Source organism: Phocoena phocoena, chromosome 9 (genome assembly GCF_963924675.1).
Source record: "Phocoena phocoena chromosome 9, mPhoPho1.1, whole genome shotgun sequence".
Taxonomy (NCBI): domain Eukaryota; kingdom Metazoa; phylum Chordata; class Mammalia; order Artiodactyla; family Phocoenidae; genus Phocoena; species Phocoena phocoena.
In genome coordinates, this window is record NC_089227.1 from 95,062,252 (window position 1) to 95,134,340 (window position 72,089).

At 42.9% G+C, this 72,089-nt stretch overlaps 3 protein-coding genes and 1 pseudogene across 3 annotated transcripts in view; all 4 read left to right on the plus strand.

The window, feature by feature from the left end:
• Window positions 1–9,991: 9,991 nt before the first annotated feature.
• Window positions 9,992–10,793, plus strand: LOC136127972 (olfactory receptor 2A2-like; annotated as a pseudogene).
• A 10,962-nt stretch (window positions 10,794–21,755) lies between these two features.
• On the plus strand, window positions 21,756–22,759 carry LOC136128246 (olfactory receptor 2A7-like). Its single transcript, XM_065884025.1, is given in 4 exon segments — window positions 21,756–21,915; window positions 21,918–22,243; window positions 22,245–22,282; window positions 22,366–22,759. Coding segments are annotated over 4 exon segments (918 nt in total).
• A 10,724-nt stretch (window positions 22,760–33,483) lies between these two features.
• Window positions 33,484–34,397, plus strand: OR2A1 (olfactory receptor family 2 subfamily A member 1). The gene is given in 4 exon segments (XM_065883604.1): window positions 33,484–33,646; window positions 33,649–33,857; window positions 33,860–33,924; window positions 33,926–34,397. Coding segments are annotated over 4 exon segments (909 nt in total).
• Window positions 34,398–55,292: 20,895 nt separating this feature from the next.
• The window catches only part of ARHGEF5 (Rho guanine nucleotide exchange factor 5), an 18,141-nt gene continuing 1,344 nt past the window's right edge, over window positions 55,293–72,089 (plus strand). Inside the window, exons 1-12 of the mRNA XM_065883606.1 lie at window positions 55,293–58,374; window positions 58,966–59,017; window positions 59,441–59,505; window positions 59,713–59,966; window positions 64,757–64,917; window positions 65,444–65,596; window positions 65,900–66,029; window positions 66,275–66,349; window positions 66,767–66,856; window positions 67,998–68,155; window positions 68,763–68,924; window positions 70,585–70,655. Of these exons, the coding sequence (XP_065739678.1) occupies window positions 55,293–58,374; window positions 58,966–59,017; window positions 59,441–59,505; window positions 59,713–59,966; window positions 64,757–64,917; window positions 65,444–65,596; window positions 65,900–66,029; window positions 66,275–66,349; window positions 66,767–66,856; window positions 67,998–68,155; window positions 68,763–68,924; window positions 70,585–70,655 (4,453 nt within the window). The remainder of the gene's footprint in view (window positions 58,375–58,965; window positions 59,018–59,440; window positions 59,506–59,712; window positions 59,967–64,756; window positions 64,918–65,443; window positions 65,597–65,899; window positions 66,030–66,274; window positions 66,350–66,766; window positions 66,857–67,997; window positions 68,156–68,762; window positions 68,925–70,584; window positions 70,656–72,089) is intronic.

The following is a 72,089-nucleotide window of genomic DNA, read 5'->3' on the forward strand; positions in this document are numbered from 1 at the left end:
TGTGGCTTCCTTCCACCCCTGGCTACCAAGCTGCAGAGAAGGCAGTAGCTGGTGTCCCTGCCAGCTGCCCCAATCTCTCTCGAGAGTTTCCCATTCTGATCAGATATGTTCAAGATGAAATAGGAGCAGAGACATTTGAAACAGAAATTGCTGTAGAGAAGTTCTCGAGTAGGAAAGAGGGATGGAATTTATAGTATAATTTGTAGGCTGGCCTTCTCTGGGGAAAAACTAGTAACTCCACAGGAAGGGCAGAGAAGTTGAGATAAATGCACAAATTCAGCAACTCAGTCAGTGTGTTAGTTAGGATTGCACAAACTGTCATCTGATTGCTTTTTATGGTCTCAGTTACTCTCATTCAGTAGCTAAGACTGTGGGTGGAAGGATTTATGGGAAGCTTAAAGAAAGAGAAAATAATTAAAAAAAAAAAAACCTGAGAGAAGAGACTAGGAAATACACTATGATTTCTGTGAGCATCAAGGGCCAATCAATGTAAATACTCATGAATTTAAGGGATCTGAGTCATCATGTTTGTTTGTTGTCCTGTGTTTCTGTGGGTTCAGGAAAAGGCATCCATCATCTAAATCCAATGCTTACAACACTGTGCTTACAACAGAGAGGGGATAATGGCCTCTCCAGATAAAGTATATACATTTAGGGGGCAAATATTTTTGAAATTGGGCAAATACTTATGGTGTAGCTTAAAGCAGGAAAGCATTCAGGCAATAGGATTCAATCTACATGAGTTTCCAAGTAATGATTAATATTTGCAATGGAAAATTTTGATAATTATTGCACATTCACACTTTTCAGCAGACAGAGATTGTTCACTCCCTGAGAAAGATACAGTCCTTTGAGGGGCTACCTTAATAAGCTCCATGGGGGTCACATTTATTACATCATGAATCTTTCCCAAAGTAAGATATGGAGACAGGAACAATTTCAAGATCAAGTACATAACACATTCGTATCCTTGGGGATTGTACTATGGGAGATAATCAGTAACGTATGACTTATCTGTTAAATTTTTATACCAAGATCCTCGAGCACAGACATCTTTGCCATCCTTCATGAGTTCTAACTTCTCTGCATGAGCAGGTACACACATCTATGCACACACACACACACACACCCCTGTACACTATCAAAGATAACAAAGAAGGAGAGCCAAGAGGGGAAGGGAAGGTTTTGCACTGCTTTGTAGGAAAGACCTAGAATGGTGGGAATATGATTTGTAATTCGTTCCCTGGACTCCACAGGAATGTCTCTGGGGAATGGGTTGGTTTTAGTTGATCAGACTATAAAGGCCATATATATATATATATAAATATATATAAAGTTCCTTATCCTCCCTGTGTCCTCTCCTCTCCATCAGGGTAGAAGAGGTATCTGGGACTCATCACACACTGCACTTGCTTCAGGAAGCAGGTGACTCAGCTCCAACCATTCCCCATCTTTGTGAGTTTTCCTGTACATTCAAGCTCATTTTGAGAAAAATACTAGAAGTAGTACCCACTCCCTCTTTGAAGAAATCACTATTTTTATACCAGTTAATGGTTTACAGAGGAGCAAGATAGAAGACTGGCAGAAGTCATCAGGTTTAGAAAGAAGAAAAAGGCACCTTCGTGAGACCCCTTTCTTGCACTGTGCCTGGGGTCTCAGAGTCACATCTGAATCCCATGCTGTCTAAACATAGTTTTCTTATTCCTCTGAATCAGAGCCCCTCCCCAGTCACACTTATGGGAAGCAACTGGTGAAAATTGATGTCCCTGAGTCATGATATAAAACTGAACAGGGTATAAAAACCCTCTAATTCTGTTGCCTCCTTTTAAAAATGATGAAGCTGGAGGTGGGGTGTGTAATTTGTTCTTCACTATCTTTAATTTCTTCCTCTGCTGAGGACCATCTTCTTACACTACATACTGGAAATATCCTCCTGCCAGAGAAGTGAGGAAAATTAGCATCCTTTTCTTTGCTGCCCATGAGGGCGGTGTTAATAAGTGGAAGGGAGAAACTTTGAGGTTAAATTTATATAAGCTTACAACAAGAAACAGAAAGAGAATTTATTCTCTTCCGAGGTTATGAGTCATACCCAGGGAAATATGTGTAGGAATTCTGGAGGCTTATGAGATTGGTGAGAGTTGGTAAGGATTGAGGAGAACAGGTGAAGCTTTCCTAAGAGGTCATTTTAAGAGCTTTTGAAAATGGGCGTACGTTCAGAAGTTAGAGCAGAGGATTTGTTATCTGCGCATGTAATTCATTCTTGGCCCTGGTAGTTGATAGAGTGGACAATATATTTATTTCTCTAATTTCATAATGCACACCTATAACGTGGTGACAACATATTAATCAATTCACAAGATTAAATAAAATACCACATATGGTGTATATACCTGAGGTTCTGAAACACAGTAAACACTAATCAACACGTGTCATTATGATAATCTCACTGCTTTGCATCCCAATCTCATTCTTCAGTAGATGAAAATATGCATCTACTTGAGGGGACATATTCCCCTTAGATGTGGCAACACAGGCTCTATAGGCCCCTGTTTATTGGATATTAGGGAGATACAGATCATAATAAACCACCAAGGGTGTAAGAAGTTTGAATTAGCAAAGCTATTGTATGGCCAAGTGTTATGTCCTCTAAATTGTGATATTTGCCTCAGGTTATGGCCTTTGAGATGTTTGAAAATATATTTACATTCTATGATAACGTATCTGCTCCTGACTTTCCCCAGAATATTTCCTGCACAAACAATCAAACACAAGAGATCTTTGTTTTCCTCCAGGGAGAATGTTCATCAAAACTTTTTTCCCTCAGGAAAGATGTTTATAGGTGTAATGACTAATGGGGCCTCCTTGCAAAATCTAAGTTCTCAAGAGAGTTATGAGAATTGTTTGTATTGAACCAATTATAAAATACAACCTTTGGCAGATGCAAACTATTACATTTAGAATGAATAAACAATAAGGTCCTACTGTATAGCACAGGGAACTATATCCAATCTCCTAGGATAAACCGTAATGGAAAATACTGTTTTTTTTTTTTTTTTTTTTTGTGCTGTGCACGGGCCTCTCACTGTTGTGGCCTCTCCCGCTGTGGAGCACAGGCTCCGGACGCACAAGCTCAGCGGCCATAGCTCACGGGCCCAGCCGCTCCGCGGCATGTGGGACCCTCCTGGACCGGGGCACGAACCCGCGTCCCCCGCATCGGCAGGCGGACTCCCAACCACTGCGCCACCAGGGAAGCCCCGAAAATACTGTTTTAAAAAAAGAAGGTATATATGTGTGTAACTGAGTCACTTTCCTGTACAGCAGAGACTGGCGCAACACTGTAAATCAACTATGCTTCAATTTTTTGAAAAAAGAAAAAGAAAAACACCCAAACTTTGCTCCCAAAAGTGGAGAGAATAACAGCTTTATTATTCTCCATCATCATCAGAAAGTGAAGTAAACATTTTCAACTCTGGAATTTCTCACTATGGAGACTACTATTAAGAGGAATAGTCTACTTTCTGTGGGATTGTCTGTAGGTTAAGGTTGAATCTTAAGGTAACAGCCAGAACTAACACCATCATATGTAGATGAGATTTATTTGCACTGGTAGGTGGTTTGGGATAAGGACTATTGCAGTAGGATGAAGAGGCAGCAGAATTCACCTGGGCTATGGTGAGAGAAAAAATTATATCATGGATGTCTGTTTCTCTGAGCCAGAGTTTGTATTTAGGGCAGCTGAACTCGTAAATAAAGACATTCTCATGGGGAGATCTTCCTAGCTGAGCTGTGAGCACAGGAATTCTGCATCTATTTCCCATCGTTCTCCACATCATCTCCAACAATGTGACTAAGAATGGAGTCCAGAACTGCCACTAATGGAAAGGAGACAAAGAAAACGAGAGCCTCCTTGTCGAGGCTGTGGCCTCTGCATGTGGCTCTCTGAACTCAGCCACAGAGATGAAAGGACTTCACACACCTAGATGAAAGTATTGATGTGAAGAGTTGTTAAATAACTTATCCCAAAATCACTTAATGGAAAGATAAGGATAACTATGTAATTATGGATACTTCCACAAGTAAAATTTTCATAATATTTGCTACTAATCTTGGTATCACTGAGTAACTAGCAATCAGCCTAAAAACAAAAGTCCTAGTGATAGTGTCTATGAGCAATATTTTATTGCCTTTCATGAAACAATGAAATAGTTAAGTGTGACTTGTAGTTACTTCCGAGGTATATTCTCCCATTTATTCATGAGTGTTGGTATAGATCATACTCTGATAGCATCCATCTTTTAGGAAAATGTTTTTCTGGTTCCATAATAGGATAGGATGAAAGCCAGTGCTTCTGGATTTTCTAAATCGACCATTGAGGTGGAGATATATAGTAAAACTCTTTAGTGCAAGAAACATTTTTCAGAGTTTCCTGTGTTGTATGCTCAGTGGAAACCACTGCCCAGGTGAGGAAGTGATCTTACTGATTTTTATTTCCATGAGTTGATGCACTTAAATTGCATCAATTAACAAATTGCACTGTCATTCAGCCATCAGTGCTTTTATGTTTTCTTCTCTCTCCCCTTGCTGTAACCGTATCAGTGTTCTGTGATATCTTAACTTTTATTTTTAGCTTTAATTTCAATTTGAATTTAAAAAGTAATATTAATATAATGGTAATCAAAATAAGGAATAGGGCTTCCCTGGTGGCGCAGTGGTTGAGAGTCCGCCTGCCGATGCAGGGGACACGGGTTCGTGCCCCGGTCTGGGAAGATCCCACATGCCGCGGAGCGGCTGGGCCCATGAGCCATGGCCGCTGAGCCTGCGCGTCTGGAGCCTGTGCTCCGCAACGGGAGAGGCCACAACAGTGAGAGGCCCACGTACCGCAAAAAAAAAATAAGAGGAATAAATGATTAATAATTCAAAATAGAAAATAACCACAACTGAAAGAAAAATGGGAAGATGGTGATGTATGACGCAAATGTTCCTCATCAGTAGAAATAGGTTATCTTTATTTAAATTATCAAATTTTCAGTTTAGAGATTAAATATATTTTAATTATTGCTGATTGCTTTCAATAGTGTCTCAAAACATTATATATTCCTGATGTTTCTTACTCAATTCTAAGCTCTAGAAAATTAGTTTTGTAGCTAAATTTAATATCACATACCTAATACACTGTTACATAGAATCCTCCATCACTTGATCGTATGTATGGAAAATAAAATGTCAAGGACTTCAGGTGAGCTTTTGCTCATAAAAAGACACCACCCCATCTTAACTGATGCTTCTCTCAGTTTCTTAGTTTAAAAACTTTAAAGCTCTGCCATACATTGAAACTGAGATTTCAAACTTACTTAAACAGTTCTTCCTCTTTTAATTAATAGAACTCCCTCTTTAGATTTCTCCAAATTGTAAATACAAAGCAGTTATTACCTATAAGATGCATTTAAGTGTTATATAATTTTTCTGTAGGTTTCCAGTACTCCTATTACAGACTGATTCCAATTTACCCTTAGAAAACAATATATTTTAAACTGATTAGTTGAATTATTATAGTTTTTCAAATAAAATTATTGTCAAATTATTAACACCTAATGGTAAAAAATTTCTTAAAAGCAAAAATCACAACTTTGCAAAATAGGATTTACATATCAGCCTTCAGTGTATGTGTTCTTCGTTGAATTGACCCTCATTCATTTAAGAAAAACTGAGTGTCTTTTACATCATTGTGAACTATGGTGACCACTCAAAAAGACAAAATGATGTATATGATAATACATATTCCCAGGATACATTTTATATGGTAAGTACAACATGTGAATTCAACTGAGTGGCTTTGTTTTTATCATACTTCTCACTATTTCATCTTTGACTATGTCCTAAAAAATAACCGGATATTTATAGTGATAATGTAATTATTTTTACAGATATCTTTGACCAATATTGCACATTTAATAGCAGTTCATAGCAACTCCTCATTCATAAAGAGTTAGTGCACAGAACAGCCTTGAATCCACCAATGCAGAAAGGACCATGTCATCTATACCCAGACTTTTATCTGAGCCTACCTAGAAAGGATGAGCCGGCTGCCCGCCTTGTTCCTTATGGTAATTCTTTTTGTGTAAGTAAAGAGAGCTGTTTAACCAAGCAAGAAGTCAAGGCTCAGAACATCACAGGACTGTCCTGCACTTCAGGGCATCCCTTTGATCTTCTGTAAATAAGACAGTTGTCATTCGTTGGATAGTGAACACCTACGCATGTGTCCAAGATGGATCTCACCATATTCTCCAATCGATATATGCCTTTATTCCATCCAAAAAAAAATATACAGTCATTGCCAATACAGTTTGTTTACTCAGATCATACTACTTGCATGGGTCTTAAAAAACAAAGAATCATATATCTGCAGAAGAATAATTTTAGTACAAGTGAATTTAACTCACAACGTACTGTTTACAGGCATACTTCATTTTATCGTGATTTGCTTATTGTACTTCGCACAGACTGTGTTTTTACAAATTGAGAGTTTGTGGCAACACTCCGTTGTCAGATGATGGTTAGAATTTTTTAGCAATAAAGTATTTTTAAATTAAGGTATATACATTTTTTAGACATAATGTTATTTTGCACTTCATAGACTATAGTATAGTGTAAACATAACTTTCATATGCGTTGAGAAACCAAAAAAAGAATGTCTGACTCTATTGTGATATTTGCTTTATTGCATTGGTCTGGAACTGAACCCACGATATATCTGAGGTATGAACTGAACCCATAGTATAGCCAAGGTATGCCTGTATTATCTATGTGGAAAATTTACTGTGACTATGCAAAGTAAAATGACGTCTACCGTGTATGTTTAAATGCTATGTTGCTATGTTAAATAACAGGACATGATAAATTTATTCTCTTCTGTGTAGCTGATAAGGTCCAGCTGAAAGGTCTTTATTGGAGTATAACTGCCTCACAATACTCTGTTAGTGTCTGCCGTACACCAAAGTGAATCAGCCACATGCACACACATGCCCCCATATCCCCTCCCTCTTGAGCCCCCCTCCCACCCTCCCTCTCCCACCCCTCTAGGTCGTCGCAAAGCACCAAGCCAATCTCCCTGTGCTATGTGGCTGCTTCCCACTGGCTAAGAATAGTCTTACTTTTGATGTCAGTTACATAAGGAAAACTTCTTAGATTAGACCCTAAAATTGAGAGGAAAATCACTACATTGGATAGAGTTTTAAAATAGTTTTATGTATGAGCAATGGTAAATGTTTCATAACAAACTTTCTAAAGGGGGAGGAGGGAGCCTTACTTACAATTTCAAGCAATCAGTGTGTCATCACTATGCACAGAGTGGGAAAGGCAAAAGGACAATCAGTGCTAGTCAGCCAGCAAAAAACAGTTCCATCAAATGTTGCAGCTACAGAGGTCATCCAATATCCCAGTAATTCCCCATATTTACTAGCCCTCTTTAAAATTAGAATGACTACATATGACTGTTTTTGGCCTAAAAAGTGAGCAAAAGTAACACCAGTCTTTTCCAAGCTAAAGGGGTTAGGAGCAGATATGCATCTTCTTCTGTTTCCCGACTGTGATCCATTATGTTCCACAGGGCACAGCTGCCAGATCACAGCGGGCTGCCTTGCCCACATCTGCAGTTGTCTGAGTGTAAAATACATATTGCTATACAAGACATTGACGACTCAAGGAATATCTGTTGTGTATCATGTAGGAGGATTAAAATGCATTGTATATGAAGGAGTTGCCGTTTGGAAAACTTCAAAAACCTAGAAAGTAAGATATGAAAACGGGATGTGTCTGATGTATGTCAACCCTTTGGGATTTAAGGACAGTTAAATCAAGGCTCAAGGCAGAGGGTAGGATGAGACAAGGTCTCAAGGTTGGTGGTTATGGGAGGATCAAGGTCTGCATATTGTTAGATTGTCCCCTGTGGGATCCTGCAGAAGCAGACACCACGATGGAGTTTGGCATGCAGGATATTTATTAGGGAGTAACATTGGAGAATGAAGGGGAGGCAGGAAACCTGCAATGTCAGTGCAACAGAGGCTCATTCAACCCCACAGCCAACTGTGAAACACAGTTTTCCCAAGTTGGCCCAGACGGTGGGGCCATTAAATCCCCACCACCATCAGCCATGGGTTGTGGGCAGCACATGCACAGTCTGTGATGGGATGAGGCCTCTATGCAGTCTAGGTAGCCCTGAGGGAGCTGATTGCTGGAGGCCACCTACTGGCACCCGGGCAGAGCAGTCCTCTCTTGAAGTCACGGCTCTCCTTCACCACCACCCAGGTTGAATTCAAGTTCAAGGAGTCTCTATTTTTCTTTTTTTTGTTGTTGTTTTCTTATTTACCACTTATCAAGTAATTGTAAGAAAACCCCCAAAGTAGCAGGTTATTCCCCGTTTGAGCCAAAGGTTTAAAGAGAATGCCTCTTAGGAGTCAGCATGATAGAAATGCCCTTCAGGTAGGGCACCTACCAGGGAAGGATGAATTAAGCTTTACAAACTGCTGTCAGTCACATTTCCCACTGAGGGTTTCTTGCCCAGGTGAAGCTTTAGATGATCTAACTGCTTGGCTTGCTTTTACTTCTTTCTTAACAAGCAAATAAAGCATCCTTTGCCTCACCAGTTCCATTCCTAGGAATATATACTAAGCTTTTAAGTTAAAGGATAGATAGGTAGATAGGTAGATAGATAGACATACATACATACACATTTTGTATATATACACACATATATCGCACACATACACACATGCATGTACATTTTTTGCCCCATAACACATCATGGCGAATAAAATGGACATAGTCCAAAACTTAATTGTCAAAAAATGAGATTGTATGTATGTATGAATGAAAAAAAGCTGCTTCACTGTTAAATGAATGTCATAGAATATTTTTCACATGAGAAAGTGTTCATAAATGTTATTGCCAAAGGAAAAACAAAGGATAGGTATAATATTTGTTTCTTATCACTTTTTAAAATTTCTAATATATAGCCGGTAGATAAATATGTATTACAAAGACTAGATATTCACATATCGAAATAATTAAAATGCTTACTTTACATCATAGATTTCTTAGTCATTTATATGACATTTTATTTTTCTGTTTCTAGAAAGTAGAAAATTGAATATCATATCATCAGATATGACATGGATCTTATTTACAGTATGACTCAGTCTTTTGAAACTGTGACCTGTGACCTAAAATCGTGAGGAGTCAGCAAATTTTTCATACAGAAAGAAAAATAAGTAAAGGTACTAAGTGAATAACTAAAATAAAATTCTAGAATTGGAAGTTTTTTTTTTTTTTTTTTTTTGCAGTACGCAGGCCTCTCACCATTGTGGCCTCTCCCGTTGTGGAGCACAGGCTCCGGACGCGCAGGCTCAGCGGCCATGGCTCACGGGGCCCAGCCGCTCCGCGGCATGTGGGATCTTCCCGGACCGGGGCACGAACCCGTGTCCCTTGCATCAGCAGGCGGACTCTCAACCACTGCACCACCAGGAAAGCCCTAGAATTGTAAGATTTTTTTAAGCTAAAAGTAAATCATCAGTTCATGTAAATATTGTTAAAGTACTGAAATAATTAGTTTCTTTATAAAGAAACAGAAAAGCTGAAGTAGAGGATCAAGAATAAAATTACTGACTCTATTACCCCACAACATTATTTTTACACTATGGTAAATACTTTGTCCTTCCTTTATAAATGTGGTTCTGAAATATTTGCTACATTAAGACTGAAAATAATTGAAACAGAACAGAAATTAGTATGTGTTTCCTCTGAATTCTTTTGAATTAAATAACTTCAAGTTTTATTAATTCTTTAGACTAATCTTTCTGTCATCCTTCTGTCCTTGGCAGACTATCTTTAGATGTGATGTGGGTCACATCTTGGTAGGATTTCCACTCAGTGCAGAGATGGCAGTGATCCTCTTCTGAATGTTCTATTTTCTGCCTTCAGCCTGCTGGGGAATGGCATGATCTCTGGACTTATCTGTCTGCATCCCAGACTGCACACCCTAGTGTAATTCTTCCTCTCTTACCTGTCGTCATTGACATGTCCTATGCTTCCAACAGTGTCCCTGAGATGTTGGTAAACTTAGCAGATCTGAATAGAACCCTCTCCTCTGTTCCATGCATAATGCAGACATTTTTGTATTTGACTTTTGCTCACGTCGAGTGCCTGACGTTCGTGGTGATGTTCTATGATAGGTTTGCGGCGCTTTGTCGTCCCCTCCAGTACACTGTCATCGTGAACTGGAGAGCGTGCACAGTCCTGGCCATCACTTTCTGGACATGTGGATTGATCCTGGCTCTGGTACATGCAGTTCTCCTTCTAAGGTTGTCCTTCTGTGAGTCCTAGGAAGTGGACCATGTCTTCTATGAAATCCTACCTGTCCTCACACTGGCCTGTGCTGACCCATGGATCAGTGAAGCTGTCATCTTTGCTGCCTGTGTATTTGTCTTAGGTCCCTTTGCTTGGTGCTGGTCTCCTATTCTAGCAGCCTCTGGACCATCCTGAGGATCCAGTCAGGAGAGGGCTGAAGAAAAGCCTTCTTTCTTCACCTGCTCCTCCCACCATGGTGTGGTTGGGCTTTTCTTTGGCACTGACATGGCACCGATATGGTCCCCGTACTCTAGTCAAAGAGGAAATAAGAGAAAAAGCTGTTATTGTTTCACAGTGTCTTCAGTCCAGTGCTGGACCCCCTCATCTACAGCCTCAGGAATGCTAAGGTGAAAGGTGCTCCATGGAGGGAACGGCAGAAGAGGTCCATGTGAGGGGTGGATAGAACTTTTGGCTAAGTAGAGCCCTCTTCCTTTGGAATGTGGTCGGAGGATGACTTCAAGGTCAGAAAAATTACCTAACAGCAAAATTTGATAAGAGAATCTGAATTGTCCAAGACACTACCTGAAAATAGGAAGAATTTTGATGTGCAGGTTTCATCTCTGGTGTTAAGCATTTTTGTCCAGAGATGAGACATCGGGATTATCAATATGCTTAAAGCCAGAAAAATCTAAAGAGCACAGTTTTTTCAAGAAATGGATTAATAGCTTATTTTTTAAATTCTTGTTGTTTAATTATTGAAGCAATGTCATTACACTAAGTAACCAATTCAATCATAAGCATTCACATCGCCTGGTAACAAGTGTTAGTTTTCAGGGAAATGAACACCCAGAAGGAAAATTCCTGGCTGCAGAATGTTGCTCAATACATACAGTCATTGCAGAACTAAATGTCTCTACGATACCAGTTATGAGTCAAATGAAGACAGGACTGGGATTCACTGTTGGATAGCGAATAATTTCCAAGTCGTCTGACAAGAGTTGAAAAATACTTAGTATTGACCGAAAAAAGATAACACTGTCTCATAACCCATTATAGAAATGTTTCCATCCCTCCTTTACTTCTGCTTTGATTTTTACCTCTCACCTACATTTTCTTTTAGTCTCCCATTTATGTTTTACAACATGCATAATTAAATGCAGATTTATTCTCTAATTATCTCACTTTCCTACTATTTTTATATCTCTTAACAAGGTTTCCCCTGAAGCTTCTGCCTTTTTATTTTTCAGACTAGCAGAGTATTTTCAGGCAATAATATTTCACTTTATTATGTCTCTCAACCATTAAAAAAATAAAAAGTTAAATAGTAAACAAATATATAGTGGAATATAGTAACATATTAGAGACTTGACTTCTTAATGGGCAAAGATAAACCACACTAATGATTACTCATGGAGTGGGACTTCCAGAAAATGTCATGCAAAATGACCATTACTTCTAAAACAAACTTTCCACTCCTGGATGAGATTTTCCCTCATGAAACCAAATTATTAAAACCCCTTTTTTTCAGTAATCTTGTAACTACTATATTTTAATTAAAATTTTGAGTGCAGGGAAAAGATTTTCTAGATTCACGTTAAAAATAAATTAGTATGTGTCTTGACTATACCAAAATAGCTGGTATTAGATTTATCCTCCCACCATATACAGCTATACAATCTCAAAAACATATAGAAAACAACTTTTGTCAATTGTTGAAGAAATGGAGGGGATGCATATGAGGTGAATACATTGACCCAAACTCTCCCAGGAAGGCATTTTCCTGGACTTTGTCAGGAATATGGAACCCAAGGAGGGATCAGTGGTCTTGGTGACCAGAGGAAGCAGTGATTAGAGTTCAAGGCTGCTAGATCAGTTAGGAATTGGGGGTCAACGTCCAATATGAGGAGAGAAATAGAGAGAGAATCCTAGAAATATTCATGTTAAAATGTCATTTGTTTCCTGAGTTAACTCCCTAGCAATGTGAAAATGGGCTAAGGAGAGACCTAGCAGAAAGCAGCAGCAGCAACTGGAAGACTGAAAGAAGAAAAAACCCTCACAAATTCCTGGGAAGATGTTAGAGTTCAGATCCAGCCAGAATGGGAAGAGATTGGTCAAAAGCAAACAGAACAAAACAAAACTTAGAAACTCAGATGGGGCTCTAGAAATTCCATGTCTTGGGAGAATTCCCATGTCCTGGGACTAGGGGCTATGTCACTTACCATAACACAGCTTAAAACTGAGCCTTAAGAGGAGCAAGGTGGTCTTCAAGTAGTCTAACTGCTCTCCAGAAAAAAAAAATCTCAAAACTCTTGAGAGTTTCTATAGCATATTATTCATAACTTCAGCATTTAAGAAAATCCCTAAACATGCAAAAAATGATTGATAAGATAATAAGTTACTAGAAAAAAACAGATCATTCAGATATTGGAGTTAATAGAAAAGGATATTAAAATATCTATAATTGATATAAAGGAGAGAATAGATGATAACATGTAGTATTTCGATTGAAAATAAGAATCTGATTTTAAAAGTCTAGTTACCATTCTAAATCTTTCCATAAAAGAAATCTGACAAATAACTCATTAGATGTATTTTACAGAAGACAGGCTACAACCGATGTCAAGATTAGTGAAGTTAAAAACAGTTCAACAGGGCTTCCCTGGTGGCGCAGTGGTTGAGAGTCCGCCTGCCGATACAGGGGACGTGGGTTCGTGCCCCGGTCCGGGAAGATTCCGCATGCGGTGGAGCGGCTAGGCCCGTGAGCCATGGCCACTGAGCCTGCGCGTCTGGAGCCTGTGCTCCACGGTGGGAGAGGCCACAACAGTGAGAGGCCTGCGTACCGCAAAAAACAAACAAACAAAAAAAACCAGTTCAATATATATTGCCAAAACTAAAGAGAGAAAAAAATAAAGACCTCAAGAGGGCAAAATGAAGTTGTAAGAAAGAGTCAAAAGGTCTAACATACATGTAATTGGAGTCTCATAAGGAAAAAAGAGGAAAAAATGGGACAGGTGAATTACTTGAAAAAAAATAATGACAAGAAATTCTAAAATCTGATAGGCAATATCAACACACTGATTTAAGAAGCTCGGGAGAACTCGAACAGGATAAATATAAGTAAAACCTCACTGAGAAATATATTAGTCAAACTGCTGAAAATGAAAGGTAAAGAAAAAACATTACAACCGGCCAGGAAAAAAAAAAAAAAGTCCATTACTTTCAAGGGAACAACAATAAGATTATAGCTGACTTCTTAACAAACATCATGGAAGACAAAATAAAATGGAATACCATCTTAACTTACTGAAATTAAAAACTGTCAACATAGAATTCTATACACAACAAAGCTGATCTTTAAAAATGAATTCTCTAAACAGAAAAAAAGGAAACTTGGAATATTAGGAAGAAAGAACATGGTAAGAAAAATTATGAGTAAATTCCATAGGCTTTCCTTATCCTCTTGAGTTTCTCAATTATGTTTGATGGTTCAAGCCAAAATTATAGCTTTTTTGGGTACTTTTCTAAATTTATGTAGAGGAAATATTGAAGAAAATTATAAATTGGAGAGAGTAAAGAGATGCAAAAGGAGATAATATTTCTATACTTCATTAAAGCTGGTAAAAAAATGACATCAATTGACTTATTATATATATATATATATATACACATATATATAATATAATATCTAGACCAAGCACTAAACTATAAAAAGCAACTATACAAAGAAATACACTAAAAATAAATCAAAATGGAATTCTAAAACAATATTCAAGTAACCCACAGAAAAAATAAAAAATAGAGTTGAGACTGAAAACAAAACAAAATAAGTAAGACTTAAGCCCTAAAGTATCAATAATTAGATTTAATATAAATGGTCTAGATGCATCAATTTAAAGACAGAATGACAGTGTATTAAAAAGCATGACCCTTACTTCTGTCTGTTTCTTGAATGCTGTCTATGAGAAACTCCAAGTTTAACAACATAGGTGGGTGGACTTAAAGAATGGAAAAAGATATATCATGTAAACATTAATGGAAGGAAAGCAGGAGTAGCTATATTAATGTGAGATAAAGCAAAGAAAAATTTCAGAAACAAAGAGGAACTTTACATAATAAAAAGTTTAATCCACCAAGTAGACGTAGCAATCCTAAATGTGTATCACCAAACAAAAGAGTTTCAAAATATATGATGCAAAAATGTAGACAAATCCACACATGGTTAGAGACTTCAGCACTGCCATTTCAAAAACTGATAGAACAGCTAGAGAGAAAATCAGCAAGAATATGGAAGAACTCAACAGCTCCATCAACGAAAAGAATCTAATAGTCATTTATAGAACATTCCATAAAATTTATAGAACAACAGCAGAATGCACATTCTTTTCAAGTGCTGACAGAACAGATAGATCTATTCTAGCCTGTAAAAACACCTCACCAAGTTTAAAAGAAATAATCATATGGAGTAAATTCTTCAACCACAATGGAATCAAACTAGAAATCAATATAAGAAAGACAGAAAAATCTCCAACACTTGGAAATTTTAAAATACACTTTTAAAAAACTTATAAGTCAAAGAAGAAGTCTCAAGAGAAATAAAGAAAATATACTGAACTGAATGAAAATAAAAACACAACATTTCAAAGTTCAGAGAGGGAAACATACCAATAAATGTGTACATTAGGAAAGAGGAAAAGTTTCAGATGAGTAATAGATGTCCTTACCTCAAGAACCTAGAAAAAGAAGAGCAAAATAAATTCAAAGCAAGCAGAGGGTGGGAATTAATGAAGATTAGAACAGAAAACACTGAAATTTAAAGCAAAAAAAAAAAAAAATTGGTAAATCAGTGAAGCAAAGAGCTGTTTCTTTTAATGAATCAACAAAATTTAGAAACCTCTAGCAGGATTTATAAGGAAAAGACACAACCTAAAAATATCAGAATGAAACAGGGCATCACTGCAGACATCAAAGGATAATAAAGGAAATTATAAACAACTCAACACATAAATTTGACCACTTAGACAAAATGGAACACTTCCTCAAAAAAAAAATCATGACTCACCCAATATGAATAGACAATTTTCATAGCACCATAACCATATAATATGAATTAAGAAAAGTTAATAATTTTAAAATACCAAAAATCAAATTTAGGAAAGTGAAGACTTATGTTTACACAAACACACCCCGCCCCCCCCAAAAGACCCTGTATGTGTATGTTTATAGCAGCTTTTTTTGGTAATAGCTCAAAACTGAAACAATCAACAGGTGAATAGTTAAACTGGGATACATAGAATACTGCTCAGTAATACAAAGGAGCAGACCACTGATACATGTATCAACCTGGTTGGATCTCCAGAGAATTATGCTAAGCCGGGGCGGGGGGGAAAGCCAAGCACAAAAGATTATATACTAATCACACTGTATGATTACATTTATGTAATAATTTTGAAATATCAAAATTATAGAAATATAGAACAGATTTGTGGTTAAGGACAGAGTGGGTGTGGGAGGGAAGTCGATGTGGCTAGAAAAAGGCAACAGGAGAGATTCTTGTGCTGATGAAAATATTATGCACCTTGACAATATAGTGATTGATATTGTATCATAGTTTTGAGAGATGTTACCAGTGGGGAACCCACATTCTGGAAAAAGATATCCTCAGTACCTATATTCAACGAAATGCTCACGTCCAGACTCTTTAAAGAATGCTTACAAATTAACAAGAGGGGGAAAAAAAAACCCTCAAAAATTGGGCAAAAGATTTGAACAGGCACTTCATACAAAAGGATATCTAAAAGGTCAATGAGCATATGATAATGTGTTCAATACAATTACTCATCAATAAAATCACAGAGAAATACCACAGTGGTTAAAATTACAAAATTAATATCAAGTGCTGGTAGGAATGTAAAATTATAAATCCACACTGGAAAACTGTTTGGCAATACCTACTAAAAATAAATCTGTGCCTATCCTATGGTTTGGTAATGCTATTCCTTGGTATATACCCAGTGAAAACATGTATAAGAATATTCATAGAAACTTAGGTTACAATAGCCAAAAACTAGAAATAACCCAAATGTCCGTGAACAGTAGAATAGATGAATGAATTTTGGAACGTTCATATTGAATATTAAGCAGCATAAAAAAGAATGAACTTCTGATACCCAAACAACGTGGGTGAATCTCAAAAACATTATATTGGGTCAAAGAAGCCAGAGACAAAAGCATCCATAGTGTGTAATTTATTTATATGAGATTCAAAAACAGGCAAAACTGATCTATGTGATGGAAGTCAGAATAGTGGTTACCTTGGAGTAGGAAAGTGATTTCTAGCGATGAGGTGGTCACAGGAATTTTCTCTTGTGATGGAGATTCTCTGTACTTTTGTCTGGGTGGTGCTTACACACGTGTATTGATATATGAAAATTCATTGAACTATACTTTTTTTTTTTTTTTTTTGCGGTACGCGGGCCTCTCACTGTTGTGGCCTCTCGCGTTGCGGAGCACAGGCTCCGGACGCGCAGGCTCAGCGGCCATGGCTCACGGGCCCAGCCGCTCCACGGCATGTGGGATCTTCCCGGATCGGGGGTGTCCCCTGCATCGGCAGGCGGACTCTCAACCACCGCGCCACCAGGGAAGCCCTGAACTATACATTTAATTAATATTTATAGCTCTAGCACTTGGAACTTTTGACTGGCAGACACATGGATCTGAAGGTATCTCTGGTAGATAAAGACGTCTCTGGTAAGCCCCAATGGGTGAATCATGGGACAGGCCACCGGGACTCTGCATCAAGGCTTTCCATCTCCAGCAGAAGACAATACACCTTTCTCAACACCATTCCTCGCATATTGCTGAGACTTGGGAGAGACTAGTCATAGAGTATCAAGTTACTATAAATCCAGAGTTGCCTGTCTTGAACTGAGATGCTATCAGACTCACCAAATCATAGGAGAGAGTGATCACAGCAATCATGCATCATATACTGAATGTGGTATAACTTAGGACAAGAGCAGGTGCAGAAGACAAAGTAACTTGGATGGGCAGTTGGCCCAGATCCCCATATCACCTATATCACTGATGCTTCTCTCTAATGTATGTATGTATTTTTGTGTATGTGTGTGTGCACACGTGTGTATTATCTCCAAGAGATTTCCTACAGCCAGTTGACAATTTAGGAAGAAAGGCCTGATACAAGGATGATTTGGCTAGATATATTGGTGCAATATATGTAACTCAGGTGGGGGACCTTAAAGGTAATTAATGAGGGTAAACTTGTCATTGCCCATAGCTAGCCATTCAACTATCCCTCTACCTTGTGGAGAGAAAAGTTTCCTGAGATAAGATATTCATGGACTCCTGAAAAATGGCAAATGTGTTGTTTGACTGATAATGGATCTGGAAGGAGGACAGTTGGAATATTGGGTGAATGGAGGTATGGGAAAAAGATGTGGGATGGTACACAAAGTGTATGAATCTGTACATCCCATATTCGTGCCAATCAGAGACATCACAGCAGAAGAGGCATTAAACAACCAGGTATAGCCAGTAAGTGTCAGGCAGCCTCTGCTTTCAGCCGCTCCAGTGATTACACAGTGAGCACACAAATGTATTAGGCATGGTAACAGGGGTGGGGGCTTTGCACTAGCACAGTCTGCACCTCAGCAAGGCTGCTTTACTGTGCTGAGTATCTGTTCTCAATATGGTACCTTCCTCTTAAGGAGACCAATAAGTCAGTTGGTGGCATGCTGATTCCTTCTACCCTACAAAGGGCAGTGATTCACTGTGAGTGCAGGTGGCACACATCACAAGTGTGACTTTCCCTTTCTTGTGTGCGGTATCTTGATTAGTACCTCTATTGGAGGGCCATTAGATTATCTGATTTCTGATACGGCTTCCCACATAGTATCACCTCAGTCCAATAGGCCCATTTCACAGCAAAGGAAGTGACAAAGGGCAAATGACTAAGGGATTCACTGGTTCCAACCCGTATTGCATTGCTCAGAACTTGTAGACCTGATAGAAATTGTAACCTGACACACAGATTTAAGGCAGTGGATTGTTGATAACACCCTGAAGAATTGGAATACTGTATTCCTCCAGCATAGACTGGGATAGTAGTATTTGTCTACTCAGGTAGAATACATATAACCAGCCCCACCATAAGGGTAGAGAGGACAGGAGGTGGCCCTCTGCTTTTACAGAGCTCTATCTTTCCCATAAGGGCAGGTCCAGAAATTATCAAGAAGGGAAGTTTTTCAAAAGTAAGCTTCACTCGGCCCTTGTGCCTTATTCATTCATCCTCTGGGCAGATCACCAAGCTGCAGGGCATGTCCAACGTGAAACCCTAACAGGGGCGCCCACACATTTCCGGATCTGTGCTCAAGGAGGTAGCTTCTGAGTCACTATCTAAAATGATTTCATGGTTATTGCCTTTGAATACAAGTTTATTCTCCTATAAGGTTCACGGCAGCTGGGAAACAAGACTATGTACACTAAAAGAAATATGGCTTTGGGAATTAATGTCAAGTTTCTATTTCACTGTCAGACAATAACCAGGGATGAATCTCTGCATCTCCTGAGTGCCTCGTGAATGTTTGGGAGCTGGAACAACATAAAAATTCATGAAACTATAATAAATTCCTATATTTGGGTACCTGTAATATTCATGGGGTCACCAGAGTATAACTTAATATGTGTGTATCCTTTTAATTATGAAGGTATTTCCTGTTCTTAACCTCTAAAGATCTCACTATTTCTCTGGCTTCCTCAGAGACAGAGACTGCCAATCCTCTTCAGTCTCAGAAGGGGAACAGTGGTTGTCTTCTTTACGTCTCTGTAGGGAGCACGCTGGTGTAAGTGAGACCTACTGTCTCATGCCCTACACAAAGCCCTCATGACAATTGAGAAGGTGCCCTGTGGAGATGATAAATGAATAAAGCCTTCTCTTCTCTTAGGCAACATGAAAAGCCAATATCCTTCCTTGGCAGTTCTCAGAGGAGGAACAAGCTTTCCAGCACCATCAGGAAATTTAGCCACACCAGGTATGTTTGCTTTTTCTGCATGAAGATTTTGTGAGGTCCTTACACAAAAATCATCCCTAGATACACAAGTTTCTTAATTACTTTTGTGAGTTCTGGTCAAATATATTTTAACATCATTTTCATTGCCTGTTAGCTTTCACTGTCACTCTTCAATATCATGCAAAAGTACATTTTTATTAATGCTCAAATTTTTCTCATTGATAGTATAAATAGTAGGCTGAGTAAAAGATACTATTGAGCAATATATCAATATGTTAATATAATCAATATATGAATGGTTATTTTTTTACTGGTAGCTATTTTTAAGGTAACGAGATAAGTGTGTACGACTTTCTGGTAAATGTTTAATATTAATCAAAAAAGCCCAGTACCTTTTAATTTTAAAAACCAGGCTTAAAGTACCACGTATAGAGGGAAGTCAAATATCTAAATATATAAGGACAAATATTCAGTTATTGGATAAGTGTACAAATAGTTATGTATTTATGTACAGTATTATGAGACCAGAGTCTAAGCAGTTAGTATGTGTTCAGAGTTCCTATCATTGATAGCTCCACCCTCAGAACAATGGTAGGTATGTAATAGGAAATCAATAAATACCAAATTATTTTATTTTCAAACTTCTGGACCTGACACTTATCATTGGAATAGCAATAGGGGAGTAAGAAGGCAAATGGGATGATTTTTAAATGGGTTGATTATTTTATAGCCATTTAAATGGAGAATTACTGCTCACTCTTGCTCTCTTCAAGACAAGATGATTTTACATTAAAAAATGGGAATAGAGCTTCCCTGGCGGCGCAGTGGTTGAGAGTCCGCCTGCCGATGCAGGGGACACGGGTTCGTGCCCCGGTCCGGGAAGATCCCACATGCCGCGGAGCGGCTGGGCACGTGAGCCATGGCCGCTGAGTGCCTGCGCGTCCGGAGCTTGTGCTCTGCAATGGGAGAGGCCACAACAGTGAGAGGCCCGCATAACGCAAAAAAAAAAAAGGGGAATAAAATTTAAGCAAGAAGGGCAATATCACGTTTCTACGTACATTCTAATTGTGGAATCATAGAATAAGAAAGATGATTTTGTTCAATGTCTCAAGGAATTTAAAGACCGCTTTGCAGCATCCCTCACAGAAGTCCTCTAGCTGTTGCCAATCACGTGCAGAGACAGTATCTAAAACTGGGTATTTCTGGAGTGTTTATCAATATTGAGTCAAAATCTAACAAAGTTACTGAATCTGTTTTTATGTTTAGATAAACAACACAGTACAAATCTATTCAGTCATTCATATAAATTTTCATCTAAGTATTTTGAAAAGCTAAATATGAAAAACTAGACTTTAGGCTGAAAATAAGTCATTATATTTGAACAAGAAGAGATTTTGTGCAATATTAGTTGTGGAGGTGACAACAGATGCAGGAGTAGAAAGTGTGTTTCGACAGGTAGGTGAGAGGCTAATGGTGTATCTGGGAAGTGGTACATCTACCTTTAGTATACCCTGCCCTTGATGAGCCCTTCCAAGTCGAGATTAGACGTACTGCAGCTTAAGGACTTCAGCATGTGTATCAGTTAGGGGTCATAGTTTTTGAAAAAAGAAAAACAGAAGTAACTCTAATATGAGCAAAGAAAAGCAGAATTTATTTGAAGGATATGAGGTATCTCACTGAAAGAAACAAAAACTATGTATTCTATTAACATGTGGCAACATAGTCATTGGGTTGGCCAAAAACTCTGTTCGGGTTTTTCGTACCGTCTTAACATCTTACGGAAAACCCGAACGAACTTTTTGGCCAAACCAATATTTTCAAAAATTAGCCTCTGCTAAAAACTTAACAACAAGAAAGGAAATATATGTATATATGTGTTTATGTGTATGTATGTATGTATATATTTTAAGGTTACCAAATAAATTCTTTTTTAAAAATTTTTATTTGTTTTGTTTATCTTTAGCTGTGTTGGGTCTTCGCTACTACCTGCAGGCTTTCTCTAGTTGCGGCGAGGCAAGCAGGGGCTAGTCTTCACTGTGGTGCGCAGGCTTCTTATTGCGGTGGCTTCTCTTGTTGCGGAGCACGGGCTCTAGGCGCGCAGGCTCAGTAGTTGTGGCTTACGGGCTTAGCTGCTCCGCGGCATGTGGGATCTTCATGCACGAGGGCTCGAACCCGTGTCCCCTGCATTGGCAGGCAGATTCTTAACCACTGCACCACCAGGGAAGCCCCAAATAAATTCTTTAAACGTTCATTTAAAAACACAAAAATTCACTGAAAGTGTTTCTGAACACTTTTTTATACCACAGAAAGGTATAGTTGACATAAATCTATGTTCAAAGACTTCTCTTTAACCATGGACATTAACTGAATTTCCTGTGTCATAGGGATATGGGAGACAATATGACATGTATCACAGAGTTCACCCTACTGGGATTTCCCCTTGATGCAACGATTCAGATGCTTCTCTTTGGGCTCTTCTCTGTGTTCTATGTCTTCACTCTGCTGGGGAACGGGGTCATCCTGGGGCTCATCTCACTGGACTCCAGACTGCTCTGTACTTCTTCCTCTCACACCTGGCCATCGTTGACACAGCCTATGCCTGCAACACCATGCCCTGGATGCTGGGAGACCTCCTGAGTCCTGACAAGCCTATCTCCTTTGCTGGCTGCATGACACAAAGCTTTCTCTTTTTGACATTTGCTGTCACAGAATGTCTTCTCCTGGTGGTGATGTCCTATGATCACCATGTAGCCATCTGCCAGCCCCTCTGATACTCTGCCATCATGATCTGGAGAGTCTGCATCATGCTGGTGGTGATTTCCTGGACCATTGGAGTCCTTCTGCCTTTGATTCATCTAGTGGTACTTTTACCCTTAACCCTTCTGTATATCCCAGAAAATCAATCACTTTTTCTAGTAATATACATTACTAGAATCTCAAAAGACAAAGGGTTAAGTGAGGTGTTTATGCATTTAGAAAATTTCCTCCTCATGAACAGCCTCATGGCTGTTCTCAAACTTGCTTGTACAGATACACACATCCATGAAACTGTGGTACTGGCTGGAATGATTTCTGTGCTAGTGGGACACTTCTCAATTGTAATCTCATATATGTGTGTCCTCTGTGCCATCTTCAGGATCCAGCCTGGGGAACGTCAAAGAAAAGCCTTGTCCACCTGCTCATCTCACCTCTGTGTGGTTGGACTCTTTCACGGCATAGCCATTATCATGTATGTTGGACCCAGATATGGGAACCCCAGGGAACAGAAGAAATATCTTTTTCTGTTTCACAGACTTTTCAATCCCATGCTCAACCCCCTTATCTATACTCTTAGGAATTCAGAAGTAAAGAATGCCTTGCGGAGAGTGCTGGGAATAGAGAGGGCTTTATGAAAGGATGGTGGTATCGGAGTTGACAGTGACCTAGGAGGATATTATCTTAAGAGGTCCCAAACCCAACTCAGCATAAGATTATCTAAGACTCTTATTAAAAATAGAACTGTCGGGGCTTCACTGGTGGCGCAGTGGTTGAGAGTCTGCCTGCAAATGCAGGGGACGCGGGTTCGGGACCTGGTCTGGGAGGATCCCACATGCCGCGGAGCAACTAGGCCCGTGAGCCACAACTACTGAGCCTGTGCTTCTGGAGCCTGTGCTCCGCAACAAGAGAGGCCGTGACAGTGAGAGGCCCGTGCACCGTGATGAAGAGTGGCCCCCGCTCGCCGCAACTAGAGAAAGCCTTCGCACAGAAACGAAGACCCAAGGCAGCCAAAAATAAATAAATAAATAGAACTGTCTCCTGACCCACCATTAGATCACTGATTGAGTAGACGTAGGAAATATTTTATAGAAATCTATGCCTTTAAATATTATCATTGTCCAAATATTATCTATAGCAAATTGTGATGCTATTGGATGTTATAGACCAGTATTTGGAAGCCACAGATCTAGAATAATACTATTTATAATTTCTGCATCAAGCTATGTTCCAGCCCCATATCTCCCAAAATGTTTTCCTCAAATCTCTAGCCCCTTCAGAGGGCTTTAAAAATAAATTCTGTGGTCAAATAAGTTTGAGAATTATTACATATTAAATGTCTCATTTTAGGGGACTCAATTCATATTATCATACAGTAAAAACTGTAAAAATTCCTATGGTAAATAAAGAATTTTATTGCAATTTTTAGCCAGTGTTTTCCAAACTTATTTGGTCACATGAAATTATTTTCATAACACTTAATTAGAAGTTTAGTAGAACAGGTGATCTTGATACTGATTGACTCACTGTGAATATTTCCTGTACCATCCTCTAGAGCAAAATGATTTTTCGTTCCTGCAAAGTGAGCCTCTAAAGAGGATGTAGGTCTAAACACAGTACCCTAGATCAGCCTGTGAGGGTCTGTGCTCTCTTTGGATACAGAAAGTGAGGGTCACTATCCCTACTCTTCAATGTTGGATCATTAGGAGAAAATAAATCCAACTCTCTGCTTTGTCTTGGATAAATATTCCAAGATACATCTCAGGGGATGACCTCATTCAATTTAAAAAATTTATTCTGTATACATTTTCCTACTTACCCACTGCATGAAATCAATCTATTTTTCTGTCTCAAGGCTTTAAAGAGAAAACCAGGTTTCTCAAGGGAATCTGGAAGATTTTGCAAAGTCGATCACCTACATAGTATATAAGCTTTAGAAAAGTTTAATCGTTGTGTTTAGAAAATAGAGACACGGGAGAAGTTCTGTAAGAGAATGTTCACAGGAACAAGTGCACGACGAATATGATGGATAAAAAGGAAATGAATAAAAGATAGAATGCCCAAGGGGTTAGTTGTTCCTTTGGAGATTAAGAACAAAACAAAATAGGGAAAGTACATGATTTATTATTCATCAGTTATTCGTGCAATGAAAAAATCTCAAATTATAGCCACACAAACAAGAATTTCCTGACACTCTATATAGAATGCCATATACATTACTAGAATCTCAAAAGACAAAGGGTTAAGTGAGGTGTTCATGCAGTTATGAAAATTTCCTCCTAATGAAAAATATTCAATGTATTTTGTGGCTAAATACATAGATAGAACTTTAAGAATTTTTTTTTCTACTGCTGGAAGAAAATAACACTGTTTTTAAGGGGTATAAAGTAAATCATATCTTTTGCAAATTATGGTTTTTTAAAATGTTATCTTGGGATATAGTCAGGTCTCAACTACTTGAAAAGCAATAAAGCTTGGCGATAAGTAAAGGCTTCTAAGCACAGTTATAAAAATGTTTTGGTTGTAAATTAAACCCTGGAGTAAATTGAAGAAGTAAGTTCTATCAGAAGCTTTAATGGAGTTAAGCCCTGATGAACAATTAAGACTTTGGGGGATTAAGAGAAACTACTTAATTGCACCTGAGTGTTTTATATTATTGAACAAATATCATCATTTCTTTAAAAAAATTTTTTTTTTTTTTTTTGGCGGTACGTGGGCCTCTCACTGTTGTGGCCTCTCCCATTGCAGAGCACAGGCTCCAGACGCGCAGGCTCAGTGGCCATGGCTCACGGGCCTAGCCGCTCCGCGGCATGTGGGATCCTCCTGGACCGGGGCACGAACCCGTGTCCCCTGCATCGGCAGGCGGACTCTCAACCACTGCACCACCAGGGAAGCCCTAAAAATTTTAAAAATTAATTAGTTAATTAATTTTTAGCTGCATTGGGTCTTCGTTGCTACGCAAGTGTTTTCTCTAGTTGTGGTGAGCGGGGGCTACTCTTCCTTTTCGGTGCATGGGCTTCTCATTGCAGTGGCTTCTCTTGCTGTGGAGCACAGGCTCTAGGCACGCAGGCTTCAGTAGTTGTGACACACGGGCTTCAGTAGTTGTGGCACGCAGGCTTAGTTGCTCCATGGCATGTGGGATCTTCCCAGACCAGGCTTGAACCCGTGTCCTCTGGGAAGCCCTCATCATTTCAATAAAGGTATGAGTGTTCTTGCTTAATGGTTAATGGGGTTAATATTTAGTCCTTAATAAAGTTTATACTTAATTAAGTCATAAAATAGTGTTCTAATCTCTCTTAGTTAATCATTTCTATGGAAATCCTGATGATCAGACTATGAAATCACAATTTGAGCATCAGTGTTTATCTGGTGTGGGGCTTCTTCATTGGGAGTTATGGTCACTGAAGAACTGACTGACCCTCGCAAAACTCACGAGATAATCATGGTTAACCTGGATGCCAATTTGAACCTTATAATGGAGGATATTTCTTCTCAAGAAAAGGAGTACCTATACTCATTATCCAAGATTCCCCAATTTTCCTTTCAAAAATCTGAGAAATGAATAAAAAATAAGGACATGGCTCAATGAGCCTAGAATCAGAGCAAATGCAATTGAATAATATTGAAGGGTATTTTCTAAAACTAGAATAAATTTCCCCCCCAATAGATCACAGTTCTCATAATCAGAAACCAGGTGTCTACTAAATGAAGTTTCTATGTCTTGGGCTGTGCTCAGTAAGCAAATTCTGCCTCTTTAATTTCCCAGTTTTCAGGATTCCAAATCAAACATTGAACTTCTGAGCTTTTATCACATAATTACTCCAGAAATACAGTTCATAATATTTTACAATTGTAATTTTCCATAAATTCCAAGCCTGTCATGACTTTCTGAAGACAGGTTCATCCTTGACTTGCATATTTATTTCATCAATTAAAAGCCACCAATTTGCAAACCAATTATTAAGATAATTTAATCTGGGAGGTGTTTATATTATCAATGTGTTGATTTTTATTTATTCTACTTTCAAATGGAAATTATGTTCAAATCCTAGTGGACCTTGCTATAACCATAATGGTTACAGATGGAGGTTAAAAGAGAATCAGCGATTACAGAAAATGCCCAGTGCTGACAAAAAATGTCCAACGCTGACAGATAATATAAATATTTGAGAACATACTTATCGCAATTAAAAGCTGACTGTATTATGTATGTTATTTTCCTTCGTATACATTTATGTTTTGTATATGTTTATGTTTCACTCTGACCACTTTTAGAAGTTGTCCACAAGTTAAGAGCTATGTCACCTTGATATGTGACAAAAAAAACCATGTAATTTTGAAATGATGCATTTCCCTACAGTTAAGTTTGTTTGGTATCATAAATGTTTATATTTAATTTATTATTGTCTTTGTTCAAATTTTTTTACTTTTTATGACCTATGGTCAAATGAACATAGAAAACTATGTTTTAGTTTTGAAACTAAACATATGAAAACAATGATCCTAAACTATTGTTTTCACAGTATTTCAGTTTTTCTTTTATGTGTTAGTTTCCTGATTTCCACATTTTCTGCAGTCACAGGGAACATGAAGGAAAGAGAGAGAGAGAGAAAAGAAAGAAAAAGAAAGAAAGAAGGAAGGAAGGGAGGGAGGAAGGAAGGAAGGAAGGAGAGAAAGAGCAAAAGGAAGGAAGAAAGGAAGGAAAGGAGGAAGAAAGGAAGGAAAGGAGAAAGAAAGGAAGAGAGAAAAGAAAAAGAGGAAGAAAGAAAAAGGGTCCCAATATTTATGGATTGCCTAATATGCACCTGGCATTTCATACGATTAGGAGCCAACTTTGTGTGTTTCTTCTCACAGTGGATGTGTACAGTAGGAGCACAGGTGGACGTGTTCTCAAAACTTGCTAACAGTGCCCAGTTTCCCCCAAGTTTATGTCACAACCCCAGTAAGTCATGAATCACACTATAATGAACTAACTAGTTCTTAAGTTGCATGATTGATTGATGTGAGATTTCCAAAATAGCATTTTAACCCTTTTATGTTCAGTAAAAGAACGCAGCAAAATACAAATAAATATGACAACATCTGAGGTAGCAAATCTTCTCCCGATCCCAGTAGAGGCAGGAAGCCTCTAGGGGAAGCTGTCTTGGAGAGCGTCCTTTCCTCCCCTCCCCTGCGGGACTGGCCTCAGAATGGAGATTAGAGATTCTTCTAATGGTCAACCTACTTTGGTGGTTTGCATCCTAGAAAACCCTCTTTTAGGCAGGATCTAATAAGCCCCCTGGGACACCTTTTGCCCCTTTGGACCCCCAGTCCACTCCCCGCGTCCATAACCAGCTCTCTGCAGCATCTTCACACCTGAAGTTGTTACTTGGAATCAGCTGCTTTTTCAAGGTGCTTTCTGCCCAACTCTGCTGCAACACAAGGGACCCAGTCACTGGGGAGAAGCTGAACTACAGATGTTAATGCCAGGAATTTATTCCTTGTCACACTGGGTCTGCTTCCTTACAGGTTCACCTGAACCATCTGGAGATTTGGGAACTAGGGCAGTGCTGGGGATTCATGAAATCCAAATAATGCCAAATATTCAGGGACTGTAATGAGTGATGTTGTCTCAGGGGTGTGCTCTGGGGCTGTCTGTATTTCCTAATCGTGTGTCCTGCTGGGGATGAGAACAGAAATAGAAAAAGAGAATTGCTTCGCCTCTCCTCCCAGTGGAGGTGGGCATGCACTGCATCTCACAGCACACCCCTTCCAGTAAACTCTCAAGAGCTGCCAGCTAGGTTGAGTCCATCGGAGAATAAAACCTCCTTTTCTGAAGATCTGGTCCCATTTTCAATCAGGAACAGAAGTGAGGGCTCTGCAGCTCCCACAGAAGCCCCCTAAAGCAGGACTCCATCCAACCTTCAGGTGCTTTCCTCTTCTGAGGTCTTGAGTCCAAATGTGGATGCTAACCAGATTGCCTTATTTATTTATTTATTTTTTTACTATCAATTCCTCTTATATATGTTGTAGCATCTGGTCTTTTGATTTTGTATTTTTAATTTAATTTTTATTTTATATTAGTGTATAGTTGATTTACAATGTGTTAATTTCAGGTGTACAGCAAAGTAGTTCAGTTATACATATATCCATTCTTTTTCAGATTCTTTTCCCATATAGGTTATTACAAATATTGAGTAGAGTTCCCTGTGCTGTACAGTAGGTCCTTGTTCATTATCTATTTTATATACAGTAGTGTGTATACGTTAACCCCAAACTCCTAACTCTCACTTCTATAGTGCTATTCTTCTTAAGCATAGGTAAGGAAACTCAGTCCTCTATAAATGTGAACTCATGGTTATTCTGCTATGGGGACAGTTTGAGGAAAAGTTAATGCTAACTTTTTTTTTTTTTTGGTGGTACGCGGGCCTCTTACCGCTGCGGCCTCTCCCGTCGCGGAGCACAGGCTCCGGACGCGCAGGCCCAGCGGCCATGGCTCACGGGCCCAGCCACTCCGCGGCACGTGGGATCCTCCCGGACCGGGGCACGAACCCGCGTCCCCCGCATCGGCAGGCGGACTCCCAACCACTGCGCCACCAGGGAAGCCCTAATGCTAACTTTTTGAACATATTCCTCACAAATAGTGTACCTATGTGTAGAATTTGGTTAACTTTGTTCTATACAGTGGTTAAGTAGCTGCATGAAAGCAATGACCTTGTGAACATTGACTCTAGATAGAAAAATAAGAAAAGCCTGTGTGATGGATTTAAGTTAAATATATGGAATCATTTTTGCAAACCAAGGAAGATTATACTGGGATGTATTATGGAGTGATCTTTCATTTCAGGGGAAAATGACATTAGTTCAGACCTTGTGTTTATGTCTCGTCAACAAAACCACAATATATAATCTATGAAGCCCATACACATCTTATCCATTATCCGTAACTTGGAGAACAGTGTCAGACCCACAGAAAATACTTTAAATGTTAGACTTTCCCAAACCTGGAATGTACATGAATGTATGTGTGTGTGTGTGTGTATGTGTGGTTGAGGGAAGTGAAGAAAAGGTAAGGAGTTGCTACTTAAAGGATAATCTCTGTAGTTTTTAATAGAATTGTCACAGTTTTGTGCTCTTTTTAATCCCTAATATCTCTTCAACTAATCATGCACTTTCCCAATAAAAACATTGAAAGGTCGGAAGCCAAAACCTGCTTTCCTGATCCTTCAACTGTATATTATCCACAAAATCGCATTGTTGACTTACATTGTAATACTTACAATTCCTGTGTGGCAGGAATGTGCTCAGTTTTTTGTCTCAGTTAAATCATTTAACTGTTTAACACGTATTATCTCAGTCTTCACAACAACCTCATGAAATAGGGTACTATCACTTTTCTCCTTTCAAAAACGGTAATACTAGGGCTAAGGGGTGAAGAACTATAGCCAGTCATCCAAGTAGTAAATGTGTGTCTGGTCCTTAAGCTTATGCTCTTTAATTACTACTCTGTAGTGCCATATACTATCATACATGAACAATCCAGCAGGAGGAAAATCAATAAGGATATAGCTAAACACCACCATCCATCAACTGGATATAACGGACACCTAGAGACCACTTCATCCAACAGCAAAATACACATTCTTCTCAAGCTCACATGTAACATTCACCAAGATACAGCACATTTGGGGCCATAAAACACACCTGAACAAATGTAAAAGAATAGAAATCATACAATGTCTGGTCTTAGATCATAATGGAATTAAAGGAGAAATCAATAACAGAGAGGGAGCTGGAAAATCCCCCAAATATTTGGAGATTAAACAACATCCTTCTAACTAACACATGGGTCAAGGAAAACAACTCAAGAGAAATGTTAAAATATTTTGATCTAGGAAAGAATCAGAGAAGGGTTCTATTGAGTACATTAATTGTAGCAAATATTTCATATAACTGGAAAGTAAAACATGCAGTACTTAAATTGAATTGAGGATTTAAAAATAGCTTTCATTTTTAGGAATGCTATGTGACTCATGCCCACAGCATTAGAAAAGAGTTTGTCAGTTCATCAGGTCTTAAATTTTACTTTTTGAAACGTAGGCCGCATCTAGTGCTGACATGTTTGTTCGTGTATAAAGAAATGATTTCAATCTTAGATATTTACTTTGAAACCACAGAGATCATGGATAACATATTAGTCATAAAACAATTTGCCAATTTTTAAAATGCTAACTTGTACATACATATAAGATGTATCATTTATAGCATCAAACAATGCTTGAATGTTGCATTCGGAACCACAATATATTTAATTTCTTTCTTAGTCTCTCCTTTCACTTCTGCTAGTCCTTTAGCAAATTCAATCCATTTGAGTTCAGGTAAGATGCTTTTAATAACATGTAGAATGAAATAAAATACGAGGGAAAAAAGAAAGAAAATAGAAGTGTCTTTCAAGTGTTCAGGACTTAAACATTTTGAGATTCTACAGTTGTTATCAAACTTCAGTCAGTGTTCTTTTTGGCTTTGGGATGAATGTCCTTAATTGGGTATGATTATGGTCAAGATTTAAGTAAGTCAGAAATTACAGACCCAGTCCAAGAATGGTCCAAGCTTTCAACATTTAGGCATTCACTTATTTATGTGTATTCATTCATTCATTTGTTCACTCAGTAAACATTTGCTAAGTGCCAAAATTACAAAACTAGATACACCTGTTCCTTGTTCACAAGGAGTGGGTTACAATCCAGTTGTCAATATGTCAACTGTTTTTGTAAAGACTCTTAATGTACTTGTTAGGATCTTCTTTCTCTTTTTTCTCCCTTTAGGTTTCCAAGAGATTCATACTTCATAAGTAGTGTTTCTTTTTCCTTTATCTAATCATTTTGGAAGTTACAGAAGGAAATAAAGGAGGACTGAATAAAGAGATTAAGCATTTTATAAGATGCAGATTCAAACTCATTTTCACAACTAACTATTTTAATATGTTTGCCAAATAAATTTAAAAGGTTGTCCTAGCACAGTAGTTTTTTATATACTCCTGAAAAAAAAATAAGCCTTAGTCGTATGTTAGGAGTTCCTAGTATGGTAGATTCTATTGTGTCTTGGTAATATGATAATTTATTGATAATACTTATTTAAAAAACAGTCATTTGTTGCTTCTAGAGAGGGATGTAGTGGGGATGTCCTTCAGGATTTCAATTAGCTTCTCAGAAAAGCTTTCCTTGGGTTGTATTTCTATGTGATTATCTCTGTCTAGGGCCTGGCCCTCACTTTGTAGATCCAGCTTCGGAAATTTTATTCATTTCTCATCTGTATCGTACTACTCAAACTCAAAAAACGAACCATGAATAGCCCTGAATGGAATTATTATAAAAAAATTGGCAAAAACTTTGCTTACCAGCATATTCCCTCTTTGTCAAAATATCTGCATAAGAAGGTAAATTAATACCTCCCAGTTGATTGGTGAGCATGGAATCGGGGCAGGGGGAGTTAACTGGAGATTTCCAGTGAGGGTTATTGAGCCCTGATCACTCAAGCCATCTGAGCTGTAGACATAGACCTGCCAGGAGGACAGCACTCTCATACCATCAGGCCGACTCCCCTGGATGGTGCTGAAGATGTGCTGGTAACCACTGGCCCCATGGGTAACCCTCTTCTTTATTCCTCCGTCTTACTGTAGACAAGTATCTCACGCCACTGTCACATTTGGATTCCTGAGTCACGATCAGATCCTCTTCCGCCTCTTCCGTGAGATAGCATCAGAGCTCCTTGAGTGGAGTTTTTGGATGCACTCAGAACTCTCCAGTTATATGTCTACACAGATTTTCTTGTTTTCCTCCTCCAGTTCTTCCCATCCATTATGAGTGGATTTTACAAGTTCTGCTTCCCAAAAATCAGTATTGTTTCTCTTATTTCCAAGGTCCTCAGGGAGCATCTCATTAATGTCTCCATTGGTATAACGACAACTGGACCAGGATCTTATCAACAAAAGCACCTTTCCATACATTAACCCTGGAGAAGTCTTTTCTTTAGCGGCAAGCGGGCGCAAATTCAGTAGCTCAGCCCCAGGTTATTTTTGCCCAGCAAAGGTGCAACTAAATGTTTGCACCAGCAAAGATGCTAGATTTCTACATGGTATTTTGAGGCAGCTGTTATCCAGGACTTAAGGACAAGCCAGCTATTGTTTGGTACATCACCAATTCACAGGCGCATCAAATACTGGGCCACCAATTTAATGCTACGTAAATCTGTAAAATGACAAACTCACTAAATTTTCTCTTTGCCAAAAAGAAATCAGCTATCTGTAAAGCAGATATCAATTCTTGTGTTGCTCAAGTAGGGCAGAGTTGATTTTTTAATGAACTGTCACTTCTTGTCTTTCTGAATTTCACAAATGAAACGTGATGCAAACGTTAAGCCGTCACACAGATGGCGAGGCCTGCAACACACTGTTGTTCCGGGTATGGCCTTTCCCAGTTAGATTATGACCTAGACTTTCTCTTTTGATAGGAGTAGAGTAGTAGGGTTACAAGTAGCACGTGGGGAACTATGTCTTGAAGTGTTTTCACCTGCATCCACACTCGCCTTCAAAACCATGTGTGAATGCCTGACTTCAGACTCACACCCCTGCACACGAGTCTAGATTCACAATACATGAACACTGGGCAGCCCCCCAAATCCAATTCCTACAAATTGTAAGGATTGTTCTTCAATGAAGTTATTTGGTAAATCAGTACGTGTGAACCCATCAGTACATTAATTGCCGAATGCCCAGTGGTTGGTTTGATTTCATCACTCGTGAGAGCTCACATGGAGCATATCCACTGATGCCTTCTTAGCAACTTAAACGATCACATTGTCATAAAAGTTTCATTTTCTCTTTTTCTTCCTCCTGTTATCAGGTAAGCTGCTTTAGAGAGCAAAGGTTGATTTCAGCTGCTGAAAGTGACGCAGCTGATATTCCTCTTGAGAAACTGGAATTACATCTCTTTTCTAGGACTACTCTGATTCCCGTATTTGGAGTTCTTCCATTACTGATTACTTCTGCATCCCAGAAATTCTCTTTGTGATGTTGACCATCCCTATTTCATGGTTATTCTCTTTGTGATGTTGATCATCCCTATTTCATGGTTATTTTATTTCCTCTTTTGATTTGACAGTCTTTCTCCCCATCACAAGTGTCAGTGGCTCTAGGTAACCTATCATTGGTGACACAGTCCCCTTCCTATAAAACTGGATGTTAGATTAAGTGATTAACTTAATGAAAAACTAGTCATCACCCTAAAATTTTGTCCTTTAAAAATGACTATTTTTATGAAATAATGTCTAGATATTTTCGATAACTCTGTCCTGAGCAATCCCATTTTATCCTTTTCATAGTGAGATGGGGGGAAATCAGACAGTGGTTACAGAATTCATTCTCCTGGGATTTTGTCTTGGCCCAAGGATTCAGATACTTCTCTTTGGGCTCTTCTGCCTGTCTTACACCTTCACCCTGCTGGGGAATGGGGTCATCCTGGGGCTAATCTCACTGGACTCCAGACTGCACTGTACTTCTTCCTCTCACACCTGGCCATCGTTGATACAGCCTATGCCTGCAACACGGCGCCCCAGGTGCTGGGAGACCTCCTGAGTCCTGACAAGCCCATCTCCTTTGCTGGCTGCATGACACAGACCTTTCTCTTTTTGACTTTTGCTTATGCCGAGTGTCTTCTCCTGGCGGTATTGTCCTACGAGCAGTATGTAGCCCTCTGCCACCCCCCCCCCAATATTCTGTCATTGTAAGCTGGAGCATCTGCATCTCCCTGGCGGTGATTTCCTGGGCAGGTGGCCCTGGTCCACGTGGGCCTCGTCCTGAGCCTGCTCTTCTGTGGGCTTCATGAAATCCACCACTTCTCCTGAGAAATCCTGTCTGTCCTCAAACTGGCATGTGCTGACACCCGGCTCAACCAAGTTGTCATCTTCGTTGCTTCTGTGTTTGTCTTAGTTGGGCCCCTCTGCTTGGTGCTGGTCTCCTCCACACGCATCCTGGTTGCCATCCTGAGGATGCAGTCGGGTGAGGGCCGCAGAGAGGCCTTCACCTGCTGCTCCCACCTCTGCCTGGTCCAGCTCTTCTGTGGCAGTGCCATCGTCATGCACACGGCCCCCAAATCCAGCCACCCGGCAGAAGATCCTTTTCCTGTTTTACAGTTTTTTCAACCTATGCTGAACCCACTGATCTATAGCCTGAGGAACACAGAGGTCAAGGGTGCTCTGCGGAGAGCACTGTTCAAGGAAAGTCATTTCCAGTTGGAGTGACATTTGAATCGCCACCCTCAGTAGTCTACTTGGAGCCTTGGGTACTGAATACCACCTAAGCTCATCACTTTCTTTATGTCTGAGACTAAATGATCCAAGACACTCTGTAAAGCATTCTCTTTTCCTCCCCATAAAGTATTTAAGTTTTGCTGTATTTGTTATATTTAATTCTATCAAACATATTTATTTTTTCATTTAACTGCTTGGTGCATTAAGACTATCTAGAGGTAAAAATTTATTCCATCCACTACTAAGGGGCCGAGAAGGTTAAAATAGGCACTCTACCTCTGACTTCGTCAGGTGTGTGCAGTAATAGCAGAATGGCAGGCATTACTGATGGAGCCACATCAATAACAATTCTTTACAATACTGTAGCTACAGGTAGAGACCCAGAATCCATTAATAACTTTGTCCATTTTTACCCCACATTCGGATGTGTCCTCTCAATTGTAAATCCTCTTACAAATAGTAAATGTACCTCAATGCCTACTTAGGCTTAGGGGAAATTGATTTTGTTGATTAAATCCTATCATCTGTCTTACAATTTCTGAGATCAGAGAGTCAGTCCACACACATTCAGATGGCATCCCAGGGAATTACCCAACAAAATCCACTGTCCAGTCTGCCCTGGGCTTTTGATGGCCACTTGTTTCCAAACTCTTTTCATCTTCTCAAGAAAAATATCTATGATTCTCTCTGAATAAACATACACTCTTCACTTAGGAGGAGCTAGCAAGTGCTACAGCCCGACTTTCAATCGCTGGGTATGAATGGAAAGCCCTAAGCAGAGGCAACTGGATGGAAAAAGGAGTGTTAATAATAGTTAATAGTACTATTAATTATTCTGTGCCACCCATTGCACATTGACAGCTAGTTTACAGAGATCACCACGTTTCGTCATCATAACAAAGCCATTTCTCATTATCATCCCATTTTATAGATGCAAACATTAAGCAGATGGCAAATGTGAGACTCATACCCCAACAATCTGGCTCCCAAGCCTTTCCTACTTAACAGGACAATGTAGTACATCACTATCAATGTTATTAAATTAAGAATAAGGCTAACCTATCGCAACATAAGATATGTTAGGAGAGTGTGGGTTCCTTCTCAGTCTAATATAGGCCACAGTGAGGCTGGGGGAGCCAGATATTACCTATTGAGGGCTTCTGGTCCTGGTCAGTGAGTCCGGTGGGCATGGTCGCTAAAGATGGTCAGAGTTTTGGAGCAGCACAGAGAGGGTGGGAACGGAGGCTGTTCTCATTGAAATTAGAGGTTTGGTTTAGACCTGAGCATGGTGTCAAGACCCAGAACTAGGACATCTCTGTTTTCACATATATCACTCACGTGTTCATACACATGTGCGTGTGTGCACACATGTTTACTGAGTACTCACTATGGTGGGGCGCTCTTCTAAGCATCTTGTAAGTATTCGCTTTTCAAATCTTTGTAACAGCCCTATGAGAAAACAGAAGCACAAAGAGATTAAGTACCTTAACCAAAGCCTCACAGGTAATAAGTACCTAGTCCGGGATCAAACAAAGGCAATCTAATTACCAAGACACAACCAATATATAAAAATCAAAAAGATTGTGATGTTTCAGGAGAAGGAACAGGAGAGAAGAAAAAACTTTCAATGTCCAGCCAAAGATAGGCCTTGAGCTCCATATAGAAATAGTACTTAAATTTGCTGAAGAAAGCAGTTTCACTTTATACTGGCGTGAAAATGAGAGGGAGGTAGCAAGAAAGGACTGTGACTCCCAAGGGTCAGGGATGGAGGAAGAGCCTCTCAACTAGCAGGAGAGTGAAAGTGAAAACAATGCAAGAAAGAGTCTTGCATTGGGATCTTGGAAGATCCCACATGCCGCAGAGGAACTAAGCCCATGCGCCACAACTACTGAGCCCATGCGCTACAACTACTGAAGCCCGCGTGCCTAGAGCCCGTGCTCCACAACAAGAGAAGCCTGCGCACCGCAATGAAGAGTAGCGCCTGCTCGCCACAACTAGAGAAAGCCCGTGTGCAGCAACGAAGACCAAACACAGCCAAAAATAAATAAATAAATTTATAAAAAACAAAAAACTAAAAACCTGGCAAGAGGGTGGAGACAGTTATGCGCAGAAGCTCCCAGAAATGATAGGAACGGGAATCCATGTGTGGCAGCAGGTTCCCTTGCTGCCTGATATTGGCACCTGTAGCATCTTTGGCATGTGGACAAGGGATTGCCAACCACAGACCTGAAGGATTGTTGTTTACCATTTACTGTGAATGTAGAGTATCACTGTTAAATATGGGTTGTTGCGAGGGGGCAAAAACAAATGAAAGGAGAATTGGAATGCTGTCCCACTGGGTGAAAATGTAGCTATGTTTTCCCAACCAGGGGGGAAGTGTCTTATACTTCCTGCTTTCTTGACAAACTTTGAAGAGCTTTGACTCATTTTGATCTTTTTTTAACCTGTGCTTCTCTTTGTTTGTTTCTAATTTTTGAAATCACGTTGGGCCAAAAGGAGAGATGCATCCTCGAGCACAGCGCGATTCAGTCAACAGAGCGCTGGCTTAGATTTGGGACATCTGGGTTCCCGTCCCAACTCCCCCACTAAATCACTATATGACCTTAGAAAAGTTGTTTTACTCCTCTGGTCTACAGTTTCCTCATCTATAGAATGAGAAGTCGAACTAGACAATCGTTAAGGTTCTTTCTTAATTTTCTGTCTGCTGGTTTCCTCACATTTCACTGGAATTTGGATTTTCACTTTTTCCAAAGGAATATAGAATAAGTTCCAGGCAGAGAAAATGAAATGGATTCTTAAAATAATTGAATATCTTGGTCTTTAAACATGGTAGGAACACAAGAGTAACGGCTGAATTAATAAATGAATTGAATATTTTAGTGCTCCAGGAAATAGGAATTCCATAAGGCTGGCTGGAACATAAGGTGAAATGCCCACTCTAAGAAAAGTTAAGTTTTATTAGCCTTTTTGGAGCTTGTTAAGAGTAACTTCACTGGGATAGGTTCTAGGACCTGGAATAAAACTTAAACGTCCAATTCTGTATCTCTGTTGCCCACATTATAAATAATAATTTACTATCTAATATTTATTGAGCACGTAAGTTTCAGGCATTGTGGTGAGATACATGCATTATTGTCTTGTCTAAGCTTCGTAACAATTCTATGAGTCTAGTACTTTGACTGAAGTCATTTTTAAAAAGAAGAAATGGAGGCATAGAGATGATAAGTATGACACAACCTAGGTTCTAATCCAGGTCAGCCTGACACCAAAGACCACACCCATAATCACTAAGCATACTTCCTCTCTGTAGCCAGGACTTTTGGAATCTTTTTCTGCCCATAGTTAAAGGAAGACTCAAAAAAATCAGCCTGAATATTCTGAAAATCCACCTTAAGAAAAAGATAAAAATAGAGCTAACAGAGTTTCAATTGATGTGTAATGGAAAAAATAGTAATACAAAAACCAGTTTTTTAACGGAGCAAAAATTCCTAGATACAGTGGAGACAAATGAACCCCACACAGCAGAACAAGTAAAAGTCACAAATGAACATGATGAGAGATGTATAGACTCTCTAGTAATTAGAGAAATTAACTTTAAAGCATGAGATACCATTTTTTGCCCCTCAAGTGGACAAAAATAAAAAGATTGATACTTTCTAGCATGGCTGAGCATGTGGGCAGATAGGAATTTCCTCACAGTCTTGGTGGAAATATAAATTGATTTCATGGTTATTTGGGAATATCTCTTCCGAAATTAAAATGTGCATACCTTTGATGCAGCAATTCCAATTCTGGGAACACATCCTATAGAAATATTCACATATATATGTAAAAAATATGTAGCATCTTTGGCATGTAAATTTATTTTAAATTGAAACATTTGCAATAGCAAAATGTCACAAATAACCTAATATCCTTCAATAGTGGGGTTGTTAAATAAAACATTATAAATCTGTATTCTGGAATGTTATGCAGCTATGATAATAAACAAGTTTTATCTATGTAATGTTTGGAAGATTCTAGTAAGTGAGGAAAAAAAGTCATATTGATATAGTACTTTCTCATTGCTATAGAGAAAAGCCTATGTGTGTGTGTACATGTGTTTGTATGTGTGTGCAGACATATATTAAGGTACAGGAAAATATTCAAAATGAGAAACATTAAAGGCTTAAAAAGATGACTCTCAAAATGGAAAGTGTACTACAAAAAAGAATACTGCATTTTTAGAAAATTTTAAAGTAAACAAGGGTCAGTATTGCCATTTAAAAAAGGAAAAGAAAAAGTTCATTTAGGTTTTACCTTATTCTGATCTCCTCTTGACCCTCTGGCTCTTAAATACATATCAGCACACATTTGCTCACACACTACAGTTGAACCCAGGACAAAATAAGCAAAGATTAATATCATTTAGGATTTTGTTAGACTGTTTTAAATTGTACCAAGTTATTTTTTTCAACATAATACAATTTTTTTTTTCTTGTTCAGGGAAGGAGCTCCCAACCAGTAAGCAATTAGCCATCAACTGGTGATTCAGAGACACAGGGTCCTCACACCTTGTGGATCTGTCACCATGTCCATGTTCCCAAGGTAGTCATGTGTGTTGGAAGGAGGAAAAGCATGGAGGCTTTAGTGGGCCTGGCCTAAAAGTGATTGGCACTTCTGCTCACATCTCATTGGCTAAAACTTGGTCACATGGTCATACAAAACCACAAGGAAATCTGGGATATGTGGCCTATATATGTTATTTCCCAGGAATAATAGGAAACAGTTTTGTTAAACATCTAGCAGTCTCTGCCACAAGTAATCAGAGGCTCTGAGTTCCCTAGCTCTCTGGCTCTTCAGGACAACAGTGAAACTCGAGAGAACTGGTGGTACTAAGGGGTGGAATAGAGAGACTTGAGTCCCCTCCCAGACCCTCAGCAGCAGCACTCCCACTGATACATACGATGGATCTGTGTTCAATTTTATGTGAAATACAATCCAGATAAAGCTTCAAGACAAATCCTCTAGGCCCCACTCCAGCAGAGCTATTCTGAATGGCTAACACTCCTCAGATCACTTCCTGAGGGACCCAGCCAGTGTCAGCCCTGATCATCAAATCTCTAGATAGGAGGGGATCCCAGGGACCTGAGTTCAGGTATGTCATGATCAGTCTTTTTGCTTTGTTTTGCTTCCCCATCTATAAAATGATGATAAGATGCCACCCACCCTATCTGTCCCTGGTGGCGCAGTGGTTGAGAGTCCGCCTGCCGATGCAGGGGACATGGGTTCGTGCCCCGGTCTGAGAAGATCCCACATGCCGCGGAGCGCCTGGGCCCGTGAGCCATGGCCACTGAGCCTGCGTGTCTGGAGCCTGTGCTCCGCGGTGGGAGAGGCCACAGCAGTGAGAGGCCCACGTACAGCGAAAAGAAAAAAAAAAAAAAAACCCAATATGGATGTCCTTCTATATCTTACATAGAAAGTTTCTGAGTTACATTGAGACAAGCAAGTATAATGGAAGGAAGTGTGGATAATCTATATCTGTATGTGCTCATATGTACATAAAATAATTCTGGAGGGATACATAAGAAACCAAAGAGAGAAGCTGGAAACTGGGATGATGATGACAAGCAACAGCATAACTAGGTGAAGCTTATAAAACTTTGGGCAGCTTCTTTAAGAAAAAGAATGTGAATTCATGACTAGAAAATTAGTTCTGGCCTTGGAAGGGGCCCTTGGTAGGGGCTCTTAAGCTTGAGCTTCACCAACATTGTGGTAAATCTACCTCTTGGGACAAGCAGGGGAAAGAGAATGTGAATGAAAACTTTTGAATGTTAGACGTTTGAGCCATTTTTAACTACTAAAAATCTAATTTAACAAAATCTAATAAAACAATCTATAGTCCCAGGGATTTTTTTTTAGTGGACCCAATAAAATTTCTAGAACATGATTCTGTAAGTTCCTGGAAGGTATGAATTTTTCCCTGAGTTCCCCATTACAGTGTTTTAGCTCCTTAAATATAAAGGACCTCGTTTTCTCAACTCCTCTGAAAAGAGCCATGACAGCCAGTGTTTCTTCCTTTATTTTCCTTTATTTTCATTGGGGGTTTAGAGTTGCTTTGCTACTTCAAAGAAGACGGGACCCCTTGGGACATGGTTAAAACCCAAATCTGAGGACACAGAGCCTTAAAGAAATAATCCTAAAGTGAGAGAAAATTGGATCCTAAGTGTATGGCATTATTCTGAAAATAAGAAAGCTGCCACTGATTGAGAGCTGCTGACTCAGCCATCAAGATTTAGAATCTATGAGAAACCTTTTGTTACTTGTAAATTGTGTGTTCCAAGCATGATTTAGAGCGGAGAGCACATTTCAAGATTGATTTTTGCAAAGACGACTACTCTTTCCAGAACAAAAAGGCTTGTGACCTAAAGCGTTTATTTCCACAAGATGGCGCTATAGCTTCTGCCAAGCAGAAAACTCACATTTCCTTCAGAAACCAGAAATCCTAAATACGTTTTGACTGGGGACCAAATTTGTGGAAGATTCTTTCAAAGAAGCACTTTGTGCAAAAACGTGCTGGGGGAGGTTGATGTGGGCCACGAGGGTGAAGGTTATTTCAGGTGATAATGGTTCCACCACCTTCACACATACCCGAGTTGATGTCTCAAGGCTTCACGCTCACCCTGCTGCCCACTCCTTCTCCAAAATGTTGCTTTTACCACTGTCAGGCACGTGTCAGGAATGGAACCTGGGTATTCAGGAGCGGCGCAGAGTATCAGCCTTCATGGGAATGTATCTCCCACACCCGCCCACACTTTCTACCCAGGGGCAGCTCACCTCTTCAGGGGAGCCTTTCCTTACCACTTTAATCACACTTTCCTTTAACTTTCCCTGGCATCGATGTTTACCTCTCTTTAGGCTTATCAGAGCCTGCTTTAGAATGTTATCATTTGCATCTACAGTTTCCAAATTCTTCAGGGACAGAGTCCATGTCATCATTGCCATTTTATGTCCCACAACAATGAGCGCCCTCCCTTGAATTTATGCAGTCATGATATCACGAACACAGACAATCTAAAGTAAGTGCTCAGTAACCTTGGTAGCCTGAGCTATCAAGAGGATGCTAAGCCCACTTGGCCACTACCTAGGAGCTAGGGGTCTGATCTCTTAGATCACAACCTCTCTGGAACTCTTTGAACATCAAAAAAGGATAGGATTGAACTGTCCTCCTAACTCTTTAAAATATTTTGCTTCTATGTCTTTAATGGCTCCAGTAGCCCTGTCTTGAGGGAGCCACGGAAGCAGGAATATTTGTATCATAAGGAACTAGAGCGATGTTTCTGCTGAAGTGAATGGCATCTCTCTCTCTCTCTCTCTGTTCACCTTTATTCTTGTCTCCGTTTTTCTGTCTCCTATTCTGTGCCTTGGCAATCAGAACTGTGACACGGCAATACATGACTGGTCACCCCCTCTCCCTTTGCTGCCACGACCTCTCGGGGCACGGGACACCAGGGTACTACGGGCCTGCTCTTAGGAGCAGGATAGAAAACCTGCTGTGCAGCTGTGGGAGTTGTGGCTGCATTTGGGAGAAGAATGGGACAATATGGATTAGGGTGGAAGAGGTACACTTGTACCTAAGGACAATCCCTGGGGACTTTGAGAGGGGGAACAAGATACTTCCAGAATTAGACATCAAGGGCTTGAGATTAGGAATAAGGCCAATGACTTTCTACTAGCACAAGGGAAAGACAGTGTTTAACTAATAAGATCATCTCTGTGTTCAAAATAACCAGCAGCGTGGTTATCAGTTTTTGCCTTTCATCACGGCCATCAGAAGGAGAGGCAATACACAAAGACCCAACTTTCTTTCAATAATATGAGATTTTAGTCTAAAAAAGACAAACTGTACGCACACAAAAGACATAATGCACTTTTCCAGCTTCTCCTAAATAAGAGAAAAAAATACATATATATATATAAATGATAGAAGAAATATTTGATTTTAAGCCCCCATCAGAGGAATTCGTGGGACCCTAACCCCCCCTTCCTGCTAATGTAAGAGCTGGTATAAACATTAATGTATATATCAGTATGTATCTCTGTGTGTGTACTTCTCATACCAAAAAGAATATAATATAGCTTATAAATATATATTTGCACATGCATATTCACACATAAGATAAAATTAAAGGAGGATAGAAGAAGAAAATAGGGCAAAAGGAAAATAAAAATAGAAGGGATAAGGGTTCACACAAAAAAGTGACTAGACCTTCCAAATTTATTCTGATCGGAAAAAGGGAAAATCATAAGTTTGATAGCACAGCAGCATTTATGTAAATTAAATTAAAAATATGCCCATGCAAACAATACAGAGGTTTGTTTTTTAATAGTACAAAAGGAGTAAATGAGCAAAACAAAGGAGGCAACTTGAACAAACCAAAGGAACCAGAGACCACACTGTGCCATGAAGATTGTAATCAATCCAACTTTCTGCACCTGCCCTCCTCAAGTAAAAATTAAGCAGGTAAATTATAATAAAACCTAGGAAGTGCCATCATGGAGATTAGCTCCAAATGGTGAGGAAGTCTGGACTAGAGAAGCGGGACGGCTTCACCAAGGAAGTAACCTCACTGTTGGATGTTGAAGGCTGTGTAAAAGTTTGCAGAAAGTAGGAACAGGGAAAGTGTAAGCTAAGGGCAATGGAAAAGCAGAGGTTTCTAAATACAGTCAAAAGATACGAAGGGAAAGATTACAGATAATTTATTATATTCTTAAGTGATCATTTTGAGATGCACATTTAGCCCTGTCACCTCCCTGCTTTAGATCCTTCAATGGCTTCCCTTGCCCTCAGGATAAAGACTGAAATCTTTAATGTGGTCCCCGAGGCCCCCATAATTTCTGGTCTCCACTCACAGCATCTGTTTCGTTTTGTGCCTTTGTCCCTCCCTCCACCCTGACCCCTAGATCTGAAACACTCTAGCTTTCGTTCAGTTCCTGAAATGAGCCCATGACCTTCCCGCCTCAGGGTTTTCAAATCCTTTACCTCCTCCTGAAACCCTATTTCCCATCCTCTTTTCCTAGTTCATTTGTATTCATCCTTCAGAGTTCAGCTGAAATATTACTTCCAAACTATTGATTTCTCCAACTCTCCAGATAAAGTTATTCTCTTAGGTTAAACATATATACCTTTTGTACCCATTAAGATTATAATAACGTAATTATTAAGTAATCACTTGTCTAGTGTTTATGTGTTGTCGTAATATAAGCTGACATTATAAGGACCACGTGGACCACGATATCCCCAGCCTCTCATTCAATGCCTTTCACATAATGGGAACACAAGAAATATATGTTGGATGACTGAATGAAACAATTGAGTGAGCGTGCCTTACTTGGGTTGGGCAGGGGTGATTCTGCTTCTAGACAGCTACAGGAGATGATAAAATCTAAATAAGAGTTGAGGTCCAGTTAAGGAAGCACTGATCCCGCTCTTTCTATCAGGGGTCCACACAACAGGACGCTCAGGGGATCTCTTGGGAGAATGGGATGAAAATATTAGAACTTTTCATTATATTTGTTTTCATCTCATTATTGTAAATGTCTGTTTCACATTAATATAAAGAAGTACATGTATATTGTTTACAGATGAATAAAACACATATTGGGGATACTTGTTGAAATATTTTGATTGATAGAAAGTCAGATAAAAACCGTTTTAAAGCCATTGCTGTAGATCAGAGAGTCTCCATTGTCATCATGCATCCAAACCAGCAAGGAGCCATTTTCCAATAGTTCCGCTTGAACCTGTGCCATTGAAACTCCATAGATTTGGGGCAACAGTCAATTCATAAAACTTATCAGGTGATTGTGATAAAAGCCTCTGGTGAAGAACCATTGCTTTTATATCAAGAGTCCCAAATCTGGCTTCTCATCATAATCACGTGGGACACTTAAAAACAAACCAACGAATAATAACAAAGAAAAAAAATCTTCCCTAAATATTTTGCTGATTTGCTAGGTTTGGGAACCACTGCGATAGAGCCAGAACTCCACTAAATGGGCTTCATTGGTTTTAGTCTCTTTGCCAACAGAGATCATCACCATCTTTATCTCCATCCTTATCTTCCAAGATTTGGGGATGGGAGAACTTCTGAAACAACCCCAAATGAAACACTCAAAAAAAGTAAGACAATACGAATGATAGCACTTCCAGGGACTGCTTACTGCACTACGGGATAGGATCCTGCTGTCACCTGATAACTGTTGGCACTCTCCAAGGCTGTAACCATTCTGTGGAAAGATGTGGTCACTCTCAGACACTATTTCCCAGACGGTTTGATTGAATAAGATGCAGAGGCATATATATTTTCCTATGATATATGTGCCCAAGTTAAAAATATACCTATAGGAGAAATTTCAAGAACTGTGAGCCTCCAGAGACCTGGGGAGAGTGAGAAGTCAGGCCATGCAACGTCTTGAAGGCCACACATGCTACTGAGTTTGGACTTCATGCTTCCAGAGATGCGTCTCCTCTAAAGGATTTTGTTCAGTTTTATTGAGGATAATTGACAAATAAAAATTGTATATATTTAAGGTGTACAACTTGATGTTTCAATATACATATACACTATGAAATGATCACCACAATCAAGCTAATTAACATCCATCCCCTTACATAGTTACCACTTCTTTTTTCTGTTTTTGTCTCTGCCATTTCTTTACCATACTTCCTGTTAAGCCCACTGTCTGTTCTTCCCTGAAGCTTATGCTTCTGTTTTTGCATATTCCATTCCCACTGTTGCATATTCCATTCCCACTGTTGGTATGCCTTAACTCTAGCCTCCTCCACCATGTAACAGTGTACTTTTTAAAGGCAAGTCAACTCAAACATCACCTTATCCTTGAAGGCTTCTCTCGCTCCCCAAGCAGTGCTCTCTCTTTCATGTGTCACACTTTGTGTAGATATCAACATAACAGCCATCACACTCTATTATTTGCTACTTGTTTCTCTCCTCCGTTGGATTGAGAGCTCTCTGGGGGCAGGGAGTTGGTTTTTGTATATTGACTTCTAAAAATGGCTATGAAGTAAACGAATGAAAAGAAGAATGAGGCAATTACTCTTTATACGTTGAATAGCATTACATTTAGGCTGGCACCAATGTTCAAAGGTTGAGGAAAGAACTAAAGGGAAACCGAGGAAAGACATAAAGGGAAACCAAGGATGAGAAAGAAAAACATGTTCAGCAGAATAGAACAGGATAGTTAAGAACCACACTGGCCAAGTCAGGGTGGATTTAAAGGAGAAAGACAGACCATGGTTGGCCAAGTTAAGAGAAGAACTGAGTTCAAAATCACTTCGGAAAGGTTCAAAGGTGGGTCACGGGATCAGGTAAAAAGCAGAATCAGAAAGGCCAGAGTACTATTCAAAGAACTAGTGCTGGATCCGCTGAGGGTCAGTTAACCAAGTGGGAGGCCACACAGCCAATAACATGGGATGGTGGCATCTGGTCAGGGCAGTGACGGCCCCAGGGAGAACTCTGATGAGTCCCTGCTTCAAGGAAGGTCACTGTAATCCCTTTGCTCCCAATACCTAGAGCTACAGAGGACAGTTCTCTGTCCTCTCTCCATCATGGCTGGATCTCAAAGGCAGTGTCTGCAATTAACATGCCCCCCAAACGAGAACCTTTTACTTTCCCCCCACTGAATACAGCTCTCATTTTAAAATAACTTGACTTTGAATTGGTGTACCTTTCCCGTCTCTTACCACCTTGATATTGTAAATTTCTTCGTTCAACATACAGAACCATCAGGCACTGTTTCGAAAGGAAACCATACCGATCGCCTTCTACACTTGTACTAAGGTGACTCTATACATTACCTTGCTGACTCACCACAACGACCCAGTGAGGCAGGGGTTATTGAATATTATCCCCACTTAAGACAGTAGGATAATGAAGCCTGGAAAGATGAAGATGAAGCACAGGAAGTTCATATGCCAAATTTTTGCATTAAGTAAGTGGTGAGGGTGGGATTCAAATTGACCCAAAGCACCCATCTGAATCTAAATCCCATCCTCTTTCTACTGTATCATTCTCTCTCCTCTCTGGTCTTTATAGAGGAAATGGCCCAAATAAGATATCAAGATCTTGGTATAGGATGACAGGCCTGATTCAGAAGCCCACTCATCAAGGGCAAGCATCAAGAAATGGAAAAGAAGAAAGAAGAGAACGCCAGTGTGCAAAGCGAAGGCAAGAGAAGGCTGGGGCGCTAGACGGTTCGCACATGCAAACACCCTGCGGACAGGGGTGCTCCGTGGGAAGGATCAACTCCCTAAGTGGTAAGTTTTAACTCTCCTACATGTCACTACTAGTTGAAAAGTCAGGTCGAGCCTTGTATGCCTAACTCTCAACGACCCTAAGATCGTTGAATCAGGGGCGGTGACTTAAGAAAACAAAAACGGTGATAGGTCAGAGCTGGCAGAAGAGAGGAGCTCAAGTCTATGAGACTTCACGTCCAGAGAAAACAAAGGGCTGGAGGGAGAACCAAGGGAAGCCACAGTGGAGCAGAAAGGATAGCCAGGGTGGTTTAGAAGGCAGTTCCGGCACCTGTGACCACAGTACCCACTCCCAGGAGGCAGTATGAAACAGCAGAGATCGGTCACTTCTGCCCAACGGTCAGGAGTTTGCTTACTTTGCTCAGCCATTAGAAGTCAAGGGCTCTCTCACACCCTGGACTGAATTCTCTCTGGCAACTGAGAAATAGACAGTTCTAGCTTAAAGTTTTGACTTTCTGCACTCCCCACCCTTATCCTCTTGCTGAGCTAATGGCATGTGTGAGGGCTGTCCTTATGTACCTGAACTCCTACTTCTGGTTTTCCCCATGGCTTCCCACGCCTTACGTAGCAGCCCAGAGTAGGCTAAAGGCTGCGGGACTATTGAGGGCTTAACTCCTTGGAGTGCTATAGCCAAAGCAGCGCATTCTTTGAATACAGAGCTGCTTCGGGACCCTATTGGAAAGGAAACCATTCTGCCTTAATGACATCCTACGCTAAAGCCCCCTTCCAAGTACTCTTAGGCCTACGCAGCTGGGATCAGCGCAGCAGCCAATGGGCACAGTAATGTGGAAATGGTCTCCCCGAATCGCTGTTTGGGCTTATAGATCATGGCAGTCCTAAGAGCAAAACAGCCAGAAAGCCCGTTAAGAGTCTACTTGACTGGAGTAACGAGTGAGGCTGCGGGCTGATCTAAGTGAAATGAACATACCAGAAATCTCTGTCCCCTACGTGAGGGATTCTTATTCTGTGTGTGTGTGTGTGTGTGTGTCTGCAGTGTAGAATATCTTGGCATTCTTTGAAGTCTACAGAGAGGCATAAAGATTGACCCACTCAGAAAAAAAAAAAAAAGATTGACCCACTCAGCCTTGGACTCAGAGACCAAGAGAACACAAGGTTTCCCTGAAAATATCAGAAAAAAGATATATATATAGGCGTGAGAAAACACACAGGCCTGAGACATAGGCTTAGATACTTACGTACAAACACACACAAGTCCTGGGGAGAATGCAAGAGGAACACACACCTTGGGAGACGTGAACTCAGATAATGCATGGAGGAAAGACCTGGACATGCTGTTTTAGAGATGCACGTTCCTAGGCCCTAAGAGACGCCCTCTTAGGGAGTCAGAGGGAGGAAGGAGAAGAGGGAGGGGCCGGCGCAGGGAGAAAGGCGGAGAGGGAGCAGGATACACCCTTCCTCATAAAGGGAGAGACAGGTAGCAGTCAAGGCAGAGAAATTAACATGGAGGCCTGATGATGCCCACGCAAATACAGACGGACACAGAAACTCAGAAGTTCAGAGACACAGACTGGCCAAGAGATGAACATCAACAGGGGAAAGATCGGCATGGGTCCGGCTCAGGTAAAGACCTGAAGAAACACTGGGGAGAAGAAACACCCAGGCAGGTGTGAGAGACCTAGCCGGGCCCAGGAGAGGCCCCGCTCTCCGCTCTCCCAGTCCCACGCCCTCGGGTGGCCCCCGCCGGCCGCTGTCCCGCCAGCCCCGGGCTCCCCTCCCGGCCCGGCCGGCACTTCCCAGCTCTGACGCGGGCGCTCCCTTCACACCAATGAGGCTGCGGCGCGGAGGGGCCCCGGCCCTCCTCCAGGAAGGTGTGTCCCTGGTTTCCTCACCTGAAACTTCCGAAGAGAACCAGATCCCTCCCTCCCGGCCGGGCGGGGCGGCTGCGCGGCCGGGGCCTGCGCTGGGGACTGCCGGCCGGCGCCGGGGACCCGAGGGGACTCTTGGGCCAGGACAGCATGTGACACTTCCCAGGTGGGTGCCCTCCTCCCCCGCAGCTCCCGTCTCCGGGCGGGCGGCTGTCGAGCCCCGGCGGAGGTCAGGGAGTGGCGGGAAGCGCCGGAATCTAGGCCTTCACCTTGGGGCCAGCCCCGGCTGGGTCCGGGGACGACGCAGGCTCCGGAAAGGGGGGGCTGGGCAGATAGGCAGAGCTCGGGGTGTAGGACCGAGTACCTTGGTCTGGAAGAGGCGGGAAGCTGGACGAAAGGTTCTTGCCTGGAAAAATTTGCTTCCGGCCTGGTCTCCGCCTTGCAAATGGGCACCCTGCCCCTAGGTGTTCCGCGGGCCGGTAATGAGAGCTCTTTCTTCTAAGTCTAGGCCCTGGGGAAAGCTAACCCCTATAATAAGGAATAACTGAGATTCCCTTTGTGGACCTACTCCGTCCCTGGAGATGTTTTGTTGTCTCCTGTTTTCTTAACCAGGCCTGGGCCTTCCTTCCCTTATTTTCCTATGAGTTCGCATACAGTGTATGTCTAAGTACATAGCTCTTCCCTGTTAGCCGAGGTGCTTTAACCTGTAAACAACCGCTCCTGCCCTGTCCTCCACCCGGTTTCCCCACGTACGGGGAGTGCTTCCAAAGCTTCGTGTTGATCACAACATTGCATTCAGAACTTGGGGAAGTGGGAAGAGAGCTATTCAGAGTTGGGGTGCTAGAGCACCCTTCTGAGGTCTAGTATTGACCATTATTCATGACCTCCCTCCAGCAAGACTGTCCTAGGCGAGCCCATCCCGGTGGGTGCCCCTGGATTCTCAGATCTCAGCCCCTGCTCTCCTTCCTGGATCTGGGATTCCCAAGACTGATTTGCCCTCCTGTCTCCCAAGGAGTGAGGAGTGAACTCTGGCTGGGACTCTTGACAGACAAGGGAGGGAGAGTGACTTTCTTTTGTAGCTTCTTCCCCATTTGCTCCCGCACTGCAGTCCTGGGTCTTGCATCCTTGGCTACCCCAGAAATCTCAGCTCCTGGCTAAACAGCTCCTAATGTGGCCCTTTGTTCAGACTTCCTGGTTTATCTACACCTGGGCCCCGGCAAAATGGGGGTCATTTGTTAACCAATCTGTGGGCCTGAAACTGGAGCCATGTCCGTTGAGGGGATTCTTGGGGGGCTGGGGAGGGGAAAGGATGTGGGGTGTCAATTCTGAGTGAGACTGTCCAGCAGTGGGAATGTCTGTCATTGTCTTGGTGGGAAAGAGAGAGAAGTCAGGAGGTGGGGGAAGGAATCCCTCTTATCAAAAGGATACAGTGATTCTAAATATAGTCAAGCGTCTTTATAGATTAGGGGTCCCTAGAGCGTATGGCTGTCCACAACGTGGTCTCTCTGGGGTTGCCTGCGGCTGCACTAAGCGCGGTGTGTGTGGGATAGACAGGAACATGTCATCCATGGTGTCTGGTGTGGTCAGTCACTATGTGGTGTGACAAGAACAGGATCAGTGTTACTCAAGTGTCACTCAAGTGATGTAAACCCAAACAGATGATTTACAGAATCTGGTGTAGACAGGGGTGAGTCACTCACCATGTCTGTGGAGTAAACAGGAGCTGGTCATGTGTAGTGTCTACAAGGTGGACCAGAACAAGGTGACCGTCAGGGTCTATGTTAAGGACACAGACAGGTCACTCACACTCACACTCATATCTGTGTGGGTGGCACCAGGGCTACAGTTGGGCTTGTGGGGTATATTTCAGCATTGCCACTAATGATGGTCTGTGTGAACCCATCAGGGCTACAAGGCAGTGGATGATGTGATATTTTCAGACATTAGGGGTAGATAGAGGTGTTTATTACAGCTTTCACTTGGATGATGGGGCTTTCCGAAAATGGGTAGAACACAGGTCTTAGCAGTTAGCGGTCCAGAAAGCTACTCTTATTTTGATGTCTTTGTAGCACTGAGGGCAATAATGTGAAACAGTGAATGGTGGCATCCATCTATGTGGTGATCTTATGTTTGAAATCAAAATGAGAACATTTCTTTCGATTTGGTGGGTATTTTCCTAAAATAGCATATAGGTGATAGAGTGTAAATGCAGAAGTATTGTAACCTCAGGAGTATCTCAGTGATTTGTGGTGTAAGTCAGAATGTTTGAAACTGACACTGCTAGACAATCCAGGAAGCATGGTCCTCAAAAGTACACATGGCACTTGACACTGGATTGAAGAAGAAGCAGTGCAATGGGGGTGGGAGATAAGGAGGAGGGATATCTTGGAAATACGAACTGATGTCTGGTGACTGGAAATGGACAAGAGCTAAGGTACTGGGGGCTCTAAGGGGACTATTGAATTCTGTCACACGCTGTGTCAATGGGGTGACTTGGAGCTTTGTCTTGAAAGAAGTCGCATGTGAACAGGGACAGCAGATGCAAAAATGACCCTGGTCTGGAGGGAGGCCAGATCACCATGGTGCCATGCTCTGTCTTTGCCTGTGCTCAGGTAAAAATGATTATTCACCCCCAGTGCAGAAGGCGATGAGGAAGTGACTCTTACATAGTGGGAAGTGCAAAACAAATCTCTCTCCTGCTGCCCTTACGTGAGCAAAACCATGTTTTACGGATTTCCTTTAGCTTTGTCACGTTCTAGACTCGTAATGCTTGATTGTCATAGGATTATAGGACGGGACCAAGTGCAGGGACGTGGGGGCTGAGCCGGTGACCACCAGTATTTCCAAAAGGGTAAAGATAATGCTAGAAGTAGTGTCAGTGGGGTTGCAGGAGACAGACACGCATTGTGTCACTAGAGTGGAACTGAAGATGTTCGTGTAGCACATGCTGTCTGTAGATGTAACCTGAATATAGCAGAAATACGCTTGTGTGTTTAGAGGCTGCTCGTTTTGAGGACATGAGAGTGTCTGTGAGTATAGGGCCGGGACAGTACACGTGCCAGGGAGGGGAGGCTACAGGTTTAATCACAAGGTCTCCTTAGGCAGGTGGGAGCCAAGTTTCAGAAAGTGTTTACGGTAAGCAAGTATATTATTTAACATGTGGCTGGGAAAACAGGGTCACGCCACAGCAGCATCGTCTGTAGTGATGATAGTGTTTTGTACTTAGGGCTGGATGTAGGGGCCACATCACACACTGTGTCAATTAACTGGAAAAAGACGTAAAAGCCCTTCTACACATTCCGCTTGTGTTAGGGCCCTTTACCCCATAGAGATGGGTATCTGTGTCTATGAGGTGACCAGGAGCTTGTCACGTACTACAGCTGCAGGGTGGCTAGGGAAGTACCCATGTGGTGATGTCATGCTCTCCTGCGTAGAACCTGCAAGAGTGGTTTATCTTTATTTTATTTATTTATTTGTATTTATTTTGGCTGCGTTGGGTCTTCCGTGCTGTGCACAGGCTTTCTCCAGTTGCGGTGAGCAGGGGCCACCCTTTGCTGCGGTGCACAGGCTTCTCATTGCAGGGGCTACTCTTGTTGTGGAGCACGGGCTCTAGGTGTGTAGGCTTCAGTAGTTGCGGCATGTGGGCTTCAGTAGTTGTGGCACGTGAGCTCAGTAGTTGTGGCTCCTGGGCTGTAGAGGCCAGGCTCAGCAGTTGCTCCGCAGCACGTGGGATCCTCCTGGACCAAGGCTCAAACCCATGTCCCCTGTACTGGCAGGCGGACTCCCAACTACTGCACCACCAGGGAAGTCCCTGCAAGGGTGGTTTAGTGTGTGTGTGTATGTATGTATGTTTATGCAAGTGTGTATGCAGGCATTTGGGGCAGTGGGTTTCTGCTTTAAGCCTAGACCAGACAGGAAAGGTGTGAGTCCAGGTGCAGCTGTGAGTTCTATAAGCCCCCAGGGTCTTCTCTGTACTAGTGACCGGCCAGCTTTCTAACAGCTGGACTTCTGGTTGCTTATGGTAGACCGAAGTGAGAAGGCCCTGGTTTGAGTTCACCTGTACATTTGCTTAGGAAACTTGAGCAAGTGTGTAGGTTATCTGAGTTCAGTTTCCTCATCTGTAAATTAGGCGAAGTTTTCTATGTGTCTCTAAAAGTCCTTCCAGCTCAGAAATCCTGTATTTCTCTCCTACACTTTCTCTCTTTCTCTCTCTCCAACAATACTTACAATCCCTGACATTTCTATTACCATCAGTGTTAACAATGCACTTTTAAATTTTTTACGTTGTCGTGTTTAATCTTTATTAGAAGCCCTTGGAAAGTGAGTGTATTATCCCCTTTCTAAAGGTAAGAAAATGAATATTCAAGTAAATTACATGATTTCTACAACGGTGTGAAAATTATCAGGATGCAAGAAAAAGTAGAACTAAAAGTTGGACAACACTCTTTTAACTCTGTTCTTCCTTTCTTCATTTATCCATGCAGTGAATCTTTGTTGAGGGACAGGTAAGCCCCAGGCAGAGGGAATTGAGCAGTTAAATATGGCAGTGTCTGTGTTCTCGTGAAGTTCGTGGTTTAACCTAGAAAACAGACACTAAATTTGTAACTACAAGTGCAATGAGTTTGAGAAGAAGTAAAGGGTTCTCTGAGCAGGAGAGTAGGATTCCAAGTAGAGAAGCAGCACATGTGAAGGCCTACAGGTGAGAGAGGGAGGTGCGCCGAGGGGACTGAAAACCGACAGGTGTTGACAGGCGATGAGTCTGCTGGAGAGGAAGGCGGAGGCCAGGTTGTGGAGGGCATGTAACCCACAATGGATGTTTGGGTTTCATCCCAATGGCAGCAGGAGGCTACTGAAGAATTGGCTTTTAAGGATCACTCAGGTGCTGGCACGAGAATGCCTTGGAAATAGGGGAAGAGAAGCCGTGTGGAGGCCAGCGGCCAGCTGTGCCCCACGTGCAGTGGCCCGGGTACGAAAGGGCAGCAGGGTGGACCAGGCTGTAGCAGCGGAGACGGAGAGAAGTGGACAGACTTGAGGGATACTCAGGAGGCGGGGTCCATAGGACTTGGTGACTGATTAGATATGGGGAATGCGGGCCAGGAGGGAAATAAGAATTTTATTCTGTGATGGAAAAATATTTATTGAGTGCTTAGTATGGGCCAGGTATTGTGTATTAGGTGTAGACAGTTGAGCAAGACAGATATCGTTCTTGATCTCGTGAAGCTTACCGCCTCTTGTTTGAGATAGATGGTAAATCAAAATACGCACGTAACTATATAATTATAATTGTATAAATGCTACAAAGGAGAAGTAAAGAGAACTCTGGTTGATAAGTGCTACAAAGAGGAGCACAGTAACCCAGGTAGAGGATTGGGGAACACTTAAGGGGTTACATCAGGAAAATGTCTCACAAATAACAAGAAAGAGTACTTCTAATGTCAATTTTGCATCCAGTGTAGTGTCATGCTGGCAAGAACCACCAAAATAAGCATCCCTAGAGTCTTGTTTGGAGTTAACAAGTTAAGGTTGTAGGAGAGATGGGCAGAGTGGTGCTACTGAAGCCCAGCTAGAGGTAGGTGAGATGCGAGGATGTGAAGACCGCAGATGTGAAGAATTCCACTTACACACTGGAAAGACGAGAAAGACATGAACATGCTTAAATTCTGGTGGGATGCTTCCATCAAAGAAGGTGAAGGTATGAAAGAATGAGATGATCCATGGCATCAGGTCCTGAAAAGGCAGGCTAAAGAAGATGGCACTTAGAGAGGAGGGATGCTTTTGCATTGTCAGAGGGGGAAGGTGGACACGGTGAAGTGTGGGTCTCTCTGAATTGCAAGAAACTGAAGCAGTTCCTCTCCGCTGGTTTGTAAATTCTTTGCAAGGTGAGAAAGAGAGGTGGAAGGTCAGTAACGTGGGCAGTGATGAGAAGAGTTCACATGGTTGGTGGAGAGAAGGGGAGAGTAAGATAGTGAGGGGTACACAGTTTGATGGCCCTCATTGAAGTAGGTACCCATTGTATCTGCTCTGGTTCTCATCTAGTAAGTCTAGTTATCATTCCACTTTCCAACAGCTGCCTCTGTAATTGAAAAACAATTTTTTTGTTAATTAGTTACAGGCTCTGCCAGACACTGTGGAAAATAAGATGAGTGAAATCCAGACCCTCTGTAAAGGAGATTACACGACGCTGTAGTACCTCAGATGCTGGCCGTAATGGCCAGACCTGTTTTAATCCCCTCTGCAGCTTAGGTGGAGGATCCCCCTCCGGACGCTGCTTCTCTGGACTCTTAGATCTAGGGTGTGACACTCACAGTGTCTGGGAGTTATATGGAACTGAGTCACTCTTGGTGCCCAGAGAGTAGACGGGGAGACACTGCGACATAATACAATCTAGAGGGTAATGACCACTGGGAATGCTTGGTACCCTTTGACAACGGTCTTGTGCCCTAATGTAATTGTTTATCATCTGTCTCTCCCACGAGGCTGCAGGCTCCACGAGGACACAGTCTTTGTTTGCCTTGTTCACTACTGAGAGGGTCACTTGGTAAATATTTATTAGAGGAATAAATCAGTGACAAGTTTTATACAGGCTATTGCTTATTTTGTGAAGTACTTTTTGTCTCAAAGAATGACAGTAAGTGGCACCACAGAAATCATCACACACTTGTTCTTTATGGTCTGTCCCTCTGATAAATAAAAGCAGAAGAGGGGATGGAAAGTTTGTCTCTTATTCCTCTTTAGGATTCAGCCCTGATGGAAGCTGAGGGGCCCCAACACGGAGCGGCGACCCCCATTCCTGCCAGAGTGGAATTCAGTATTGTCCTGGCAGCTCCCATGAGAAGCAGGCAGACCCCTGCCTTGGAACCTGAAGCTGAAGAGGGCGAGGATCCACCCTATCAGGGGGCAGAGAGACACGGACTCTTGGAGACCCAGCAGAGACGTGTCAGGGTTGTGAATGATTGTGCAACTGAGGACATGACCTCTTTTCCCATCGAAGCCTCTGCAGATGTGGAGACCGACCAGGAAAGCCTGATGGCTGAGGCCTGTGACACTCCAGAGCATCAGGAGGCAGGGCCCCAGTGCCCAGCGGATAGACAGGCGAGGCCGCCAGCTCCGCCAGAGCTCTGGGCCTGCCCCGGCCAGGGTGGATATCTAGACACGGCCTCAATATCCGGTGAACTGGGTAGCAGCGTGGAGGTGGAATTTAAACCAGAGCTCACTTCTTTGATATTGGAAACCGGACAAGCCGAAGGAGAGGAGGAAACTTCCCCAGACGCCTCTGCCCAGACCAGATGTGGGCCTTGCTGTGAAGAGTACCCTGCGGAGACCAACCAGCCACAGGACTCAGAAAGTGGACCTACCAGGCGGGAAAGTCCAGAGAGAGAAGGGGCCGCGTGTCTCCAGAAGGCCGAGGAGCTGGAGGGACGAGGACTTCAGGGGGAGGGAACTCTGCGGGAGGATGTTTGCTCTGATGGGCTTTCCGGGGAGCAGATGGGAGAGCAGGTTAGCGGAACAGAAGAAGAACAGAGACAAAACCAGCGGCGGATTCAAGACGATGTGATGCTTGCAGAACGAGGAGAAAGCAAGGGCCATAGTGGGGAACTGGGAGGTCTGAGTTCTGGTGAGTGGCACTGGAGGTCTCACGGCCACAGGGATCTAGAACAAGGGGAACAGGAGAGCGGGGAGCTGACGGGGCCAGAGGAGAGGAAGGTGGATGCTCAGTACGAGGAGAATGAAAGCTTAGCGGGGAAATCAGTGAAAGTCGCTGGGAAGCAAGAAGATCAGGGTCTACAGGGGAAAGCGATGCCAGTAGAGGGGCAGGAGGAGAAGGCAGGGTCGAGCGAGGACATGGGCAGTGGGCGTGGGGACACCCTGGGGGCAGGGGGAGAAGAGAGGCACACAGAGGAAGGAGGAGAGCGTGATGTTCTTGCCACACTGGCTCTGGTAGCCCCTGAGGTCTCTTCTCCCCATGACTTGCTTCCAGATGCCTGTTGTCCCACAGCCAGGATCCCCGGGACTCAGACAGAGCCTAGGGCTGAGGAACCGTCCCCTGTAGCTCTGACTCCTGCCCTGGAGCTAGTAGGATGGTCCCAGCAGCTCATTTCTTTACCTCATTCCTTTCCTGCCGCGGAGTCGCCTGACCGAGAAACAGCTCAGTACAACCAGCGAGTGGGCTCTGAGCTGGAGAAGGGGACAGCATCCAGCCGGGGAGAAGAGGGGGTCTCTGTGACCCCTCCAAGGACAGCGGCGTCAGCCCCTCCCAGCCCTCCTGAAGTCTCCCCCGGCATGACTGCCTCATCCTCTGCGGGCCCCCAAGTCGCCTTCTCCAGGAGGGAGCCCTGGGTTGCTGCATGTTCTCCAGAAACGTCCGGAGCCTCTCGACCCACCGACAGCCCATCTCCCTGTGGGGCTTCTGAGAGCTCTGCAGCTGCCCTCCACGGCTTCCCCTCAGCAGGCCAGGCCAGCCCTCAGGGTCCCCCAGGCAACCACACTGGGGTGGCCCAGCACCGGCGGGGCCACTCCTTCCCGGGCTCTCACGGGACAGAACCGACTCCGGACCTGGCGGGAGTATCACTCTCCTTCTCCCACTCAGAGTTGCCCCAGAGACGCCCCAAAGCTGCCATCTATGGCTCTGTGATCCCAAGAAGGGGCAGGAAAGGCGGAAGGGACTGTGCCATCATTCCCGGATCCTCAAGTTCACTACCCGCTCCAGGGCAGGACTCTCAAGAATTGGCCTCAAACCCAGCAAGGCCTGGCAGCCCCCAAAGCAGTCGGCCGTGGGCCTCCACACATCCCTCGGCGTTTGCCCCAGGATCTCCTGCCCATGGCCCTTCCCCACCCACTGTCTCCGTAGATGAGAGGACCCGTGAGCCTCCACCCCCTCCTGCCCCAGAGAAGAGGCGCGTCTGCTCTATGGTGGAGGGAGACGGCCATCGCTCTGTCGTGGTCCCCACGCAGAGACGGTATAGCCATCCTCCCCTGGCCCTAGGTTTAGGGCTGCACGGCCACCCCAAAGGCCCACTGCCCCGAGTTCCTGACCCCCTTGTGGCAAGGCAGCACCGACCCCTGCCCTCTACCCCGGACACCCCCGACCATACTCAGACCTCTTTCTCTCCCAAGAAAAGATACAACAAGCCATTACCCCCAACTCCCGATTTGTCTCAGCCACACCCTTCTCCTGTTTCTTCTTCGAGGAGCTCCAGGATCTACAGGCCTCTCCCCCTGATCCCTGTTGTGAACCCTCCTACTGAACCACCACCGTTACCCCCAAAGTCCAGGGAGAGGAGCAGGCTCACCCAGGGGGGACTCGGAGATTCAGGGGGTCAGGCCAGGACCAGGCCAGTTTGTCAAGAGTGGACCATCTCCCCTCCCCATTCTGCGGGACGTGTCTCCTGGCCTCCGGCCACGGGCAGATCGACAGACCCTTCGCCTCCCGCCAGTAGGAGTAAGAGTGAAGTGCCCCCTGGCATGGCTTTCAGTAACATGACAGCTCTTGTAAGTCCCGCTTTCCTGACCACCCCCTGGACTCTGGAGGTCCAGGGACCCACCTCGGAAGAGCCTGAGGTCCCTGCCAGAAGATCTTTCAGAAGGATCTTCCCCCAGGAAGGAGCCAATGGCCTGAGGAGGTCGGATCTAGGCCGAACAAGGCAGCCAGAGAAGCCCAGCCATCCCCATCTGGAGAAGGCGTCCAGCTGGCCTCACAGACGGGACTCAGGGAGACCAGCGGAGGGCAGCAGTGGACAGGTGGGGGTCCCTAGTGAGGGGTCGAGTAAGCACAAGGACTGGCACCGGCAGGGCCTGCGCAGACCCTCCATCCTACCCGAGGGCCCTTCAGGTGAGTGAGGGGCAAGGACCGCGGTGACATTCGTGTCAGGCCGAGCTCTCTCCAGCCCTTCCTTCCTCACCCGCCTCCTGTCCCCCAGCCTCCTGCTGGCTTCGCTCACCCACCTACACAGCCCCAATGCAGAGGAAAGTCCTTGAGACCCTCTCTGAGCTCACGGCGCTGCCCTTTCTTCTCCTTCCCCTCTGTCTCCATCCATCACCCAACCATGGTGTGCTTTTATTGTGTATCTCTTTTCCCCAAGATTGTTCTGAACCTCCCCCCGCCCCACTCCGCCTCTACTTTCCAGTTACAGAGACCTGCTTGATGTCCTTCCAGTAGAAGAGAAGGCATCTTCTACTTGTCCAGTTCATGTTCTGACACAAGGGGCGGGGACAGACCTGGTACTGTTGTCCTCAGATGCTTTCGACTTCGGCACTGTCCTCTCTCACAGGTTCCCAGTTGAGCCCTTTTACCCACCTACCACCCCCCCACGCCCCACACTGATGCCTGCATCTCCCACTCTAGATCTTACGTTCTTTGGCTCTCTCTGAATGCCCCTTCTGAAGTCCCAGTTACTTTACCCATTTCCATTTTCCGACACAGGAGGTCCAGCCGTGGAAAAATCCCCTAGCCTTTCAGATGCCATTGTTTTTCGGTGAGTCACCCTCTGTCCTAATGGATACGGTTTTACCCTTTTTTCTTAGGATACTGAGATTTTCGTTAGTTGACAAAGGTTCTGGGACCCTGTCTTTTCCAGGGTTAAGGAGGGGAAGAGACAGACCCCAGGTTTCCAGGGTGTAGGGAGACTTTTTATCTATCTGCTTCCGTCAACTCAGTCCAAATCTCCCATCCCTATATAGGCCATGTGGCCCCATGAACTGAACCCCACCCCCGTAAAAAAAAGCTTGACATCCAAAGAAGCTTCAAACTACCCAAAAGTGGGTCAGGCTACAACTTGCCTCTCCAGGGGATTTGGCCCTGACATTCAGTGGTTAGAGGCTGTCTTATCCGTAGTCACCTGGGGCTTCTCCGTGTCTGAAGGCCAGCAAGCACCACGGAGCCCTTCTTGACTCCACAGGGAGAAAAAGCCAAAGGAGGTGATGGGAGGCTTTTCAAGACGTTGCTCCAAGCTCATCAATTCCTGTGAGTACCTTGAAACAGAACTGTGGACCCACATGAGTGTTCTGCCCAAGACTGGAGAGGGGTTCCTGGCTATCAGCCGTGGGGCGGGGATATCTGTAGGGAGAGAGAGATGCCAGGAGAGCCAGAAGCTTGGTGGCTTCTGTTTGTGTGCCTCAACTCCGCAGCCCCCTAATTCTCTCCCTCTGCCGTGCTTCTTCACCCCTGCAGCTCAGCTGCTTTACCAGGAGTACAGCGATGTGTTTCTGAACAAGGAGATCCAGAGCCAGCAGCGGCTGGACAGCCTGACAGAGGCACCGGGGCCCGCCTCCCCCCAGCAGCCCCGAAAGGCCTTGGTGTCCTCGGAGTCCTACCTGAAACGCCTCTCCATGGCCTCCAGCGGCTCCCTCTGGCAGGAAATCCCCGTGGTGCGTAACAGCACTGTGCTGCTCTCCATGACCCACGAAGACCAAAAACTCCAGGAGGTACCGAGCAGGGCGAGGTGGGGCAGGGGAAGGGGCTACGGGAGGGGAAGCAAGGCGCTCTCGTCCTTGTCTCCTACTCCCCTTCGCCACCACGAGCGGGCTGTCCCTACCACGTACTCCCCCCACACACGTGCACCCCGTGACAGTGAGTCATCCCCCTTGAATTGCTTTCTGAATGTCACCGCGCTCCCTCCTCTCTACCTCCTCATGCCATTGCTCATTAACTCCTCCCTGTTATTGGTTTGAGCTCGTACAAAGTGACCATGCCCCTGAGTTTGTTGGGAGGAGTGTGGAGTTAATCTAGTTAATCTAGTTAGTCTAGCTTCAGGCTAGACGATAATTTCCTTCTTCAACCAGGGTTTCAGTCTGCACCAAAGTTTTCCTCTTCAACCAAGGAGCATGCAGGGGCTTTTTGTTGGGTCCCTCGAAGAGTGGCCCTTGCAGCTGTCCTGTGATTTTGGTCTTCTAGAGGCTTTTGAATGACCATCAGTCTCTGCTTGGTCCTTACTTCCAACAGCAAGACCATAGGAAAGGCTGTTGGTCTGACGTTAAGTTACTACCATTAATATGTTTTACGTGGAGAGCTTATCTTAATAATCAATCTGAAATATGGGTTAAAACCTTTCTTCCTGGGAAGACAATAGGGCACAATGGAAAGGCATTATGGAGCAATGTTTAAGTATTTATTTTAGGTTCTGGCTTAAATAACCTGGTTGGGAAGCCCACTTTAATATTTGCTAGCTATTTAACTTTGGCCAAATTACTTGATCTTTCTAAGTTTCTGTTTCCTCATTTGTAAAACTGGGTTGCAAAGAGCTACTGGGAGAATCAAAAAAAAAGGTAAGTTCCTGTTCACAGCAGTACTATTTATAATAGCCAAGACATGGAAGCAACCTAACTGTCCATCAACAGATGAATGGCTAAAGAAGATGTGGTATATGTATACAAACAGACTCACCGACATAGAAAACAAATTTATGGTTGCCCGGGGTGGGAGAGAGGATAAATTAGGAGCTCGTGATTAACAGATGCATATTACTATATATAAAATAGATAAACAACAAGGACCTACTGTATAGTACAGGGAACTATATTCAATATCTTGTAATAACCTATAATGGAAAAGAATCTGTAAAAGAATATATATATATATATGTGTGTGTATGCGTATATATGTGTATATACCTGTATGTGCATGTATATATATATATGTACAACTAAATCACTGCTGTACACTTGAAATGCTGTAAATCAACTACACTTCAATTAAAAAAAATTTTAAAAAAGATAAGTTCCTAGTACATAGTAATCAATCAAAAAATGTCTACCACTTTATTTTTTTTTTACTGAAGTATAGTTGATTTACAATACTATATTAGTTTCAGATGTGGAACATAGTGGTTCAATATTTTTGGATTTTTTATTTAAAGTTATTATAAAATAATGGCTATATTTCCTTGTACTGTACAGTGTATCCTGGTTACTTATTTATTTTATACATAGTAGTTTGTACCTCTTAATCCCATACCCCTGTCTTGCCCCTCCCCTCTTCTCTGTCCCCACTGGTGACCCTAGTTTGTTCTTATATCTGCGAGTCTGTTTCTGTTTTGTTATATACATTTGTTTGTTTTATTTTTAGATTCCACATACAAGTGATAACATAGAATATTTGTCTTTCTCTTTCTGACTTATTTCACTAAGCATAATACTCTCTAGGTCCATCCATGTTGTTGAAAATGGCATAATTTCATTATTTTTGTGGCCAAGTAACATTCCAGTGTGTGTATATATATATATATATGTATATACCACATCTTCTTTATCCATTCGTCTGTTGATGGGTGCTTAGGTTGCTTCAATATCTTGGCTCTTGTAAATAATGCTTCAATATCTTGGCTCTCGTAAATAATGCTGGCATGAACGTTGGGGTGCATGAGTCTTTTTGAATTAGTGTTTTCATTTTCTTTGATATATACCCAGGGGTGGAATTCCTGAATCATATGGAAGTTCTATTTTTATTTTTTTGAGGAACTGCCATACTGTTTTCCATAGTGGCTACACTAATTTATAATCCCACCAATGGTGTACTAGGGTTCCCTTTTCTTTCTCCACATCCTTGCCAGTATTTGTTATTTGTAGACCTTTGATGATAGCCATTTTGCCAGGTGTGAGGTGATATCTTATTATAGTTTCGATTTCCATATCTCTGATGATTAGCAATGTTGAGCATTTTTTCATGTGCCTGTTTGCTATCTTTATATCTTCTTTGGAAAAATGTCTATTCAGTTCTTCTGTCCATTTTTTAATCAGGTTGTTTGCTTTTTTGATATTGAGTTTTATGAGCTGTTTATATACTTTAGGTATTAAACCATTATCAGTCATATCATTTGCAATAGGTTGTCTTTTTGTCAGTGGTTTCTTTTGCTATGCAAAATCTTTTAAGTTTAATTAAGTCCCATTTTTAAAAGTTTTGCCTTTATTTATTTTGCCTTAGGAGATGGATCAAAAAAAATACTGCTACAGTTTATGTCAAAGAGTGTTCCGCCTATGTTTTCTAGGAGTTTTATGGTTTCTGGTCTTACATTTAGGCCTTTAAGTCATTTTGAGTTGATATTTAATGCAATCCCTATCAAAATACCCATTATATTTTTCATAGAACTAGAACAAATAACCCTAACATTTATACAGAACCACAAAAGACCCCAAATTGCAAAGGAATCTTGAGGAAAAAAAACAAAGCTGGAGGTATCATGCTCCCTGATTTCAGACTATACTACGAAGTTACACTAATCAAAATGGTATGGTATTGGCACAAAAACAGACACATAGATCAATGTAACAGAGTAGAGAGCCCAGAAATAAACGCACAAACTTATGGTCCATTAATCTGTGACACAGGAGGAAAGCATATACAATGGAGAAAAGATAGTCTCTTCATAAGTGTGGGAAAACTGGACAGCTACTTGTAAAATAATGAGATTAGAACATTTCCTAACACTGTATACAAAACATTTACTACTTTCATTTCAAATCAGACTGACCTGGGTTTAAATCCTGGATCACCATTTACTAGCTGTGTAACATTAAGCAAGGTATATAACTTCACTAAATCTCAGTTTACTCATCTAAAAATCAAGGATAATAATGACTACTTTTCAGGGTTGCTGTGTGGTTTAAATAAAACAACACCTATTTGGCTTTTAGCATGGTATCTGGTATATAGTTTGATACACACATTAGTGCCATATCCTCCCTCTTTCAGAAGTGGGAAGGAGTAAAATTTTGGCCGTAAGGACTTATGGATAAACAGTGCTTTTACCAAGCCAAACAGGTATACATTTTTAGGTTTTTTGAAGCTCACACTTGGGGGCCTTGTGCTGACCTCAACTTTTAAAGCATATGGAAGATATTTAGAAAATCACTGGTCTGCCCATATTTATGGACCAAACAGTGGGCAGATGATTTGAACCCTAGCTCTCTTTCACCAACTCCAGAATTCAAGGAAGTCCACCAGGGCTCCTAGGCCAGCCCTGGTCTCACATTTCTGAGAAGAAAAGCCTCTATACTTATACACATATGTTCCTTTCCTGAATTAGCACTTCTGGGAAAAAGTGCTTCACTGACTCCATTTCTTTTGACTGTCATAACATCTTTGTGAGGAGGGCGTCACTATATCTATACAGATAAGAAAACTGAGGTTCAGAGAGGGTACATGAGCCACCCAAAGTGATATACTCAGTGAATGTTAGAGCCAGGACGCAAATGAACCTTCAGTGTCCTGGTTCAGTGTTGTCGTGTGTGAGCGGCCTCCAGCCGTGTCATTAGTTATCCAAGTCACCACCACGGTGTGTGTGTGTGTGTTCTTTCTCTTTCCTGTCCATGCATCTGTCTTGAAGCTGCATACTTGAATGAAGAATAGAGAGCAGGGCTGTGAGTCACTGTGTCTCCTGCTGGAACTTCCCAATAACTGGGCTGTTTCCATTAAACCACAATTGCGCCATCTCCTTCTCAAACATCCTGCTTCCTTCCATTGCTCCTCAAACCTCAAATTACCTTCATCCCCTAAATCTGTTCCTCTTCCAGTGTTCTCTAGTTCAGTAAGGAACTCTGTCATTCACCCAGTTAAACTCAAAAACTGAGGCATTAGCTTTGACTCTTCCTGTTCTTTCAGCCCCTATTTCTAGCAAATAAACAAGCCCTTCCAAATCTCTCTCCTATATAATTATGAAATTGGCTTACCTCTCCCCATCCCCATGGCTATTTAGACTTTCGTCTCTCCTCTGGAATTACTGTGACGCTTCCCTAACATGGCTCTCTTGCCCCCCTCTAATCTTTTCTTCATACTGTGCTCAGAAATATCTTTATACAGTAGGAAACAAATTAGATCAAGTTAGTCCCATACATAAAGCCTCTTTTCATTTCCCCACTGTCTTAAGTCTAAGCTATTTTACCTTCTTTACATAATCCTCCAGACCTCCTCTCTGCCTCTCCAGCTTCCTCTCCGACCACTACTTTGGTACCCTTGGTTCCAAGGATACTCAGTTTATTTGAGTTTCTTGAAAGCATCTTTTTCTCTTCCACCTTTGAGGGTTTGCACATGTTTTTCCCTCAGCTTCAAAGGTTCTTTCTCTCTCCTCCCTGATATCGGGTTGGACTCTGGTGTTGACTGTGAGCTCTAAAAGGATCCGTCTTGTTAACCGCTCTACCCCTGAAATATTACACAGTGGCTAACATACGCCAGGGATTCAATAAATGTTTTTAATTAGTCTTCCTCCTCCCTAATCTCCAAGGCCAAATTTGAGCTGATTGTGTCAGAGGCCTCCTACCTGCGCAGTCTACATATAGCCGTGGATCATTTCCAACATTCAGAGCAGCTCCGGGCCACCCTTTCCAACCAGCATCATCAATGGCTCTTCTCTCGTTTACAGGATGTGCGTGACGTCAGCACCATGTGAGTTTCCCCTTCTCCCAAATACCACTCACTCAGCCTCACTCTCTTTAGTCTGTAAACCTCTCATTGGCTTTTTCCTTTTTCAGAACCCTCTCATTGCTCCCTCCATGATTCCCAGCGGCTACAGGGATAGAGAGAGCAAAGAGAGGAGAATGTGAGTGGGTGGTTGGGAACAGTAATGGGTAAACGAATGAGAAAGGCTTCCCGGGTTGAGGTTTTGCGTGTGCTGTGGGCATGCAGAGCATTGGAGATGACGTGGGAAACATCTGAAGATCAGAAAACCAGAACAGGATGAAAAGAAGAACAAGAAATGGGATATTAGGACCAGAGAGTTAGATCAGAGGCAAATGAACGGCAGCCTCGGAGAGAACTCTAGTGCATGGCAAGCAACACAGAGCTAAGGACAGTCAATAGAAGTTATTGACTAATGGAGGGAAGAAGTAACAAGCTCAAGCTATAGCAGGGGTCAGCCGACTCCTCACTTGAGACCCACAAGTCTGATGAGACTTGTTTTAATCCTGTACAGGTTCCTTTCAGACCTGGAAGAGAACTTTGAGGGCAACATCTTCACCTTCCAAGTGTGTGATGTGGTTCTGAGCCATGCCCCCAACTTCCGCCGGGTCTACCTGCCTTATGTCACCAACCAGACCTACCAGGAACGCACCTTCCAAAGTCTGCTGTGAGACCTGATCCCCATCCCATCCCCACGTGGGCCCTGCAGTGACCTTGCACCAGACCCCCAATACCCAGCCCAGAGGGCTACCCCGAGAGCACATGTTCTTGTGCCTTCTCTGTGATCTCAAGCCCCACCCCGCTTCCAGATCAGACGCCCTCAGCCATCACATCTGGAGCTCCTGTACATTGGACCCCACCATTCTTTCCCGACCTACAGGCGTTCCACCGAGCCCCCACTCCCCACGCCTTCACTGTGCCCCACAATACTCACCAACCCCCCCTCACCCAAGGCTCCCTGCCCACACAGGACTAGCAACAGCAGTTTCCGAGAGGTCCTGGAGAAGCTGGAGAGTGACCCCATCTGCCAACGCCTTTCCCTCAAGTCCTTTCTCATTCTGCCCTTCCAGCGCATCACCCGTCTGAAGCTGCTGCTCCAGGTAGAGCAGATCCCACCTCAGCCCACCCCCTTAATCCAAAGGACTATCCTTTCTCCTGCCACTCTCCCACCCCCTGTGGACAGTGTGAGCGGTCTCCCGTATCACCACCCCCACTCTCCTTTCTCAGAAATATTTGCTGCTAAACTTTTGTTCCTGAACTTCTCCATTCACCCACCCTCAATCGCCTCTTCCTGTTTGCCCATCCCTTCTTTCCATCTGGCTCCCGCCTACGGTTTGTTCTGTAGAACATTCTGAAGAGAACACAGCCTGGCTCCTCGGAGGAAGCAGAGGCCACGAAGGCACACCACGCCCTGGAGGAGGTAGGCAGCTACCACCGCTACTCGGACCCCGGGATTGCCCTTCACAGAGAGCTCTTCCCCTGCCCCGGCCCGTGACTCCAGAAAGTACAGGCCCCTCAGCTACCTCACTGCACCTGCCAAACCTCCAAGCATTCATACCCCACAGCCTCAAGGACACTCCATGCCAAGGGACTATGCTCTCCTACCACAATCCCCAGATTAAATCTTACTTTCACGCGGCCCAGGAATGTTCTGTCAGGTCTCTACAAAGTATACCACAGTCCTAGAGCTTCAGCGTCTTGCTGTATTGGCTCCCTTCCAGGCTGGTGCAAAGACTAGAGCTAATCACAGCCAGTTTCCAGATTTCTTGCAGGGGACACAAAGCCAAAGCCTCTAACAGGGATCTCTTCCTCTCTCTTCACCCTGCTGAACACGCAGCTGATCCGAGACTGCAATAATAACGTCCAGCGGATGCGACGGACGGAGGAGCTGATCTACCTGAGCCAGAAGATCGAGTTTGAGTGCAGAGTAAGTTAGTCCCTTGGGTCCCCACCCTGCCGGGAAGCAGATCCCACAGGTCACCTTCTATCACAGAACCATCTTGCTCACGGTATCCCAGTCTCTAACCTGATCTCTGCACACCTTCTGTTCTGCCCTGTTTCTGGGTTACCCAAATGCCTACTTCAGTCTCCACGATATATTGTTAAGTGGGAAAGGGGAAATGCAGCCCTCTGTGTGTTATATAGTATCTTACCTTTGGTGGAAAAGTAGGGTAAAAATCTGTATATGCATTTGCTTGTGTATACAGAAAGAAACTCTGGAAAGATACATAAGAAATAAAGGACAGTGGTTACCTGAGGGGGAGAGGGTGCCTTTGGAACTGGGCAGATGAGAGAGAACTTATCAACGTAAGGCTTTATAAAGATACATTTTTGGTACTTGAAGTATTCAATATTTTATTACGTCTCCGTCTAGTCTAACCAAAGCAGTATAAAATTGAATCCAAATATAGAGCCAAAATCTCTCATCCAAATACAAATTTAAAATAGACATTCCACGTTCAGATTTCAACTCAGAACAGATACCATCCTTACCTCCCAAGAAGAGAGGGAAAATCCCTTATCTACGTACTAATCATTGTTCAATACCCTTATCACTACCCAAACTCCAGCTCTAGGCAGAGCCCACCTGCTTCTCTTTATTCTCATCCCCACATCTGATTCCGACTGCTACTCTCCTGTCTCTGGTTATAATCGAAAACGGATGTCAGAACCACCCTAAACTTCTAACATCTAAGAGACATATCATACTGTTCTCTGCTTTGTTTGTTCACATGCCCCAGTCGGGTGCGCCCATCTCTTCTTCAGTTCCAGCTTCTAGGGCTGAGCTTTCTCATGTAGTCACTCTCATGGGATGGACCGTAGGCACCTTCCATTTGCCTGAGCTGGGGACATGGGAGCCACGCCGCAGTAGACAGTGGTAGTTAGACGGTTCCGAGAGAAACAGAGTTTAAGCGGATGGGTCACGAGCAAGGAGGAAGATGTGAAAGAGGTGATTGTCAGGGGCGGGACTTATGAGGAGGAAGCATGGTGAGGGGGGCAGGCCCGGGAGAAAGCCTCGTGCTTGTCCCGTCTGTGACACCGTCTTCTTTCTCTTCCCTGCTCTGTAGATATTCCCGCTCATTTCACAGTCACGCTGGCTGGTGAAGAGCGGGGAGCTGACGGCCCTGGAGTTCAGTGTCTCCCCAGGGCTGCGGAGGAAGCTGAGCACACGCCCAGTCCACCTGCACCTCTTCAATGACTGTCTGCTGCTGTCTCGGCCCCGAGAGTCAGTGACTGGAATGGGAGGCCAGAGCACAAGGGGGAAATGGGAGGAGGCGGGAGGGAAGCACTAAAGGGCCAGGGAAGGGTCGTGTGCCTATAGAGGAACACTTCTCAGTGGCTCACCCCATGGAGGCCAGGTCATGACCCAGAGAGGAGGAAAACGGTCCAAAGCGAAAAAGGGGATCCCACCGAATTATATCCCGAGATCGCCTGGCAGGACCTGGACCATGTTATAGACACAGAGCAAAACGCAGCAAATTAGCTTATCACATTTTCAGATCAGTCTGTTTGTGCTTTCTCTGGGCTGGGCTCGGCCTACTAGCCTAACATCGATACTTAGCCACTTCTTTTGTCCTGAGGGCCTTAGAAACTTTATATTGGCTCTGTTTCTTCATCTCTTTGAAGCGGTAAAGCATCCGTTGCACTGGATATGTGCTTTGCCAAGCCATTGACAACTCTCTCTTGGGAGCAAGTTGACACCATCTTCTGGTTTTTATGAGAATTTGCAGGCCGCAGATGCTAAGGCCAGGGATTTTGAATTGGCAAAAGATATGAGGGTGGAGGAAGCATGGTAACCCTAGAGTCAGGCTGAAAAGCCTTGTATTTTGCAGGGGTAGCCGCTTCCTGGTATTTGACCACGCTCCCTTCTCCTCCGTCCGAGGGGAAAAGTGTGAAATGAAGCTGCATGGACCTCACAAAAACCTCTTCCGACTCTTCCTGCGGGACAACGCACAGGGCTCCCAGGCTGAGTTCCTCTTCCGCACCGAGACTCAGTGAGATGGGGCTGGGCAGGGGATCTGGAGGGAAGGGAGGGAGGACAGCCCGGCAAGAAAGTGGGACCAAGGCAGAAAATGTGTCCAGAAAACAGCCACAGTACCGCTTAGTCCATTCTGGACTGGGGAGCATATCTAGAGCATACTAAACCCAGACTCCTAGAGCTAATAAATGACTTACAGGAGACTGGGTGGGAGAAGGTGTAAAGTCGCCGTCACTACCAAGCCTTAGCGTCTATTATGCTAAGAAGAGCAAAGTCTGTGTAATTGGATTACTGACGTCCACAGTTGAAAGTGTATAAGCCAGACATTCCTCAGTGCCCAAGGCTGGTGGGGCATAGATGTGATAAGACATGAAAAAGGTAAGCACTGGGGTGCCTTCAGCTTTCTTTGCTCCCACCTTCTAACCCAGTCCTCTGCTGAGCAGAAATCCATAGCGTTGAGAATTTTGATTTGCTCATCTTTTTAATATTAATAATAATAACATACATCCACACATATAAACACTGTGAAGAGTATTAAAAATAATACCTATAAAATCTGGTACACAGTATCTACCTTAATGAACAATTGTAGCTATTATTGCCGTTATAAAAGATATAAGAAATCTCTCCTTTAAAAAGTTTGACGAGATACTTAATGGTCTGAACATCCTCATGTTGTAGACACTTTGCATTTTTGTCCCTTAGAAGACACTTCAGGGTAGGATCAATAATACCTGCCCTCAGGCTTCCCTGGTGGCGCAGTGGTTGGGAGTCCGCCTGCCGATGCAGGGGACACGGGTTCGTGCCCCGGTCCGGGAAGATCCCACATGCCGCGGAGCGGCTGGGCCCGTGAGCCATGGCCGCTGAGCCTGCGCGTCCGGAGCCTGTGCTCCGCAACGGGAGAGGCCACAGCAGTGAGAGGCCCACGTACCACAAAAACAAAAAACAAAAAAAAACCTGCCCTCACTTATGGAACAGAGGGGCTGGTACAGGTGCAAACCGTCACCTAAGTCAAGTAATCAGATACAGACTCGTGTTCTTTGTGTAGCACTTTGGGCAGCATCTTCCTGGAACGGTAATAGTGTCAGCTCTCAATTACTCCAGGATGTTTGGAAGCAGAGGTGAAGGTAATACAAAAACCTTCAGATAATTACAAAATTAGGCTTGGATTATATTACATGACCAAAACAATAGTAGGTATATCTCCCTGATCTAATCATGATTACAGAATAATTTTCATCTCTGAGATATTTGATTGAAGGAAGGTAGGCAGAAGAGTGTCAAAAAGGATGCAAAGCGATAGCGGGAATCTCAACCGAGATGAACACTTTGCTTGGTACGCTTCCCAAAATGGAAAATCTACATGTGCATAATTGACAGCTGACTTTATGCCCCTACTTGAAAGATACGAGATGCCATTAAGAAGATAAGCTTGGAAAGAGAGGCGGAAAGATAAAGGATGATAAGACACATGAACATATAGTTCATGATCCTGTCAAATTTCCATCCAAGGGGAGTCCCATTGACTTTTGTCCTGGATATCACTGAACTAGACAACTTTTTGAACTAGACAAGTCCTTCCCACGGTCCCTTCCCTTCCCTGTCATTGGCCCCTGTCCTATACCCCACCCCCCTCAGAGCTGCAGTTGAAGCAATGACCCTGCTTTGTTTTCTAGAAGTGAAAAGCTTCGCTGGGTCTCAGCCTTGGCCATGCCAAGAGAGGAGTTGGACCTTCTGGAGTGTTACGGTGAGTGAAGGTCTAAGGGGGAGAGAAAAATGGGGGGGTCAGAAGTCTCCTTTAGATGCAGGAGTTTAGGACGCTGGGTAGTAACTCAGGTAGGCTTCTATTTATTACTTTTGTCCAGAATTTCAGAGTGGAGGGCTGGTCACTGGAGCTTAAACACCTGAGATGCATCTGCTTCAAGTTGCTCATCACCATGGCAGTGCCTCCGCCCCAGCACCATACATTCCTTGCCTTGGGCAATAGTTTGCTCTTTTAAAATATCTGTAGATTAGATAGATATTTAGATTTTACTGACTTGAAGTTCTTGGGGAAATAGGGGGAGAGCGTCCATCTGGAGTAGGGGTTGGGGAGGATAGCAACACAGTAGATTTGTCCTGAGCACAACCCCTCCTGTACAGGATGACCTGAGACACTGCCCCTACCCCAGGCTTCCAGGTACTCATGGGCAACCACAGGCACACACATTAGGAAGTGTCTGCATTCATGCTAAGAATGGACTTCTCGGTCTCATGTAAGCCCCACAGTTGTCCTCCAGCAAGGATCCTCTAATTCATATCCGAGAGGAACTGAATTCAAAGGAACACTGAGCCTTTAGTGACTCAAAAGAACAAACAAATACAAGGAGCTTTGTAAAAGGAAGTGGGAGAACCAGGCTGTAAATGGAGTTCTACTCAGTGTTCAATCTATCTGCTGGGCTTCAGTTCCCCAGTAGGTAAGGAAGGCAAGATAATTCTTCCTCCTTTACTGTGATCTTGTGAATGGCATATATGGATGAGCTTTGGAAATACAAGTACAGATAACAATGCAGTGTTCTGTTTATTTTCTAAGAGAGCCAGTGCAGTGTGGTAGAGCAGAAAGAGCCATAAACCCATGTACGATAGAAGGCTGTGGGTCAGGCGTACTCTGGGGCATCTTATTTGGAGCTTCAAAACTGTGGAAATTTCTCCTCGCTCACGAAGATATAGACATACAAAAAATCCAGAATTTCCTTGATCAACTCAGTCATTTATAGATGAGGAAGGGTGTTCAGTGCCTTGCTTAGATCATACCTCGAACCCCACTGGATAAGTCTCTTCTAGTCCCACATCTTGTACCATGAAGAGAATGAAGAATGAGTCACAGACTCAGAATTTGCAAATTAGTTGGAGAGGCAGAACACAAACATGAAACAGTTAGGTGGTGAAAGATAAACGGTTTGCCATAGACAGTCAGGTTTTTTTGGTTTTGGTTTTTGTTTTTGCGGGTATGTGGGCCTCTCACCGCTGTGACCTCTCCCGTTGAGGAGCACAGACTCTGGACGCGCAGGCTCAGCAGCCATGGCTCACGGGCCCAGCCGCTCCGCGGCACATGGGATCCTCCCGGACCGGGTCACGAACCCGCGTCCCCTGCATCGGCAGGCGGACTCTCAACCACTGTGCCACCAGGGAAGCCTGACAG